Source organism: Asparagus officinalis, chromosome 8, assembly GCF_001876935.1.
Source record: "Asparagus officinalis chromosome 8, Aspof.V1, whole genome shotgun sequence".
Lineage (NCBI taxonomy): Eukaryota > Viridiplantae > Streptophyta > Magnoliopsida > Asparagales > Asparagaceae > Asparagus > Asparagus officinalis.
The window spans coordinates 115,948,816-116,016,635 of NC_033801.1; the positions used below are offsets into that span (position 1 = coordinate 115,948,816).

The 67,820-nt window shown below is 37.7% G+C and overlaps 2 protein-coding genes and 1 long non-coding RNA gene across 4 annotated transcripts; 1 reads left to right on the forward strand and 2 right to left on the reverse strand.

Annotated features, from left to right (window-relative positions):
- LOC109820594 lies at window positions 24,914-27,675 on the reverse strand. The gene is made up of 3 exons (XR_002241903.1): window positions 27,575-27,675; window positions 26,441-26,493; window positions 24,914-25,080 (listed from the first exon to the last, which is right to left on the reverse strand). It is a non-coding gene; the product is annotated as an uncharacterized LOC109820594 (long non-coding RNA).
- Window positions 31,879-39,129, forward strand: LOC109819685 (RNA-binding protein 8A-like). 2 transcript variants are annotated; one of them, XM_020385503.1, is made up of 5 exons: window positions 31,879-32,180; window positions 32,249-32,303; window positions 33,013-33,149; window positions 35,579-35,724; window positions 38,760-39,129. In XM_020385503.1, the coding sequence occupies exons 1-5, from the start codon at window positions 31,962-31,964 to the stop codon at window positions 38,806-38,808; spliced, it is 606 nt and encodes a 201-aa protein (XP_020241092.1). In that variant the 5' UTR covers window positions 31,879-31,961; the 3' UTR covers window positions 38,809-39,129. The 2 variants fall into 2 exon arrangements, with proteins under 2 accessions (XP_020241092.1, XP_020241091.1); XM_020385502.1 differs by having other exon boundaries at window positions 31,879-32,112; window positions 32,181-32,303.
- On the reverse strand, window positions 43,058-46,528 carry LOC109822736 (stem-specific protein TSJT1-like). Its single transcript, XM_020388984.1, has 5 exons — window positions 46,291-46,528; window positions 44,193-44,433; window positions 43,991-44,111; window positions 43,797-43,906; window positions 43,058-43,356 (listed from the first exon to the last, which is right to left on the reverse strand). The coding sequence occupies exons 1-5, from the start codon at window positions 46,491-46,493 to the stop codon at window positions 43,321-43,323; spliced, it is 711 nt and encodes a 236-aa protein (XP_020244573.1). The 5' UTR covers window positions 46,494-46,528; the 3' UTR covers window positions 43,058-43,320.

Sequence of the window (67,820 nt, forward strand, 5' to 3'; positions counted from 1 at the left end):
AATTCTTTCGGCACCAAAAACTCTTGGGTGCCTTTACAAAATTAATTTGAGTTTCTTTTATGATTTTTGTTTTGTTTTGTTTCATAATATGTGTTTCAAACTGTTTTCTTGTGAAAATACTACATACGTAAATATCTTTTAAGAAAACTTTTTAAATGGTTTATGAGATATGGTTGACATGTGGTTTTATAAGCATAATTAAGCATGAACACTTTTTATCTTTAAAAATACTACAAACATATTACAGATTATCTTTGTAAAAACTATTTTTTAGGCTATTAGTCGACTTATTGGTCGACTAATGAGTCAACTTATTGGTCGACTAATGAGTTGACTTATAGGTTGACTTACGGCTACTGCTTTCGGGTCTGGGTTGTTTTCTTATTGGATTCTCTTGGCTTTGGACCCGTTTGACCTAGATACTTTTTGGAGACCTTATCCCAGCCATCCATGTGTCTTTGACCACATCCTCACCTTTAAAAAAATTCCCTTAGAAGAACCGATCCCCTTCTTTCTCTTCATTTCCGTCAGTCGCCTCTTCCATCTGCTCATTCCGTCGATCCTCCATCTCTAGGCTCAGCAGTGACCTTGTCTCCTCTTGGTCCTCCATTGTCAAGGTATACCCCTCTCTATCACTCCTTGTTTTACCCTCTAGAACTTTCATCTAGAGTTCTTTAGAAATTTCTAGGGTTTGTATTTTTCTCTTAAATCTGAGTTCATCTTGTTTGCACTTGCCCTAATCATGTCTGACATTGTGCCTAAACGTCATAGGACTGGTAGGGATCAACCTTCATATTCCAATGCTCCTCCTCCCTCCACCTCTAATCTTGAGTATTATGAAAAATATCTTGAACATGAGGATTTAATCCCTAAATATCGTGAATTGTGTCATCTTAAGCCTTTTCCTGCTAAATATGTTAAATTTGATGACTTTGTTCATTTTGGTCTGGAAACTATTTTTAGAAATGCAAATATGGTTGATTTCCTTAGCACTAAGAATGACTTTCTATTTTATCCTCACTTAGTGCATCTTTTCTATGCAAATCTCCGCCTTGAGTCCCCTCATTCCAGAAATCGTACTATTGTCTCTAAAGTAAAAGATACCCACATCAAATTCTCTGTAGACAAGTTGTCTGATATCCTTGGTTTACCTCGTGGAGACAAATTGTTGATGGATGTCACCAATGATAATCCTGCCGTTGAGGCCCTTTTAGTTCTTCCTAGTGAATGTCTCCCCTTGTCTGGTAAAAATGCCTCCAATCTAACTAAACTTGTTGGTCGGATCGTATGTTACAACATCATTCCTAAGACAGTGGCATACAATCATTATTCTCATGATCTTACTCGTGCCATCTATGCTATTATAGGGAATGTTAATGTTCATTGGGGAAAGTTCTTTTCAATATCCTGGCATCCGATCCCTCTACCTTTATCCCTTTTGGTGCTCTTCTCACCAAAGTATTCCTCCACTTCGGGGTTGATTTGACTGATGAAATCCACCTTCTAGTTCATCCTCTTTTTGATAGATCAGTACTTCGTAGGATGGAGTTACATGTCTCTTTCCATGAGCTTCATAATACTTCAGCTCGTGCTCATTCTCCTGATCCTCTTGATTCTGATAGAGAGTTTCCTCTTCCCAGTCATAGCCCTAGAGCTGAGCATCTCTCATCTCATACCCCTAGTTATATTGAGGATCTCTTTGCTCGGATGGAGTCTTATCATGCTGAGGCTGAGTTTTGGCACCATCAGGATCAAGCGAGATTTGATATGTTAGAAGAGTCTCATAGGGATCTCAAGACTAGACTCGATATGTTAGATGATTCTCATACAGATCTTAGGATGAGATTTGCTGAGATTGAGTCCACTCAGACGGATATTAGGGAGTCTCAGGATGCTATTAGGAGGGAGCTTGGTGGGATTAGGACTCATCAGCATACTGATTTGGAGATCCTTACTGGCAGATTTGACGATCTTTTCAGGGCTGTTCAGCATCCTTATCCTCCATCAGGTCCAGGGCCATCTGCTCCATGAGGACTGTTATCATTTGGCTCGTGATATGTTCTTTTGGTTTATGTTTTTGTTGGACGATGTTTTTATTTTTTATGATGTAGTAAAACTCTATGTTGGGATGTTGTTTTTTTTTTTCTTCAACTATGTGGTTTGACTCTTCTCGCTTGCAAATGTAATGTGTTTCAGTGCTAAATGATGTCTTATGTATATTGCAATGATGTTGTTTGGATGTTTACATTTGCTATCTTATACCTCATGATTTTTTTTCTAGTTGTAGCAAATGCATGCCTATATAGGATGATTATATTACCCTCATAATCTTATCTTTTACTAGTTGTAGCAAATGCATGCCTATATAGGATGATTATATTACCCTCATAATCTTATCTTTTATATATCTTTGTGGCTTTTAAATAGGGGGAACAATCCCTATTTCCTTTTTCTCACTCGTGCTTATAGGTAGGGGGAGTTTTCACTCTCCTTGTTTATCCCCTTTTCGATGGTGACAAAGGGGGGAGAATATATGAGTATTGCTTTGTATCTTCATTGGACTGTATTTATATATCAAATTGGAAAATTGTTTCTCATCATAAAAAAGGGGAGATTGTTAGGACTCATGTATATGAGCCTACTTTTGAATCTTGTTTTGATAATTTTGCAAACAATTTATAATATGTTATTCTGTATTTGTTTTGTTCCAGGTTGAGTAACTCAAGAGCCATATTTATAATGAAGCTTATTCAATTCAAGTTAGATCCAAGATTTAGCTTCTCATGCATATCAACTTGGTACAACTAGAATAGGACTTTATATTGTGTGAATATATCTCAAGCTCAATATCCACATAACACACACTTTTGGTTTTAATGTGACTCTGACAATATAATGAGATATTAGTGTATAGACTTAAAATTTACTTTATACAACTATTGTTTAGTCTATAAATTCATTTGAAAATGTTTCATATCCTTGTTTATCTCATTTGTCCAAAACTAAGTATATTATACACTCGTTTTACATGCTTTTGCAAAACTAAGAGATTTTACAAACGGATAATCACATTTGGAAAATTTCTTTTGAAACATACTCATTTATATGTTTATAAACTATTCTCCAAATTTTACAATTTTTAGAATTTATTTGATATTTTTAAACATGATTTAAAGTTTAGTTTTCCTGTGCAAATCTGGTCTGTGCATGTTTAGTCGACTCATAAGTCGACTCACGAAGTGCAGCGGAGTTGTGATTTTTCGTCTGCTGAGTCGACTCATATAAGCCAACTCATTAGTCGAATCATAAGTTGACTCATGAGTCGACTCAGAAGTCGACTTATCAAAGAGCCGTTGCACAGTAACGGTTAGTTTTCTGTTTTGTGTGTTTATGGCTTTTTGGTCTTTTTCCATGGGTTTTAGCTGATGTATTGAGATGCTATATATACCCATATGCTATGAATTCTTCACTCAACCAAGAAGATTCCTTAATCAAGTTTTAAAAGAGTTTAGTTTGTGTTTAAGAGGTTGAATTCTTCACTCAACCAAGAAGATTCCTTAATCAAGTTTTAAAAGAGTTTAGTTTGTGTTTAAGAGGTGTTTAAGCCTTGTTTCAAGTTTGGTTTGAAAAAGAGTTTGTTTTACAAAGAGAAGCTTGCATCATTTGTTGAGGAGTTCATCCTCAATATCCAAATCATCCTCTCTTTGTAGAGAAGTTTTCCTAACTCAACTTTCTAGCATTTATTTCTTATTTATCTTTTTGTTAGTTCTTATTGAGTTAGAATTTATTTAAACTCATTTATCACGCACCCTTATTGAGCTTGTTATATCTCATATAATATATTGTTGGGTAGTGGTATGTGATTTAGTGAGAGTGAGCTTAATTGAGTTCTCGTCAAGTGTAGAGAACAACCATTATTATATTGTGCTTATAGAGAGATCACTTATAATACACTTGTACACCGAGAGGAGTGTGTGGTGAGGACTAAGTCGATACTGAGAGGAGTGGCGTCGGTGGCCTAGTGAGATGTGATAATTCTGAGCACTTGAGGGAGTCAATACATGAGGACCAACACTTGAGGTTGTAGCTTGTGTATGTACATTGTGAGATTTTGTGAGAGTTGTCGGTTGATTTGATAACCGAGTGTGTAGAGAAGTTCCGGCTTCTAAACCGGGTGTGTCGTGATAGTGAAGATCTCCTCAAGGTGAGGAGCGGAGCCATAGGTCGTGGGGACCGAACTCCGTGATCATATTTTGTGTTTGAGTTTGCCTTGTGTACTTTTATCTTGTGCTTGTATTTTACATTCTGGCTTATATATCTCTTGCAAGATTTAAATAATCAATAAAGTTTTTAATTTGGCATAAAATCGAATTAGATTAGCATAAGACCCTAATCACCCCCCTCTAGGGTCTAACAATTGACAATGTAAGTAGAGCAAACATGATTATTCTTAAATAATGTAAATTTATTTCTAATTTCTTCTACTTCTATCATGGTATTATTCTTTTCATGAGTTAAACTAGCAACTTTAGAGGTTAAGGCAATATGATCCAATTTTAATTTTTCATTGTTTTCTTTAAGGATCATATTTTCTTTAGCAATAGTATCAAATTTAGATGTTAGTGATTCGTGATCAGATTTTAAATTTACATGCTTTCTTTGCAAATTTTTAAAATTAAGATGCAACTTGTTATAGGCATGCATTAAACGTTCATATGCACAAATGAGTTCGTCAATAGTTAAATAACATTCAGAATCGGACTCGCATACCTCACTAGGGCTATCGCTTAGTAGCCGTGTGCATGATGAAGCTCAACGTTTCCTTGAAGCAGAATCCGCCAAAACACGTCGGATCTCCTCCATGTTTCCTTGACGTGCTTCTATAAATATCCACAGTTTATAAGCACTATCAAAATGAGCAAGCTTGTTAGATATAGATGAATCAAAGGTATTTAGCAAAAATTCTAACAATAGCTTGTTCATGGTAAATATCTTTTTATCATTATTACTCCACTTGGATTTCTCCAAGGTGGGTACAATATAAGCATAATCAATTATTTCTCATAAATTAAAATGTTTAGATCTAACAAAAAGTTTAAATCTAACACATCATTGAGCATAAAGGAAATTATCGAGTCTTGTAGTAATATTAATAGCATAACTTAAACTGGATGCACCGTGCATGTCCATAATATAAATGCAAGCAAGATGAATTATCACAAAACTAGATTAGCAATTAATCAAAATGATGATCTTTGACTCTAGGCGATTAAGCCACAATCAAAGAGCATCAAGCTCTGATACCAAATGAAAGTACCCTAGAGAGGGGGTGAATATGGTATTTGCTAATCTAATCTGATATTAATACTAAATAAAAACTTATTAACTAATATATTATAACAATGTGATATACAATGAGATATGCAAGGATATACAATTAAACAATGGGTGAAATAAACATAAACACAAAAACAAGAGAGATAATGCACAAATGAAAAATGCAAACACAAGGCAAATGGTCACGGAGTTCAGCCGACCCACGACCTACGTCTCCGCTCCTCACCCTCAAGGAGAATCTACACTATCTCAAAAATACTACACAATCGGTTTTGAATGCTCGCCGACAAATGTTTACAACTCACACAGTTGTCAATACACTATACACTTCTCTAAGTATTGGCCTAGCCTGTGCTAACTTTCTCAAATGCTCGGAATTAGCTAAGATTTACAACCGACGTCACTCTTCTTGGAATTGACCCCCATCTCTCTCAACCACTTCTCTAAGTGCCCTTGTGTATTACAACGTGTTCTCTCAACAATTAAGTACAAGTAAAGATAATTTGTTCTCTAAACAAGATGAGAACTAAATTAAGCCCACACTCAATTAATCACTCAAAGATAATTTGTTCTCTAAACAAGATGAGAACTAAATTAAGCCCACACTCAATTAATCACTCACCACAACCCAAATTATACTTAATTAAGCCCACACTCAATTAATCACTCACCACAACCCAAATTATACTTAATATGAAATACTAAAAGCTTAATAGGTTGTGTGTGCAATCAATGAGTAAAATAAAATATAAACTCAATTTATAATCTAGCTTAAGAAAATGATAATCAACAATAAACATATAAAGCAAGAGATTGAGTTTAGCAAAAACTTCTTTGCAAACAAGAGTGATGGAGATGTGAGATTGAAGCTCAAAAAGAAATGAAATGATCTCCTCCTCTTGTGAAACTCTCTTCACATATGGAGATGTGAGATTGAAGCTCAAAAAGAAATGAAATGATCTCCTCCTCTTGTGAAACTCTCTTCACATAAACACACTTAAAACACACTTAAAAACTGAAATGAAATGATCTCCTCCTCTTGTGAAACTCTCTTCACATAAACACACTTAAAACACACTTAAAAACTTGCAAACTTGTTTTAAACTTTTCTTAGCCCAAATGTTGAGACTGAAGGGGTATTTATAGGATCACAAAACAAAGCCCAAAAAATCAAGAAAAAAATAAACAAATCCTATAAATAACAAAATCCCTGGAAACTAGCTGTTACAAGCTTTCTGGCTCTCGTCGGTCGACTGATGGGTTCATCGGTCAACTGATGAGCTGATTGTTGGTGGTAGCTCAAATCCCGTCGGTCGATTGATGACCTGCTTCGGTCGACTGATGAGGATCAGTCGACTGAGTAGAGACTTTGAGCTTTTCCAGCACATTTCTTCGGCCGACTGATGATCCTCATCAGTCGACTGATAACGTGCTCGGGGACTTTACTACACAGTAAAATTAAACTTTGAAGTGGGTTTAAAAATAGCAAATAAACTCCAAAATTTAATTTAGGGAAATGTTTATAAACATAAAAATAAACATGTTACAAAAAAAGTTAAATATCATTTTTTGTTTGTGAAAATTCATCATTTTGTAAAATTGGTTAAAATACGAAATCTCAAAACACTTAATTTTGACAAAATAATTCCAAAAAAAATTGAAACTTCTTTTAAATGGATTAATAGACTTTATGAAAGATGTATAATAATTATATTAAGTCATTAATCTATAACACATTATTTTGCAAATCGGTAAAACATACGAACTTATTAAAACTTTATTTTGAGGAATTTCTTTCAAACAAGTTTTGAAACACTTTAAAATAGATATATAGACTTGATGAAAGATATAAAATCGTATCATTAAGTCTATAATCTAAAAACGACGATAAATCAAAAACCAATGTGTGCATGTGTATGATTTTTGAGCTCTAAGTATTAACACACAAAGTATAAACCTAAAGTACTATTACCCAAGGAAAATAATCTTCAATAAGCTCGTCTTGTTTGCGGGTGAAGCGGTATAAATCTTGACTTGAAATGCATGAAAAGCTTCATTCTTATTTTCCTTCCAACCTCCTTTGAATATTATCATGAATGCACAATTCCATCCAACCACCGACGGATGATCTTTGTATAGAATACCTAACAAGCATATATAAACACTCGACAAATATTGTTAGAAATTATTTATCAATCATCAAAACTAGATTAAATAGTAGACTAATAAACATGAGACCTAACATTAATAGTATTTGGTTAGCCCTTTATTAATTATTCAGTTCATATATAGTCGTCCATATTCTAAATATTCACACATCAAATATAATACAACCAACTAATAAATATGCAATATGGCGCCAAGGGATACTCTATATCCTGGATTGCATAGGATGCCTACAATTCACCAACAACATTCTCTCACTTTATGGACCACATATATTGTAAAACCCCGATAATTTGAATATTATGTGATAAATAGTAATAACTATGTAACATCGTGATAAATAATATATTTTGATGTTTGAGTATGCTAGGAATTGATTTGAGATCAATTCAACGTATATGTGTGGATATATGAGTGCAAATGCACAAAACATCCACGAATAAGAAATCTGGAAAATAATGACATGTTATGAGTTTGTATGTTTTTCACACTAATACAGTTAGAATCTGGGAAAACTCAAAAGACAAAAGTTATAGGTCTCTTCATCATATTTCTAAAATTCTTAGATCACCTCATTCCGAGGTCGGATATGAAAGTTACAGCAAAAATACAAAAGACTTTTTTCCAAACAGACTGATTTGAGTCTTAGTAGTCGACTACTAATATAGTAGTCAACTAATCGGGCTGATTTCTAGTTTTCTTATAGGTTTCGGGTCAGTTTTGGTTTATATTCGAACTCAGGTTTAACCCTAAGTATATAAACATGTTTAGACCCTTTTTCCTGAGCTTTTCCATGTGAATTACCAGCCACCACCTCCCCTAAAATCCTAGATCTTGTTCTTGGCGTTCCTCGAGGAGATTCGAGGCAAATCATTGAGCGGAGGGTGAGATCACGTGCTTTTGAGAGAGGAGGGATTTTGCGCACGTGTTCAGAGGCTCGACACGATGTTTCAGGCAAGATCACTTACATCCAAACCTACACCCTTAGTTAATGAATGATCTAAGATGTTTAAATTGATGTTGTACATGTTTAGATCTTAACCTAATGTGAAAAAGTTTAGAATTTTGATATTAATGGTAAACAAATGTAAGATCTACATGATGTTCTTGTTGTTTATGATAGAAACTTGATCATGATCACAAGGGTTGTTTCTAATTTCGTTTTTGACATATAAATCATGCTTAGGACATGTTCAAACCTTAACCTTTATTTGAGGTTTCTTGTTAATTAATCATGTTGAAACCCTAGGTTGGTGATACCTAAATGAGATAAATATGTTTATATAAAATTTAACATCTGTTCAGGAGTAGTTTTTATCATGTGTGGATAAATCATATGGTTTATGTAAGACCCAAATGAGGAAAATGGTTAATTAGATGGTTAAACCCTAACTTGAAGGATTTAAATATTTAGTATCATGTTTCAGATAGCTATGCTGCATAAAACAAGTTTAAGCTTTCGTTTTTATTTTATGGTGTGCGAAATCGATAAATAATTAATGTTTGTGCACGGATGTGTGCATGTTCTTGCTTAGTAGCCAACTACTAAGAGTAGTAGTTGACTACTAACATCCAGTTTGGTTTTTACAAAATCTGTCTGATTACATAGTAGTCGACTAGAGTACAGTGTAGTCGACTACTAATATTGATTCAAGTTTTATAAAGTCTGGAAGGACTCGGTGTAGTCGACTACTAAGGTCAGTAGTCGACTACTAAGACTTTTTCCTGAACTTTGTTGCATTATTTTGAGATGCGGTCGCGGGGTTCGAGTCGCATGATAGTATACGTATAGACATGAATATACACGAATAGTGTCGTGGCACACACATGAGTATCCTAAAGGGATTTGACAAGTGTTGAATGGTTTCACTTGAGTTGGAGTAGTTTAAACATATGTCAGATATCGTTAATGGGCTCAGCTCAGTACAATATGAGATAGTACCTCGATATACTAGATTTATACAGTTTATACATATCTCGGATATCATTAATAGGCTCAGCTCAGTACTATATGAGATAGTGCGTCGATATGCCAGATTTATACCGTTTATACATGTGATGGATATCGTTGATAGGCTCAGCTTAGCACTATGTGGGGTAGTGCATCGATATTTGATTTGTACAGGCTATTGAGTCGGGTTTGGATGCTTTGTCTAGCAGTCCATTCTGCACGAGGGTGCAATGAGGCTTGTGAGCCGTCTTCTAGGATACCTATATGGTAGGTCATCCCGCACTCATGTTATGCACTGAGATCGCGATGAGACTAATGGTCTGTGTACAATGTTTTAGTATTTCTACTGGATAGTCAGTGTTGCATGATAATGCGATGAAATCAAATCTTGTAAAGAGTTGAAATGAAACGATTATTTGATAGTCTGAGTTTTAGTGGATACCAAAAGTGTTTATGTCACTCTGCTGAATATATATATATGACCGAGATATCTTACTCTTGTGAGTACATGAGAATTATATGTTGATGTCTATTATGATACTTTATTTTCTAGTGATATTTCTTTCCATAGTTCGGTATTGATATTTAGGTACTATAGTGAGAGACATATGATATATACATAAGGGTTTCCTTATTTGAATTATTTTGCTCGACGTACTACGTCTCGTGTTATAGATTTCTAAGTATTAATACCATTAGATACGAGGAAAATGATGTAGGTAGACTATGCTTAATAGATAGAGGCTCCACTACATCTAGCAGCCCTTCCCCCGGTGACGGATGGAGGTAATCTTGCTTTAGCGCTCTAACGCTTTTGTTGTTGCTCTTTTTGTTTCAAATTTCTTTTCAGACAGTTCAGAGCTTCGGAGAGTCGCAGGTTGACGGTCTTCCAGTATAGTCAACATCATTCAACTTTAGTAGTGAGACTCTACTTGATTGACTTTCATATTCAGACATTTGAGTTTATTTTCTTATTGTAAAGGCTGTGAGCCTTAGTACGATTCCTATTTAGTTTGTGATAAGACCTTTTTCTTTCAGTCATCAGATGTATTTCAGACTTGCCGGTTGAGACATGAGTTCATTTATAAGATTTATCTTTCTACATCATGTCTACTGTGTTTACTATCTTCTTTTTGCCTGTGTTGTACCTGCACTTTATTGTGATTCTGCTAGAGGATATTACTATGATTGGTGAAACATGTTATTACACGGTGTGGGTGCATGGCAGGTTTGACTTCTCTGGATTCACCTTGGACTGTAGTCATGTGTGAAAACAGGGGTGTCATACTTTGTAACAGAGCTATAGTTCCAATATCCTTAGGATCATCCTATGTTGAGTCGTGGAGCTAGAATAGAGTTTCTTAGGATTCATGTATTAAGTCCGTTAGGAATTTCTAGAATGAGTGAGGACGATATATGCGTATATTTCAATTCGAATTTTTTTCTGACAACTATTTTATGTTGATTTAAAGTATTTGCGTGAATACTATGTGATTGAATACGTATTGTGATACGTTATATATATATGTATATATATTTGTGACTCATTTACTATGACAATTAAGCTCTCCCCTTGATATTATAAATGTTAGGATAAGGATGTGGTCGAGGAACGAATGGCGTATCCGTTTCCACCACCAGTTGTACTAGTCATGCCTATTGAAGAGGCAATACCAATGATTACACTATCAATATAACTAGCTGTGGATAGAGCCATGGAGCAGGATGCTTGGATCTATAAGATAAAAAAGATATCAGACACTGAGAGCATCATAGTTTTAGAGCACACCGAATTCATGTGCAGCCTATAAATAGAAGAAATATGTGAAAATTTATTAACATTGACTCGGTACCAGAGCAAAATTAGATGTATTCATCGTAAAGGATATCACTGGGGGAATATCACTAGAGGATATCAACGACTTCAGAGTTTCGCCAGAGTAGTGAATATCACTTATTTGGAAAAAATTTGTTTACTTCTTCGACAAGCAGTTAGGGCTAGTTCGATTAAAGCAGAGAGATATGCATGTAGTTAATTATGAAACCAATACCAACATGATGACAATGATGAGGCCTATTGCGGGATCTAGAGGACCCAGTAGCGGAGTAAGGATTTTTATCACCAGCAACAAAGATAGTATAAGAAGAGAGCACACATGATTTGAGAGCACCACGACAGCACATGATTTGGGATACATGTTACAATTATAACAAGATCGGACATAGGATGAAGGATTGTCACAATACACTAACAGGAGACCAGCATGGCAGAGGTCAGGTCAGCAGTCTCAGGGTCGCGGTTATAGCCAGGATCGAAGAATAGAGGCACTACCTATTATTCCAAAGATTGAGGGGCTAGTAGGCCAGAATTGTGTTATTCAGAGTATTCCTCAGGGTCAGACTGGCCCATATGTTCCAGCGCCAGCAACACAATAGGCGCTGGCCACTGGCAGAGTTTATGTAGTCGTATCGCGTAATCATAGAGCGAGCAGAGTTTTTGTAGTAAATTCTTTTCTAGCTCGAATCTTGTTTGATTCAGGAGTTTAACATTTTTTTCATGCCTTCATGGATAGGCTTCAGCTTGTAGCATATCCCTTAGATATTCTGTTATCAGTTTTTACTCCTCTAGGTGAGGTGTCACTATTAGAGAGTATATGTAGGAGATGTATCATCAGTCTAGATGAGTCTGAGTTCATCTTTGACCTGATCGTTTTGCGGATGTCGGATTTCGACGTCATTCTTGTTATGGATTGGTTATTATCCTACCATGTATGTATTAACTATTTTGTTAAAACAGTCAGCTTGTGAGCATTCAATGGGTTTGTATAGATAGTAGCAACCTCATAGGGTAATCAGAATGCAGAGTCATTTCTGGCATACATCAAGGTGGTGATGATACAGGATTGGGGTGCAGATTTGAACGAGACCCGCATCTCAGAGTATCAGGATGTTTTTCAGGACATACCAAGATTTCATCCAATAAGAGAGGTTGTTTTCCTGCATCGAGTTGTAGCAGGCACCGTCTCGATATTCTGAGCACCCTATCATATGTCACCTACTGAGATGAGCAAGCTACAGACTCAGCTAGATGAGTTGTTATCTCAGAGTTTCATTTTCCAGAGTCGTTATCATGGGAGCACTGGTCCTCTTCGTAGAGAAGGACGGAAGTATACAATTATGTATAGATTATAGTGAGTTAAACAAGGTCACTTCCCAGATTAGGTATCCACTATCGAGAATTTATGACTTGTTCGACTAACTACGGGGAGCGTAGCATTTTTCGAAGATTGATCTTCGTTTTGATTATTTTTAGTTGAGAGTGCGGGGAATGGATATTCCTAAAACCGTCTGTTTGACTCGATATGGGTCTTTCGAGTTTCTTGTCATGCTATTTGGATTGACCAATGCACCCGTTGGTGAACCGGGTTTTTCGTCCATGTTTGGACCAGTTTATGGTTGTTTTATTGATGATATCCTTATCTGTTCAAGATTAGAGGTAGAGCACGAGCAGCATCTTCGTTTGGCATTACAAACTTTACAGGAGCACCAGTTATTCACCAAGTTCAGTAAGTGCAAATTTTGGGTATCTGAGGTTAGATTTATTGGCCATGTCATTAGCAGAGAGGGCAATGCAGTGGATCCCGCTAAGGTTGCGGTAGTACCTGATTGGGAACCACCGACTACAGTTATAGAGATTCGTAGCTTCTTGGGTTTGGCTGGTTATTACACTAAGTTCATTTAGGACTTATCAAAGATTGAGACACCACTTACACACCTTACGGAGAAGTGTATATAGTTTGTTTGGGGGCACGGAGTGCAAAGAGGCCTTTGAGACATTAAAGGCCAAGTTGCGCCGATGTTAACTATTACGAGCAGAGATAGGACGTTTGTCACAAATGCGTCAATAGATGATCTAGGAGGTGTTTTTATGCAGACCAAGAGAGTAGTGATGCACATTTCTCTTCAGTTAAGGAAGCATGAGCAGAACTACTCCACGCACGACTTGGAATTAACAGTAGTAGTATTTGCACTGAAGACATGGAGACATTATCTGTATGGAGTACAGATCGAGCTGTTCACTGACCAGCAGAATTTGAAGTATCTCTTCTCTTAAAAGAAACTCAACCAGAGACAGTGACAATGAGTCGAGTTCATCTAAGATTGCGAGTTTGTGATTCAGCACCATTCGGGGAAGGCTAATATTGTGGCAGACGCATTGAGCAGGAAGCGTCGGCATCAGGTTGCATCTTTGAGGTGCTCGTTGTATCGAGGTCTTCACACACTTAGCCAATTTAAATTTAGGATAAAGATTGGCGGGAGCAGTGCATATTTGGGAGTTGTGCCAATGCAGCCATCTTGGAGTAATAGAGTAGTTGTAGCATAGCTAGAGGATTCTTGGATTCAAACTCGAAAGGAAGAGATTTCCAAAGAACCCAAGGAGGATTGGTCCGTTGGAGAAAATGAAGACCTTCGGATGAAAGGTCGATTAGTGATACCAGCTAATGCACAACTGAAGAAGGATTTGTTTGATGAGGCACATCGCACTAGATGCACAATGCATCCACGCATAACTAGGAAGAGACACTTTTGGTAGAGCGGTATGCATAGAGAGATTGTAGAATATGTGACTACATGTTTTACTTGCCAGTAGGTGAAGACAAAACACCAGAGACCAGTAGGAACTCTACAGCCTTTACCCATTCCGGAGTGGAAATGGGCGAATACTTCTATGGATTTCATGGTAGAATTGTCGAGATCGAAGAAGGGGAACGATTCAATTTGGGTTAAAGTTGATCAGCTAATGAAGTCAGCACACTTATCACCAGTTAAGACCACCCATAAAGCAGAGACTTATGCGAAAATATTTATCCAAGAGATCATGAGATTGCAGGAAGTCCCAGAGATGATTGTATCAGACCGAGATTTAGTTATTTACTTCATATTTTTGGAGGAGTTTCCAGAATTCGTTTGGCAGTCAACTATCTTATTCTAGTGTTTTCACCTGCATACGGATGGGCAGACGGAGAGAGTTAACCAAGTATTGAAAGACATGTTGTGGGCATGTATTATTGATTTTTAGGGTAATTGGGAGGATAACTTACTACTGGACCGGAGCTTGTCAGGCAGACTACTGAGAAGGTAGCATTGATTGGAGAGTGTATTCTTGCCACTCAGAGTCGGTAAAAGAGCTACGCGAATCAGAGATGACGACTTTTGGGGTTTCAGGTTGGAGACTTTGTCATGTTGAGGGTATCGCTAATGAAGGACGTTCAGCGATTTGGTAGACGGTGAAATCCTACCCCGCGATATATTGGTCCGTTCATGATAGTTGAGCGCATTGGATCCGTTTCGTATCGGCTAGATCTTCCAACATTGATGTCAAGTGTACACGATGTTTTATATATTTTGATGCTTCAGAAGCATTTACACGATGAGGAGTAGCAACGGGTATTAGGTGCCCCAGAGATTAAGCTTAATGATGACTTGTCTATGATAGAGATTCCTGTTTGTATTCTTGCCAATGAGGACAAGAAGCTTAGAAACAAAGTTATACATTTGATTAAGGTTTAGTAGAACCGGAAAGGAGTGTAAGAGGCTTCTTGGGAGCGCGATGAGGATATGCGTCGCGACTACCCGCACCTGTTTGAGCAGGTAGATATGATTTGATTATATTTTTCTTATACATGTGCTTGTCGATGTGGACATATATATATTTAACACTAGAATGGGGGTACTAATACTTATCTCCTAATCACTCGGAACACATGGTATATATATAGGGGTTTCTTGTTTGGATTTTTCACCAGACGTACTAGTTCTGCTTAGTTAGGGGTTAAGTGAGAGCACTCACATTCTAGACTATTAAGTATAGATTTTTTTATTATACGTTTGCGGAATTTTAGGGACAAAATTCTTTTAAGGGGGAAGAATGTAAAACCCCGATAATTTGAATATTATATGATAAGTAATAATAAATATGTTATATGGTGATAAATAACATATTTTGATGTTTGAGAACGCTAGGAATTAAATTGAGATCAATTCAATGTATATGTGTGGATATATAAGTGCAAATGCACAAAATATGCACGAATAAGAAATCTGGAAAATAATGACCAGTTACTAGTTTATATGTTTTCACACTGATATAGTTGGAATCTGGAAAAACTCAAAAGATAAAAGTTATAGGTATCTTCATCAGCTTTCTAACAATCTTAGATCACCTTATTCTGAGGTCAGATATGAAAGTTACAGCTAAAATACAGAAAACTTTTTCCCAAACAGACTGATTTGAGTCTTAGTAGTCGACTACTAATATTAGTAGTCGACTAATCAGGCTGATTTCCAGTTTTCTTATGGGTTTCGGGTCAGTTTTGATTTATATTCGAACCCAGGTTTAACCCTAAGTATATAAACATGTTTAGACCCTTTTTCCTGAGCTTTTCCATGTGAATTACCAGCCACCACCTCCCCTAAAATCCTAGATCTTGTTCTTGGCGTTCCTCGAGGAGATTCGAGGCAAATCATTGAGCGGAGGGTGAGATCACGTGCTTTTGAGAGAGGAGGGATTTTGCGCACGTGTTCAGAGGCTCGACACGATGTTTCAGGCAAGATCACTTACATCCAAACCTACACCCTTAGTTAATGAATGATCTAAGATGTTTAAATTGATGTTGTACATGTTTAGATCTTAACCTAATGTGAAAAAGTTTAGAATTTTGATATTAATGGTAAACAAATGTAAGATCTACATGATGTTCTTGTTGTTTATGATAGAAACTTGATCATGATCACAGGGGTTGTTTCTAATTTCGTTTTTGACATATAAATCATGCTTAGGACATGTTCAAACCCTAGTTCGACCTTTATTTGAGGTTTCTTGTTAATTAATCATGTTGAAACCCTAGGTTGGTGATACCTAAATGAGATAAATATGTTTATATAAAATTTAACATCTGTTCAGGAGTAGTTTTTATCATGTAGGGATAAACCATATGGTTTATATAAGACCTAAATGAGGAAAATGGTTAATTAGATGGTTAAACCCTAATTTGAAGGATTTAAATATTTACTATCATGTTTCAGATAGCTATGTAGCATAAAACAAGTTCAATCTTCGTTTTTATTTTATGGTGTGTGAAATCGACAAATAATTAATGTTTGTGCACGGATGTGTGCATGTTCCTGCTTAGTAGTCGACTACTAAGAGTAGTAGTCGACTACTACATCCAGTTTGGTTTTTACAGAATCTGTCTGATTGCAGAGTAGTCGACTAGTGTACAGTGTAGTCGACTACTAATATTGATTCAAATTTTACAGAGTCTGGATGGACTCAGTGTAGTCGACTACTAAGGTTAGTAGTCGACTACTAAGACTTTTTCCTGAACTTTTTGTTGTATTGTTTTGAGATGCGATCGCGGGGTTCGAGTCGCATGATAGTATACGTATAGACATGAATATACATGAATGTAGACGTCAAAAAATGCTAATAGATATCCAAATACAGCTCAAGAGGAGATCATCAAAAAATCAAAGAAAAAAAGACAGTCTTTACTGTCTCTCCGCGCGAGACAGTCTTTACTGTCTCTCCGTGCGAGACAGTGTTTACTGTCTCTCCGTGCGAGACAGCGTTTACTGTCTCTCCGTGCGAGACAGCGTTTACTGTCTCTCCGTGCGAGACAGCGTTTACTGTCTCTCCGTGCGAGACAGCGTTTACTGTCTCTCCGTGCGAGACAGCGTTTACTGTCTCTCCGTGCGAGACAGCGTTTACTGTCTCTCCGTGCGAGACAGCGTTTACTGTCTCTCCGTGCGAGACAGCGTTTACTGTCTCTCCGTGCGAGACAGCGTTTACTGTCTCTCCGTGCGAGACAGCGTTTACTGTCTCTCCGTGCGAGACAGCGTTTACTGTCTCTCCGTGCGAGACAGCGTTTACTGTCTCTCCGTGCGAGACAGCGTTTACTGTCTCTCCGTGCGAGACAGCGTTTACTGTCTCTCCGTGCGAGACAGCGTTTACTGTCTCTCCGTGCGAGACAGCGTTTACTGTCTCTCCGTGCGAGACAGCGTTTACTGTCTCGCAATTCCTTGAGATTCGAGCTTTGACTTGATTTCAAGAAGAACGACTATCTTACTTTGATAAGATATCGTTTCAAATTCTCACTTCGATAAACGAATGAAGAATCATAAACCCCTCACGATTCAATCAGAATCTGTGATTTGGTGGTCCACGGGCTAAAGCGTTCCCGGCACAGGCAAAGATCCCACGCAAGCAGCGATCCAAACAACGATCCTGCGTTTGTTTCTCAAGAGTTGTAATTTTCCTTTTGTTGTGTAAAAGAAGTCTTATAAAAAGGCTGTCTCTTTTTGAGTTTATTGTAATCGAATGGAGATATAATGAATTCCACGACAAAACCAACTTTTGACGCAAACAAACTGGCGACCACAGTGGGAGCCAACGGTCTCGCTGCCCAGACTGAATCCATGGTCGAATACGAATTCGACCAAACCAAGTTTGAGGAATATCTCTCATCATCCTCTTCAAGATCTTCATTGTCTCGCAAGTACAAGAGGATCTCAACATTGAAGAAGACTTCCATGCCAAAGAAGGCACAGAATGAAGACTCTCGTCTGATTGTTGCTGAGGATTCAACTCACAACCTCTCTGCTCATAATGGCTCTTCGCCAAGTAAAGAGTCATTAAATCAAAGCCCACCGGCATTGACGAAAAGAGCTCGTCAGAGACAACGCCAACGTCGCGCTTGTCAAATAGCTAAGGCCTTGGAACAAACCGACGGAGTTCGTTATCATGTGGACTTAGAGTCGAGGAGGCATCGAGTGGTTCAGTTGTCTCAACAACCAATCATTCATGTCTCTGCTAAACTCACGACGGAGGAATGGACTATTGTCAAAAGGACTCGTTCGACCCTCAAAGAACGTATACAAAAACATCGTGCAAATGCTGCTCATGTCCGAACTCTCCTACAACAAAGACGAGAAAGGAGGAAGGAAACGGTGACCAAAGAACCACCGAAACTCTGCCAAGTTTGGATTCCAAAGTCTGGACTTATGCAAAATCAACATTCAGAGCCCGTTAAGACTCCATACCCGCAAGGGGGTGGTTTTAGACGTGCGACTCCCGACATAACCTTGGATCGCTCAAAGATAAAAATAAATTGTCCTGTGAATGCCAACAAGGTTTTACACCCCCAGAAAAAGACGCATTCACCAAATGATATGGTCATACCTGGGAGGTCATGCCAACAGACGATACGATTTTTTGGCAATCATACCGATGAATCGTATTATCAAGTTGGGGTTGTGAATAATTTTCGAAAGAGAGTTATTCGAGGAATAAACTCTCATTGTTCCTGTGCGCAACTCGTTAAAACAGCATCATCAGAATGTGACGGTTTCAAACGAGAAACCATCCCACGAAGAGTCTCTGTATTGTCGAAGCCTAAGCCGAGACCAAGACATTTCCGCAAAAGAAAATCAGCTACCCAAGATGATGAATTCCCTAAAGTTACCATCAACGTGGCTGATAAAAGAAAGTCTAGGCGGTATTCAAGTGACTCAAATCCCGACTTTTCTCCGAAAGGAAAAGTCAATCCAAGAATTGCTCAAAGGATGTCTCGACTCCAATTAGGAGCTATCAGACGCAGAGACTACAAGAGAATGCAAGAAGGAATGTCCTCGGAGGATGAATTCTCGGACACTTATTCTGCAATCGCTTCTGATGATACAATGTCTAGCACGGGACAAATCAGAGAAGTACTCACGATCACCTCTGATCAATTTGCTCAAATGCTTCAAGAAGCTCTAGCGAAGCAACGTGAAGAAATTAGAGCTGAGATGAAGACAGAGATGGAGTTAGCTATTCAACAAATGAGAGAGTTGCTAACTCAACGGCCTCAACCTCCTGAGTCCAGTCAGCGAGCTGAATCCAGTCGCCATGTGGATGACAGTGATCCAGAAGTGGATGAAGTCATTATAGCTGATACACCTCCCAATAGCAATAACGCTGGGGGTGGTTTAACACATTCTCCCAATAACGATATTGAGAGTGGTTCAATGGCACCTCTTACAGGGGGTGGTCTAACTCATTCTCCTCAACGTCATTCGAATGAAGACATAGACGATGACGGGAAAATGAAAGAGCTTGAAAACAAAGTCAACGCTTTGATGACGGCTCAAGAAGTGAAGAGGACGGGTATTCCATGTCCCTATCCAAGAGAATGGAATTCAATACCGTACCCGGCAAAATTCAACATGATTAACTTCACACCGTTTGACGGGAAGAACTCGCCTATTCAGCACTTGATTTATTTCAAGTCTCATTTGGGCATGATCTCTGGAAACGAGGCTTTAATGGTCCGGTCATTCGTTGGCACCCTTCGTGGGCCCGCCTTCGATTGGTACCGACGGCTCAAGCCAGAGAGCGTCAATTGCTGGGATGACATGGAAAGTTTGTTCCTCAGCAATTTCTTCGATGATGACACCGAAGTGTCAATCGGAACCCTTCTGGATGAAAAACAAAAAGACGAGGAGTTAGTCGACAGTTTTGTCAAACGCTTCCGTAACAAGGCAATGAATTGCAGAGATCCTGTTACAGAGGAGTTCATCCTGCAAACATGCCACAATAACCTCTCCATCGATGTCCTGGAAGCTCTGGGGGTCGTGCCATCCACAACTTGGAAGGAGTTAAAATCTCGGGGTGAACAAGCTGAGCACTTTCTTAAAAGAAAGAAAGCTGAGAGAGGCCAACCAATGACATCTGCAATCGTTGAGAATGCGACTCTCGATCCGAGGTTTCAAAAGGAATATTCTTTCGAAGATGATGAAGCTCCAGCCATCTTGGAATACCTCCTCGCCAATGACAAAATCGAACTACCACCTATTAAAGATCAGGATGGAGCTAAGAGGATTACGGATCCAAACTACTGTGCGTACCACAGAAGGGTTCTTCATCCCACCGAGATTTGCTTCGAACTCAAAAATAAGATCCAAGCATTAATTGACTCCGGCGTCATAATGGCGAAACAAGCCGATTAAAGATGACCTTACTCCATTGGATACACGAGTATAAACTGTTTCCCCAAACTCCATTGGGTACACGAGTATAAACTGTTTTCCCTCACTCCGAAAAGTATACGAGTATAAACTGCTCCTTAATACTCCAACAGGTATATGAGTCTAAACTATTTCCTTTCTTTCACGGGAAATTCCTGGAGAGCGCCATGCATAGTACTCTTAAGGATAACCTGATCATGCAGCTGAATATAATGATAGACCCAGTTTCACAAAGGAAGCTGGGGGTGGATGGTTCATGTAACGGGAAGTTCTCGAAAGAATGCTATATGTAATTTTCTTAGGGATAACCCGATCATTACAAACAAGGTGATAAACACTACATCCCCATGGTGATTTCCGAATACTCTTTTATTGAGATGAGATTTGATCACTCCTTTAGATCAATCTTCCCTCATAAAACTCACATTTGGTCAAACCTTTAAACAGTTAGGACCAAAGCCAAAATCCCCTCTCGATTCGTTCCATGAACGAGAGGTCCACAAATTGAACGATCAAACCTTTAAACAGTTAGGATCGTCTCAAATTCCCATCTTGGTCAAACCTTTAAACAGTTAGGACCAAAGCCAAAATCCCCTCTCGATGTTCTTGTTGTTTATGATAGAAACTTGATCATGATCACAGGGGTTGTTTCTAATTTCGTTTTTGACATATAAATCATGCTTAGGACATGTTCAAACCCTAGTTCGACCTTTATTTGAGGTTTCTTGTTAATTAATCATGTTGAAACCCTAGGTTGGTGATACCTAAATGAGATAAATATGTTTATATAAAATTTAACATCTGTTCAGGAGTAGTTTTTATCATGTGCCCAGCGAGACAGAAAACTCTGTCTCGCCGAGCGAGACAGTAAACTTTTCTGTTTTGCACTATGGAACAGTGGAATACTCCAATGGGTACACGAGTCTAAACTGTATTCCCACCCTCAACAGGAAGTTTCTGGAGAATATTAATCTGAATATTCTTAAGGATAACCTGAGGAATTCTCAATGGATATACCAATTCAATGGTAAACGCTGAATTCACAAGAGCAAGTATCAACTTCAATTCAAGATCTCGACAACGGTCAAGCGATAAACGCGACGCCGGGAGAACGTTAGCTATTCTACGAAGAACTGGATAGACTAACAGCAGAAGAGGTTAAACATTGAAGCCATTTACAAGTCCTTTCATACGATCTATTCAGCCAAGCATTGAAGGGATCGTAAGTAAGATCTATCTTATCCAAAGTATCTCAGACTCCTCTATAAAAGAATGAGTCTGGAATACTTTGGAGGGGGTATCTGTAGACGTCAAAAAATGCTAATAGATATCCAAATACAGCTCAAGAGGAGATCATCGAAAAATCAAAGAAAAAAAGGCAGTCTTTACTGTCTCTCCGCGCGAGACAGTCTTTACTGTCTCTCCGTGCGAGACAGTGTTTACTATCTCTCCACGCGAGACAGTCTTTACTGTCTCTCCGTGCGAGACAGTGTTTACTGTCTCTCCGTGCGAGACAGTGTTTACTGTCTCTCCGTGCGAGACAGTTCTCAAAGGCTCAGAAACTGTTTTATAAACCGCCGACACGTGGCCATTAACTGCCAAAGAACATGGAAAACGTCGTGGGCGAGAATCACGTTGACAACTGCCAAAATAACGGAGTTTGAAAACGTGGGAAGGCAGTTACAACAAAAACTGCCAGACGGTTACTGTTCACGAGACAGTATTTACTGTCTCGCGGGGAGAGACAGTAATTACTGTCTCAGCCACCGAGACAGTAAACACTGTCTCGGAAGTACTGTTCATCCTGGAGGCTATAAATACCCCCTGAGATCGATTTTTTGAGGGGGCGGATAAGAGAGCATCCACAGGCTGATTTCGGAGCAGAGAAAGAGCAGAGTACTCGAGCTTCTGGCAATTCCTTGAGATTCGAGCTTTGACTTGATTTCAAGAAGAACGACTATCTTACTTTGATAAGATATCGTTTCAAATTCTCACTTCGATAAACGAAGGAAGAATCATAAACCCCTCACGATTCAATCAGAATCTGTGATTTGGTGGTCTACGGGCTAACGCACTCCCGGCACAGGCAAAGATCCCACACAAGCAGCGATCCAAACAACGATCCTGCGTTTGTTTCTCAAGAGTTGTAATTTTCCTTTTGTTGTGTAAAAGAAGTCTTATATAAAGGCTGTCTCTTTTTGAGTTTATTGTAATCGAACGGAGATATAATGAATTCCACGACAAAACCAACTTTTGACGCAAACAATGAATAGTACTGTGGCACACACATGAGTATCCCAAAGGGATTTGACAAGTGTTGAATGATTTCACTTGAGTTGGAGTAGTTTAAACATATGTCAGATATCGTTAATGGGCTCAGCTCAGTACTATATGAGATAGTGCCTCGATATACCAGATTTATACAGTTTATACATATCTCAGATATCGTTAATGGGCTCAGCTCAGTACTATATGAGATAGTGCGTTGATATGCCAGATTTATACAGTTTATACATATGTCGGATATCGTTAAATGGGCTCAGGTCAGTACTATATGAGATAGTACATCGATATGCCAGATTTATACAGTTTATACATGTGATGGATATCGTTGATGGGCTCAGCTCAGTACTATATGGGATAGTGCATCGATATTCTATTTATACAGGCCATTGAGTCGGGTTTGGATGTTTTGTCTAGCAGTCTGTTCCGCACAAAGGTGCGATGAGGCTTGAAAGCCGTCTTCTAGGATACATATATGGTAGGCCGTCCCGCACTCATATTATGCATTAAGATCGTGATGAGACTAATGAACAATGTACATTGTTTTAGTATACCTACGGGGTAGTTAGTGTTGCATGATAATGCGATGAAATCAAATCTTGCAAAGAGTTGAAAAGAAACAATTATTTGATAGTCTAAGTTTTAGTGGATACCAAAAGTGTTTATGTCACTCTGCTGAATATATATATATATATATATATATATATAAGAATACCTTACTCTTGTGAGTACATGAGAATTATATGTTGATGTCCATTATGGTGTTTATTTTCTAGTGATGTTTCTTTCCATAGTTCGGTATTGATATTTAGGTGTCTACAATCTGAGACATAGGGTATATATATGAGGGTTTCCTTGTTTGGATTATTTCACTTGACGTACTACGTCTCGTGTTGTAGATTTCTAAATATTGATACGATTAGATATGAGGAAAATGATGTAGGTAGACTATGCTTAATAGATAGAGCCTCCACTACATCTAGCAGCCCTTCCCCTGGGGACGGATGGAGGTGATCTTGCTGTAGCGCTTTGATGCTCTTGTTGTTATTCTTTTTATTTTTATTTTCTTTTCAGGCGGTTCAGAGCATCGGAGAGTCGCATGATGACGAAGTTCTTGCATAGTCGCCGCATATGAGCTAGTAGATGAGACTCCACAGTAGATAGACCTTATATTCAGCTATTAAAGTTTTCTTTATTTTTCTCACTTTGTAAAGGCTGTGAACCTTTGTACATTCTTAGTTGATCCATGTCGTGATACATTCATATATTTCATGATAACAGATGTATTCTAGACTTGTTCATTGAGACGTGATTTATATATATATATATATATGATCGAGATACCTTACTCTTGTGAGTGCATGAGAATTATATGTTGATGTCCATTATGGTATTTTATTTTCTAGTGATGTTTCTTTCCATAGTTCGATATTGATATTTAGGTATCTACAGTCTGAGACATATGGTATATACATGAGGGTTTCCTTATTTGGATTATTTTGCTCGATGTACTACGTCTCGTGTTGTATATTTCTAAGTATTAATACCATTACACTACTAAATAATGAGGCATTCTAGACGGAAAATTCCGTCTAGGATACCTAGAATTCGGTCTAGAATGCGTATCCTAGACGGAATTCCGTCTAGAATACGCGTCTAGTATATTTCCGTCTAGGATGTAGTATTCTAGACGAAAATTCCGTCTAGAATACATTTTAGACGGATTATTCTAGACGGAATTAAAAACCGTCTAGAATACATCCTAGACGGATTATTCTAGATAGAATTTCCGTCTAGAATACTACATCCTAGATGGAAAAAAATTTCGTCTAGAATGAGTATCATAGACGGAAATTTCTGTCTAGGATAGTCATCCTAGACAGAATTTCCGTCTAGGATGTTTTTTAATTTTTTTAAAAAAAATTTTCAGAAAAGCAAGTATCCTAGACAGAATTTGAGCATCCTAGACGGAATTTCCGTCTAGGATGCTATGCTACATTTTTTTTTTGCAGAGTCTACTTTGAGTACATGTACACAATATTGAACAATAAAAAATTATATTCATATCCAACACAATCTAATTATATTCCAATATCAAATCCCATTATATTCAAATAATACATTCACCAAAATAGTAGAGAGATACATAAATTGTTTGCAAACTTTTACATAAATTATTTACAATGGCTATGACACTGCAGAAGCTTCTTCAACTCCTTCCCTATACATTTACTCAAGCCCTCTTCTTCTCCTTCTTCACCTTCTTCCTCATCATCCTGAGTGTAACATAAGGACACAATCAATGCATCAATATATATACAAACTAATCAATATATGTACAAACTGATCCATATTGCCATGTTACATGTTCAGTCAAAGAAAACAAATTTAAACATAAACATAGCAGATCAACAACAAAGCACTGGAAATGAACCAACAATTATGTCTACTCCATTAAATGCATTTCAAGTGAACGGTTGTTAGATTATAATCTACTGCATTTTCTTTCTTTCTTATGTGTATGAGTATGTTAGGGGGGATTAAGCAAAGGAGTGACTTCTAGGTTCTGGGTTTTTATACCTCCAACCAGTTCTACACTGGACTGTGGGATTTTATCTATATTTTCTTTGACATGCAGCAGATAGCTTTCAACTTTACTAAAGTGTATTCTAATCCATCATTCATATGTATGTTAGCATTCAACTATATGCTTATCCAATCAATTACAGACTCACTTCCATAATTGTGATCTATAGTGCTACTTTCACTGAGCAAAAAAAAAAAGAGGGTTATATCTGGGCAACCAGCCTAGTTTTATAATGATAGCCTCACTTCAATTCCCATCAAAATTGTGTTTCATAACTTCACCATATTACACTATCTTCATGTATGTAAATCTTGCATGTGTTTGTCCTTGTCTTTGCATGTGTTTGTGCACGCATACTGTGGATGTGTTTGTGAGATAGATGGTACAATCATCCTGATTGAATAGCAGGTCACAGTTATTATGATTCTGAAATAAATAAAAAACATGCTGTAATACTGAAACTCAACTAGCATTAGTAAATTATGAGGTATGCCAGGATCATTAAGAGGAAGGATGTTTGTTGACTCAATTTTGTGAGTCTTGACACTTTAAGATACAAATCATGTATAAATACTCGTAGACGTGAAGTGCCTTTCTTGCTTCAGGAGAAATACGATCCATGATTGAAGAATTAAAAGGAACCCATCCACTAAAAACTGCACTACCCCCCAATGTTTTAGGATAGAGCAATACACTTTCTAAGGTCAAGGCACCTGCCAAAACCATCATCAGCTCAGACTTATGCCAGCAGCTACCTCCTTGTCAATCAAACCATGCACATTTTGAACAGCTTCAAGAACTCCCTTTTCATCTTTTGGTGATTCCTAAAGTACACAAATCCTATGAGTAGAAAGTTTGTGTGTTGCTTGAAACAAGCACATATTACTAAAGCATAAGTGAGGTACTATTGTCTACTCATTTGAATCATATATTGCGTGATCCTCCAAAGAGAAGTAGGCATAGTTTATATGTAAGGAGATGTTTACTTCTGATTAGTAATTGGATGACATTCCAAAAAATGAAGATGCAATTGTGGGAGTGTTACTTACAACGGTTATAGGAATATCATGAATGTCAAACCATGACGGCATCAGAATATCATCTGCAAGAAAGAAAGAAATATATCAGAGGTAGCATCTAAATTTTTTTTTAAAAGCTGTCAGAACACTTGGTGTGTCAGAAAATTATGGTAACTATAATGTGCCACTACAATATGTTTACTGATTTTACATATCTAATGAAATGATAAAACTTTAAATTGGAATGGAACTACTAACACCAGTTTGTAAAAAAGAAATATTATAATAACAGACTATTTTCTTAGCGATCAAACTCTAGTTTCTAGGTAAACTAATACGAAGATAAATTACTGGACCAAACATTTTTCTCTTTCCCAAACAAATGAAAAGTTTAGTTGCGAAGTTCATAAATCTATTGGTACTCACTGAAACTTGTGTGCAGAAAGAGGATGAGCTACATTACTACATGCCTGTAGTTTTACAATGCTGCTTAGAGCAGTAGGAGGACCAATTAAGGTTAAAAAAAGAAAACTCTTTTCTTTCAGGAAGACATTCTTCTTTTGTAAGAGCTTCTTTTTCCTTTTAATGCAGAAGTTTCTATTTCTAGTCAAAGTTTTTTAGGTGTCTCGCTATCTTCTTTTGTAGTGCTTTTCCACTCTAGTGACTTAAACAGATAGATCTTTCTACAGGAAGATACAAATATTAGCTCTCATTTTCATTTATCCAACAAATATTTTTATTTCTAAACCTAGGTTAAAGAAAACAGCAAATGATAAAGTAGTTTTGCCATTATTACAAGATTAAAGATCATGGAAAACCAAATTGATGATATAAATTCCATATGCACTCCAACAATTCGCTTGGTTTCAGCATGGGCGGGTCAATAAGCAGCACAAATGAATTTCAAACTCTATATGAGCTTCCTAAGGCTACAAGTGAAATTCCACAGCTGCATTCATCTTCACATTAGAAGTAAACTAAGCTACAAATTGAAAGCTTTTACTTTTCCCCCACACCTTTTATTCAACCAGGATCCAAATTATTGTTCTTTTAGGTTTGTAATTCTACTCCTGCTTCCCAATTTCTTCGTCATTACCCCCCAAAATAATCCCTAACTCCTATTTTACTCAAAATCAGAGGAAAATTTGAGTAACCCTGGCTCACCTCCACAATAAACACAAGCACGGCGAACCCATCACCATGGTCACCGCCTACGACTACCCCGCCGCCGTCCACCTCGACGCCGCCGGCATCGACATCTGCCTCGTTGGGCTAGACTCCTCCGGCCGCCATGGTCGTCCAGGCCTACACGACACGCCTCGCCCAATCTCCCTCGACAAGATGCTCGTTCACTGCCGTGCCGTTGCTCGCGGCGCTACCCGCCCCCTCTGCTCGTTGGGATCTCTCGGCGCTCGGACTAGGTGGCGGCGATGGAGGAGGGCGAGCGCGCTAGGAGAGGGTGGGCTCCAGGGAGAAGGTGGAAGAAGGCAATGACGATTTGGTGGGGTTGTAGCCTAGTAGGGGTCCTCGTCTCCGGTCGCCGGAGCGTTGTTGCTCGACGAAGAAGTGGCTGTACCAGGCGAGGCCATAGCCCTGGAAGGGGACGAGAGGGAGAGCCAGAGTTGAAGAAGAGGGAGAGGATTTCGATTTGGTTGGGGGTGGGTGGGGGTGGGGGGGGGGATTTCGATTTGGGAGGGTTTCTTAATGTTATTTTGGGCGGAGCTTTTGGGTTGGGAGGGGGAATTTCAATTTTGGAGGGAGGGATTTGGTGTTTATTTTTTTAATACGAGTCAAAACATTCTAGACGGAAATTTCCGTCTAGAATTTATTTGTAGGCGTCAAAAAATACTCATAGATATCCAAACACAACTCAAGGCTGAGAAGAAAACAATGTACATGCAACGACAAAATACGCCGATAAGCAACCCATGGTGACGCGCCTTAAGCGCGGCAGCCTATGGTGACGCGCCTATGGCGCGCCAGTCCATAGTGACGCGCCTATGGCGCGCTAGTTCATGGTGACGCGCAAACTATAGGGGGGGTGCCGTGGCGGTTACAAAGCAGTTATATAATGATTCTCTAAAGTCCACGTGGTGCCATGATAAAAAGAAATGTGTGCTTATGTGGACAGGCGGTTAAATCACGAAAAAAGTGGTTAAAAGACATGGAAGGGCGGTTTTTAGCACGATGGGAACATAGCTGTAACGGTTTCTTTGGCCGCGCCAGTCTACACTGGCGCGCCCATAGCCGTGGCAGTTTGGACTGACGCGCCCAAAGAGCCTATACTCGATCAGTTATTTCGTTTCCATTTCCACTGTTGTGCACTCCTATCCCTATAAATACCTCCCTAGACACGAAACAAAGGACAGAGAGCAGATTGGGGTATGGAGACTTGCGCTTTTGATAATTTTGAGGAAGAGAGAGAGAATTTTCACCTTTCATAAACAACGTTTGGTGATTCCTAGAGATCTAAGCTCAGACTTGATCTTTGGAAGAGTGAACATCTTACATTGATAAGATATTCGCTTCAAATTCCTACTTCGATAAACTAAGGAAGAATATCTAAACCCCCTCACAATCTGTGAATCGGTGGTCCACGAGCCAACGCACTCCCGGCATAGGCAAAGTCCCACAAAACAGGAGTCGATAAACGATTTCTGTGTTATTTTCTCGAGAATTGTAATTTTCATAAACGATTTCTGTGTTATTTTCTCGAGAATTGTAATTTTCTTATTTTTCATTGTAATTCTCTGTAAACAATCGAAGTTTATTTTTCATTGTAATTCTCTGTAAACAATCGAAGTTTAATGGAATCATCAATGAAACCAATTTTCGATGAAAACGGTATCCTAGACGGAAATTTCCGTCTAGAATGCCTAGTTATATTTAAAAAAATTAAAAATATAAAAACCGTCTAGAATACTATTCTAGACGGAAATTTTCGTCTAGAATATTTTATTCTAGACGGAATATTCTAGACGAAAATTTTCCGTCTAATTTAATACAAACTAGACGAAAAATTTTCCGTCTAGAATATTCCGTCTAGAATAAACGATTTTCTACTAGTGTTAGATACAGAAAAAATAATGTCGGTAGACTATGCTTAATAGATAGAACCTCCACTACATCTAGCAGCCCTTTCATGGGGGACGGATGGTGGTGATCTTGCTTTAGCGCTCTGACGCTTTTGTTGTTGCTCTTTTTATTTTAAATTTCTTTTCAGACAGTTCAGAGCTTCGGAGAGCCGCAGATTGACGGTCTTCCAGCATAGTCATCGTCGTTTAGTTTTAGTAGTAAGACTCCGCTATGGTTAGCTTTCATATTCAGACATTAGAGTTTATTTTCTTATTGTAAAGGCTATGAGCCTTAGTACGATTCCTATTTAGTTTGTGATGAGACCTTTTTCTTTCAGTCATCTGATGTATTTCAGACTTACTAGTTGAGACATGAGTTCATTTATAAGATTTATCTTTCTACATCATGTCTACTGTGTTTATTATCTTCTTTTTGCATGTGTTGTACTTGCACTTTATTGTGATTCCACTAGAGGATATTACTGTGATTGGTGAAACATGTTATTGCATGGTGTGGGTGCATGGTAAGTTTTACTTCTCTGGGTTCACCTTAGACTGCAGCCATGTGTGAAAAAATGGGCGTCACAGTTATGTTAACTAATAAATTATATAAAACTCTTTTTTAATTGAGTGGCCCATTGTATTAACCAATCTTATTTATCTGCCTATACATTGTAGGCACTCTACAATTTATTCTCCAATGTGGCGAAATATAAGACAACCAATAAATATACACCCTAGTGATAAATACAATATCTACAAATCAAATATTATCTATCCACATTTACAAGTGGCAACTTAAATTTTGAGGATACATAGGAAGTTTAATAAAAAAAATCTACAACACTAAATGCAAAATATAAACTAATAATTTATTAGGGGGTTAGTCACCTAGAACTTAAAATTAGAACTGGGATAATCCGTGGGATAAATTTTTAAGGTGTTAGTCACATAGAACTAAAACAAAAACAAATTTTTATAGTGTTAGTCAAGTAAAACTCTAACAAAACTAGAATTGAGATAATGGTATAAAATTATCCCACATTTTTTATTTTTCTATACAAAAATGAGAGTTCTAGTCTCTCAAATTATTCCAAGTTTTAGCTTGGAACTAAGTGGTAAAAAACTAGAACTCATATTTATTTTATTATTTTGTATTTTTTATATTTCATTTTTTCTTTACTTCTTTTCTATTATGGTTATCACCATCATTATAATAATAATTGTCAATATCTTATAGTCTAACCAAAAGTTATTTAATAGTAAAAAACATTCTTGTAAGTAATTATCAATTAATAATAGTAAGTTTAAAATACATAAATAGTATTTATATCTTCAAAATTCATAAATATATATTTCATGATTATAGAAATTTGTCCCACGTTATTTTATCAAAATATCCCGCTTCACAAAATTGTTCTTATTTATCCCACTAAAATATCCTACTGGGGGGTTAGTCACCTAGAACTTAAAATTGGAATTGAGATAATCTGTAGGATAAATTTTTAAGGTATTAGTCACATAGAACTAAAACTAGAACAAAATTTTACAGTGTTAGTCAAGTAGAACTCTAACAAAACTAGAATTGGGATAATGGTACAAAATTATCCCGCTTTTTTATTTTTCTATACAAAAATGAGAGTTCTAGCCTCTCAAACTATTCCAAGTTTTAGCTTGGAATTAGGTGGTAAAAAACTAGAACTCATATTTATTTTGTTATTTTTTATATTTCTTTTTTTCTTTACTTCTTTCCTATTATGGTTATCACCATTATTAGACCATCATTATAATAATAATTGTTAATATCTTATAATCTAATTAAAATTTATTTAATAGTAAAGAATATTATTGTAAGCAATTATCAATCAATAATAATAAGTTTAAAATACATAAATAGTATTTATATCTTTAAAATGCATAAATATATATTTCATGATTATAAAAATTTATCCTATGTTATTTCATCAAAATATCCTGCTTCACAAAATTGTTCCTATTTATCCAACTAAAATATCCCACTAGCGAAAATATATTCCACTTTAACAATTATTCTATTTTGCATGAAAATATCCTAATTGACTAACAACTAGAGAAAAATTATTCCACTTTAACAATTATCCCATTTTGCATGAAAATGTCTCAATTGACTAACACTCCCTAAAACTGATGGAATATATTTTTGATTAAATTCTTCATGCATGAACTGAATACTAAACACTGTTCATTTATTTATCAAATTGAATATAACCGATAATAATTATCGAAATATTTGTTAAATATTTATCAAATATTATCTGTCCACATTTCCAATTGGGAAATAAATTTTTGGTGAGGGGCCCAATAGCCAGAGGAAACAATCACGCCACCCTATACAACTCCTCTCATAATCGTGAACACTCGCTTTTTTCACCCTCACGAGCTTGGTGCTCTTCCTGAAGTCCACAGAGAAACGAAAAAGAGGAGAAAAGAGGGGCGAAATGGCGGTGAATGGGGCTGACGTGGAGGTGGTCGATTTCGAGCCCGACGAGGACGATCTAATGGACGAGGACGCCGGCGCTGACGTGGACGCCGGCTCAACCGTCCCCAGGCTGAGATCCGCCATCGCTCCCGCCGCCGGCGATCTCTCCGGTGGGCCCAAGAAGACGAAAGGGAGGGGTTTTAGAGACGAAGCCACCGCCGATCGAAGCAGTCGCTTGGTGGGCCCAAGAAGACGAAAGGGAGGGGTTTTAGAGACGAAGCCACCGCCGATCGAAGCAGTCGCTTGGCGGGAAAAGACTTCGATTCCCTCGATTCCGATGGAGGCCCCGGCCCCCTTCGATGTATGTTTTAATTTCCTCTTTTAGGGTTTCAGTTGAACACAAGTTTAGGGTTTTTAATCATAGGTTGATTTTATTATAAATCTTCTCGAAAATGAAAAAAAACCCATAATTAGGGTTTACAAGAATAGCTGCATAGTTGTATTGAGATGGGATTTGATTGTTTTTGGTCTATTTTCATGCTGTTGACGCAAGGGTGCATATCCTTAAAGTTTAGGTCTTTTTTACTTGTATGTGGAATGCGACAGAAATTTGGTTGATTGTTTGACAATGACTGCTTAATTGCAGTGAGATGGAGCGCCCACACTTTGATTTTTATTTAGTAATATATTTGCATTGAGATGGATTCTTGATCTTGTTAGACTTTTCGGCATTTTAGTTCATAAGAAAAGTGGATGGGGAATTCCAAGCGGAGTTGACGATGAACTCAAACAGTTCTGGTAGTCATTGGTTAAACGGAGATGAAATAGGGGAGAGCTCATGACTCATTTAAGATTTTGTTTAAAATGCTGTATCTGATTCTCTTCTTTCAACCATAATATTACATCTTTCAATGATTCCGACCAACGAATCTGTTTGAATTTTCATCGTAATGAATATATGAAATACAGGTTATCTGGCCTCAGTTCCATCGTTTTTGCATTTTATTTTAGGCTTTGCTGCTGCAGTTTCTTTTCTTTTCCGGTATCTTATATCTTCTTCATGTGGACAGCCATAGAAGGATGGATTGTTCTAGTCACTGGAGTTCATGAAGAGGCACAAGAAGATGATCTCCACAACGCCTTCCGTGAATTTGGGCAGATAAAAAATCTGCACTTAAATCTGGACCGTCGCACTGGATTTGTTAAGGTGAGTGAGCTACTTCTCTTCTGATTATTTGTGAGAGATGATTAACTATTATGCAGAAGCATTATATAGCACGAGATATCTATTTTTCCCTGTCTTACAATTACTCGCAAGCCTCCTGTTCGTTGAAGTCCTTGGTGGAAAGCCAAGTAACGAACACTTTGATGCTTCATGCTGTTCCTTTGGCTAGAGCCTAGAAGTTATCTCAATCTATTTCATTATTTCATCTCCTAGTTTCATTTGGACGTTTGAAACCTGAGGAAGGTCACTATGACCTAGAGATTGTTGAATAGAAACATGTATTGTTAAAAATATAAAATATGGGACTGACAATGTAGAAGGTTTTTAGTGACCTCTTTGCATGCATATGACTATAGCGGTATCTTGCTTGCTAATAAAATGCGAACTCCAATATTTTATACATCTCTTTATTGACTATTTAGCATGTGCGAGATTAATAAATAAATATACGAGATGTTGCTTCCCTGCACTCTATTTTTTTATGACCTTACTATATAAATGTGCCAAACTTTTGGAAAGCTCTGGCTGATCTAGGCGCCAGACCTAGTGCCTAGGCGGGCACTTTTTGTGGCATATAGGCGTTTTTAAGACTTTATTCTTTTTAAGATGGTTGTTTCTACCATATTCAGAGGTGCGAGAAATACATCTCCGGTAGTAGAGTGAAAGATTGAGGGGATACATTGATAGAGGAAGGGTTTTTATCTGAGATGGACTTGAATATCATGGTCTGATCTGATTCATTTTGATCCTTGCATGCCATATGGTACCTACCTGAGCAACTGCTTTGCAGGTTGCTTGTTGCCTGTTGCCATGGATACATATTCATGGAGATTGCCGTGCCAATAAGCATTTGAATTGTGGAAGAGATTGAAGTGATTTAGGATGTCGGTTGGGGTCATATGTGAACAAACTTTAGGTGCTGAATCTGCTGATGAAGATGAAATCTCGGAGTGATAATGAGAAGGAAATGTTGGGAAAAGGATATATTCATCTGGTAGAATCATCTAGATCTAGTCTGGGTCAAATTAAACCTTTATGGAGCTGTCGATAACGTCAGCAATAAAGAGTGTAGTTTATTCGTGATGCTTCATGGAAGATGTTGCTGTCGGAAGGTCAACCTATGTACTTTACTGTTCCTACTGCGGAGTGCAGATTGTACAGGGTTGCCTGAGTGCCCGTTTTTACTGAGTCTGGTTTCAATGGCACTGGTTACGTTTTTTTGGTGCCAGACAATTTGGTTAAAATTTCTTGCATGACATTACTTGGCAGGAACCTCGTTCTTCTATATTATCCCATCTTTTCTGAGATGTATTTTCAGGTTGTTTTTTGTATGAAATAAGCATCATCTTTGCTTGAAAACTTGTAGCTTCTGTTAATGAAACTGCGGACAACGAAGCTTCCTCCATGTATATTTACATCATGCTTGAAACTGTATCATAGAAAAAGCTAGCTAAAATTAATAGCTATTCACATTTTCTTTGTGAGAAAATAAAGTAATCGAATTTTGCAACAAACATAAAAAAGAAGGAGCCTAGTTATTTGATTAGCTATTATTGATTATGGTTCAAAATAAATCCACTTTATCAATTACATGTTTGTATCATACCTTGGATGTACAGAAGTAAACGCATAAACTGCAAGTGTAATTGGGGTTATCTTGTGGTTGCAACAGTAATGAACCTTGAATTTACTTACATGTGTGCATCATTGAATGCATCTACTTTTTAATCTTATACATTTCTCATAAAGTTGAATATCATAAATGTGTAACTATTAGTCACTTCAATTCATCTATATGTCCTGATGGTTTAACTGTCAACAATATCTATCATGGAGCGTGCTCTGGCCATTGTATTAGTGTTCTTTCTCTTTTTTCCTGATCTGTGGTGCAAGGCTGTGAAGCCACAATGTATGTTCTGTAGAGCATGGTGATGACTGGTGGATCATATAAATGTAAGAGATTCTTGGGCAGTTTGTATGGAAAAGCTAACATCCAATGGCACACTTATATAGGAATCTAGTTGAAGCTCTTTTTTCTTCTTCAATTTTATCTGTTAGATATAGTGTTTAATAGAACTGTTTTTTCTGAAGGATTTTCTTTTTCTTTTATTTTTCGTAAGTGTGTCAGAAAACTTGTGATATGGAAACCGTGGACTGAAGCGTATAGTAACCATCTGTATTTCTATGATCTCCTGTGTTATCAAGTAGTCCTTTATCATATTATAATACTGCATAATCCATAAAATGTTTGGCTCTATCCACAGTTTATTTTCTTACATACTTTGTGCTTTGGATTGGGTATTGTGTTTCTTTTTACCAACTTTTTCATATGGTTTTAGATTCAACTTTCCCTTTCCTTTTTTTTTTCCTTTTTTTTTGGTGCTAATGAGATTTACCGTTCTTCGGTAAAGGGATATGCACTGATTGAATATGAGAGCTACAATGAAGCACATGATGCAATTCAAGCACTTAATGGGTCTGAGCTTCTTACTCAAACCATTTATGTTGACTGGGCATTCAGCAATGGGCCTTTCAAGCGTAGAAACATGCGAAGGAGGTATTCTTCTCTTACCTCTGGTTTTCTTCAGTTTTTCTGGAAGAAAATTTGTAGTTTTATGGAAATGCTCTCTCTTTGCACACAGTCACCTGTTGTTAAGGTGCCGAAGGTAACATACCCCAAAAAATGTGGGGTCTGTTGCAAAAACTTGTCCTCTCAAAAGCTTTATTTTTGTGGAAATGTTTTCTTCTTATTTATGTTTCACTGTTTTGTCGATCCCGTATGGTAAGGAATCAGAGCTAGTGGATTGTGCTTTGTGTTAAAGCAGATAAGTGCAACTCTGTGAATGTAGTTGATGCACATACCCGAAAACGTGTTCTTTGCACTTGGAGAAGTTAGAAAAATTTAGTAAGGAACAGAATATACAGATGTCCACTTTATAATGCAAATATTTTCAGTCCATATACAGTGTCTAACTGTAAAAAAAGATTTTATCTGCATTTAACTTAAAAGCACTAGCAGTTTGTTTCTTATTTAATAAGCTAAAAGTTTGCAGTAGAATGGGTACATATGAGTTTCACTAATACGGCTTCTCCCAAATTGGTTCTGCTATTGAACACAATTTTGGTTGAGAAAGACCGAAAAGGAATTTGACCAATGTTTTGTTACTGACTGACAAAATGGTGTAACCATTTATGGATTGGTGCTGCATTCCTGACCATGTTCACTACAAGAATAGAATGCCATGTCATGGAAGCATTACTGCTTGTTGGCAAGTAGTTAAAATTAGTTCACAGTAGGCTGGTGCAGCAAAGGAGCAAGCATCCAAGTATATCCTAAACCATGCAAGAGTCTGTAAAGCTGGTTGACATGATACATGCTATGAGATTTTGTATTAAAATTTGGGGACAAAGAAACTGAATGCCAAATGGAACTAGATCTCCAAATCAATTGTGAATTCGTTACCGAATTGATGTTACAAGAATCAGTAAAAAAATAATGCCTGTTGCTACTTCTACTAATTATTGGTAGAATACTTTCTTCCTATTCAAGCAACAAATTTTCATTACGTTTCTGAACATATGCTTTGGTAGATTAGCTCTATTTTCCTTTCTTTAGGAAGCATTTATTGTACATTTGGTGTGGCAATGTCATGCTTCTGTTGCGCACATCTAAATGATTTCTGTATCAATTATGTTCAGTTTAGATCATATAAAACACCTCTTAACAATAATGAAACAATAGTCAAGCATGCACAGTAAATTAGTTGGGAATGTAATAATTTGAGTATAATGATATGAAAAGGGGGTTGCGTCCAGCTTTCCCTTCTAATGCTGGGCAACCTCACAAACTCCTTTGTAACGTTTGCGCTCTTTTTGGAATATGTATGCCTTGCATTTTTTTATTGTAAATTGCTTTGGCCTAAAAATTACTGGTAGCCACCTATTAACTATAACAAATACATAATCAAGTGTGATCAATATGATTAATTTGCGAAACTTCACAAGTGAACTAAATGACATAGAAAAATCTTTTCTGGTTACTTTTTGATTCTAGAGTACATCCATTGTATAGAAAAATATTTTCTGGTTACTTCTTGATTCTAGAGTACCTTCCCCATTGTAGTGTTAGAGCTCCACTTAGAACAGTCTTGGAATGACATAGCTTGGCATTCTGTGGCAATCAGCAACATTTTTTCTACAGTAGGAATTCAGGCATTAATGGACTTTGAATTTTGGTAAAGTGAATGTGCTATTGCTGCCGTCTGTTGGTATCTGATGGCTCACTATTTGAGTCTCTGACCACCGCCTTATGATATCAACTCCCTACTCATGTACCCCACTCATTTCCTTTCTAGTACTATTTTCTTATATCTGTGTCTATCTATGAAGCACGGACACGCATAACATGAAGCCGTGTCGTGTTGTGTCCGTGTCGGACACACGTGTCGAACACACGTATCCTATGTATTTTTTAGGATTTGCCTCGTGTCGGCGTGTCGGATGGCCGTGTCGGATCCGTGTCCGTGCTACATAGGTGTCTATTATACCTAACCTGAAACTCTGTTGCGCCAAGGTTTGAACTCCTTTGTTACCTTTTTCTCATGGGCAAAAAGAAAGCCTTCTCCCTAATACACCGTTCACCACCTAGTATACCCTCTATAGTATCAGTAAAGGTTTGTAGATGGTGGACATCGTGTCCACAGTGGATTTGGGAAGTCTATATGTCAGGTAGTGTATCAGGCAATGCTGTTAGAGACGGAAGTTGAATAATTGATATAGGCAAATAGGAGACGAGATATGCATATCTTATGTAGATAATCACTAATAAAGCAACTAAAATGTTATGTATCCATTAAAAATATTACGACCTAAGTGTTGAGCTGTTCAAGCAATATACGCTCATGGCATGCAAGATGCATAATGCAAAAGTGACTGGAAACTGAATGTAGAGGATATGCACCAACTACGTAGAGATTAGCATATTTTGAGGAAATAACTCGAGTATTAAGATTTAAAGACCTTGAACAAAGGGGGGAAAATTATATCATGTGAAAATTGCCACCTTGTCAAATGCGGGATGTTGAAGACATTATTAAAAAAAACTTTAAACAATATTTCCCTTCATTTCTTAGTATTAAGTGCTCAAAATCAATAGGTTGAATATGTGGGCCAACGCATCCTGCACTGCTCCAGCACCACCACCCTTATTCTCGCAGTTTTTGTTTTTCGGCGGGGTGTCTTTTGTGAAAGACCCAACTGTTATTCTTCAAATAAATGAAAGGATCTCCAAAGGGAATTTTCAACCTAGGTTAAAAGAATACATATATCATCACTATGTTAATGAAATAGGATCTCTTGGAATTTTTCAGGTCCATTTGTGGACAAACTTAAGTGTTACTCAAATAAATGAAAGGATTTCCAAAGGGAATTTTTCAACCTGGGTTAAAATAATACATACAATATGAGACATTTTGACATTTACTTTATCTGTCCAATGTGTATTATATTTTAATTTCATGATGATTTTAGTTAAAATAGCCTTTTTCCAGTCGTCCTAATGTTGTGGTATTTCTGTCTTCTTTCTTCAAATAGATCCCCACGTGCACACCGTTCAAGGAGTCCACCAAGGAGGAGATACTGAGAATTCTTGATACATTTTGTCAGAGGTGGTGATCAGTGTGTTTACATGATTTGCTCGACTCCTCGCAATGCCTTTGAGATGAATGGTTTCATATGAGTATATATTTGGTTACCTCAGTTATTGTCTGCTGATGTATCTTTCAACTCATGGTGTTTATTATCCAGACTTGTTTATCTATCAGATGATTTTGCACTTTGCGACCGCTGTATGGTTTGAGGAGTTGTACTAATGACATGCTTTTCGAGAAGAATGCTAGTTTTTTTTACCGTTAACATTGTGTGTCAACAACATTACCTGTTAACTACTTTTCTATGCTGTGTTTATCTGGTGACGAATCTGAGTAGTTTCACGGGCATTCAAGCTTGAAATTATTCATCTGTGGCGCATGGATGTTTGATCGGTGCAATATCAAAATTTCGGTACCTGCCTACTTTTGTATTATGCCTAAGGGCAGAAGAGACGCGTGCGTCAACAGCAATTAAGCCTGTCGCTGTATTATATTTTCGAGATCATCTGTGATTGACAGGGTATTCACATATTTATGCTGTGTAAAGTCATTCCATAATCATATATTAATGAGAATGAAAAAAGAGTCTTTTACATTTCAAATTAAAGTACACTGATGTCAAAGAGTGTAGGAATCTGAAACCGGGACACTCTCTATTAATCCGATAGCTTAGGCAGGGTTTAACCCTTCACCGAGCCGCCAAACGCTAAATATGCGGTTAAAGGGTTTAAAATTGACCCTTGATAAGCGGTTAACATCACTTATAACCCATTTGAGGCGGCTTAAGATCAACCCGCGTCAGTAACTTAACCGCGACCGAGGAGCCGGCGATGGGGGAACAAGCAGCATCGGGATAACAGCTCCTCTCTGAACTCCCCTTCTCTCCCTCTCCGGCGAAGAAGATCAAGACCAAGTCCCGACGGCGACGGCAGCCACAGCGACGAGAAGAAGCATCTGCAGCGACGGCGGCTGGCCCCCCTCGCAGGTATGCCTCTGCCCCTACCGTCCCTCGCGAGCCCATCCCCACCTCCACTCGCTCCTCCTCCTCCACCACCTTCCCACTCCCTCGCGCGATAAGAGCCCTCTCCACCCTCCCCCTCTCCTCTCCTCCCTTCCGCGACCTCCACCCCGTCCCCCGCAAGCTCCGCCCACCACATCCCACCCCTCCTCCAGAACCAAAGAGCAGCGTCCCTCTTCCTTTTCCCTCCCCTCCCCTCCTCCCTCTGCCCCCTCCCCCTCTCCTGCTGTGCCCACACAGGCCCCACTTTAATCGCCTTCGACGGCACGTGGAGGCAGGCGAGGGAGATGGTGACCGCCAGCATGCCCTTCTTGAGGTCCATATCTGCGACCCACGTGGTTCTGGAGTGTGAGGAGGGGGTGGAGGGCCCGATCAGCTACGAGAGAGAGCTCGTGGTGAGGAAGGAGCCGTTTGAAGGGTGCGTCAGCATGATGGAGGTGGTGGCAAGGGCGCTGAGGGTCCTGGAGAGGGACGAGAGGGTCGGGGCCGAGGTTGAGGAGGCGCTGCTCCGGGTTCTGAGGGCCATGGTTGGGTTCCAGAGGGAGCACTTGAAGCCGGGGATGAAGGCGAGGGTCAAGATGAAGAAGAAGAAGAAGGAGAGGAGGAGGATCGAGGAAGGGGACGATTAGGACGCCTGCATTCTGTTCGACGAAATGACTGACAGAGCGGCCGCGATAGATGGTGAGCCCGATTTTTTTCTAGCTAGTCCGTTTGTTGGAAACTATATTGACTGAGGCTCTAGTTTGCCTACCCAAAAACTTAAATCTAATGAAATAATCGCGAAAGCATCTCACGAGTCACGAGTGTTTCGATGTTCAACCTGATTGTAGCAATTTGTCACGTGAGCAGTTGTTCAATATCGCGGTTGAAGGATTCCATTGAGCTCAGTTATGTTCGATAAGGATTCTAGAATAATTCCTAAAAACTACGCAACCGTGATCAATGACTCATAACGATATAGAATTTATTGGCAACAAAATGACATACTTGAACCAACGCCGTTACATCTAGCATTAATTGTACTGGAAGTACACCCCGAGAACAAAAGAACATTTGAAACTGATCATTGATAATGGAAATTGCTGATATCCCACAAATTCTACGGTCTGTATATATCTTAAAATGTTAATATTAGTGACAATCGGCTTACTATTTCAACGTTGGTGGCTGCATCTCATGGTCCCATCTTTACAGATTACAGTGGACCATACATCAGATTGTGCAGCTCCTTGTACTCTTGAATCGTCTTATTTAAGAGTAGACCGACGATCATTGACTCCTCTGTGAAGGTTCGGTTGTCTCCGAGAAGTAATGATGACTTTTTAGTGTCTCATACTTATTATTATTATTATTATTTGTAAAAGTAGGGATAATTTTCATTATTATCACTAGCAGGTTTGCACATGCAATTTATTTTTATCTTGTATTTCTCTTCAATTTTCGATGTTGTGACTTTATCAATTGAAATACAAATCCATTATGTTTTCTATTATCTTCGTCATACCAAGCTTATCATTTAGCTAGAAATTTTAAATATAATAACTTTGAAAATGTGCATATGCTTATTAAAGAGAGAAAAGAATAACTTTGAAAATGTACATTAGCAAAACGTGCATGTGTGCAATTAACTTCTGTAAAGAGAGAAAAGAATAACACTCCTTTTATTTTAAATAAAAAAATTAGCAAATTTCTCTTGTAGTTGTGATTTTATAGTTTTTGACTTGGATACTTAAAAGAGTAGAAGTTATTCAATTGCTTAAATAAAATTTGGTGTTGTAATATTTATCCGCATGAAAACTGTCTATTTATACTATATAGAAGGAAGAAGATTGATGAAGGAGAATTATTTACAAGAACTATGATATTAGCAGGAAAATCTAATATTAGATTTGTATCCTTAAAAAAGTAGAAGTTATTCAATTGCTTAAATAAATTTGGTGTTGGAAATTTTATCCACATGAAAATTGTCTATTTATACTATATAGAAGGAAGAAGATTGATGAAGGAGAATAATTTACAAGAACTATGATATTAGAAGGAAAATGTCATATTAGAAGTTAATTTTTAAATATTTTTCAATAGAACACATTTTTATATGTTTTATATTACACTTTTAATTTGTAGGTCTAATTAATTAATAAATATTTATTAATTTTATATTTTTAATTTTATTTTCATAAAGGATATGTGTAAAATGATTTTTTGAGAGAGGAGGAAGACTGAGAGGTAGTGGGAGGAAGGACAAATCTGTTGAGAAAGAGTTACAGGGAAAATGGAAGAATAACGATAAAAAAGATTTGAATGTTGGCTTCTAATATAATTGTATAGATATTTTATATTTACAACTTCTAGTTTTGTATGTTTAATAAATTAAATAATATTTTATTAAATTTTATTTTTCTATAAAGGATATGTGTAAATGATTTTAGACAGAGGAGAGAGTGAGAGGGAGAGTAGGAGGATAAGGACAAAATGATGAGGGAGTGTTATAGGGAAAGTGGGAGAATAAGGACCAAAAAGATCTAAAGAAAATTTCCACTGTAACAACTTATGTTGATTTTTAATATAGCAGTATAGATTCCTCAGAAAGCTTAATTTTGAATAATAAGAATCATTTGTTTGTTTGTGGTCTGCTTGTGAACCAAGAGAGTTTCTACTTGAGGCCAAGACAAACTCCATTACTAGATAAGCCATGAAGGGCTTATCTATTGAAAATGATGTTTGACGCTGAGATTTATTAGTTCTAGAGGGGATGTTCAGATTGAACGAGAGTATCCGGGAGAGAAATCATTTCTTATTTTCACATTACACTTCGTAAGGATAAAATTAGAGTTCTGGACCAAGCACTGCAAATGCTAATCTTCATCCGTAGTCAATTTGTAGATGAGCGTTATATATTTTTGTGCCAGTACATGATACTTCAAATTCTTTCTAAATTCTTCCCAAAGAAGCTTTATTTAAATAAAAAAAAAAAGGAGAAAAGGGAGCCAGAACTCTAATATATTGATGGCCTGATTTGACTTGTTTATCCTCATCACAAGGAAGAAGACACTCGACCAATTCTTTCAAGGTTCTCAATAGTTAAATTCTATGGTCATTTGAAGTTTTCTCCTATTTCTTTATTTCTTTTCTCCTTTTTCATTCTGCCCTTAAATATGATATAATAGAATCAGAGATTATGCTCATCAAATAGTCTAATAGGTATGCTAGGAAGCGCTCGCACACACGCGTACACACACACAACTTTATTTGTTTGACTAGAAGCTACATCGTTCTGCTTTATGCATTGATTGCTGTTAGACAAACTTTACATTACATAAAACAATAAATCAAGAAAGCCTACATATCTATACTTATTTGATTATACATTTATGCTCCAACCTATTTTCATAGATGCATCAAGCTCAGCCAGCACCCTGTGTATCCCTATAATTTACATAATGACTCTGGAGTAGTGTGTCTGGACATTAAAGATACAATTAAGCTTTTAATATGTATCCATAGCAACTGCATTTTCTTCCACCTGAACATACCGACGTAAATTTAGTACACTTCAAGAAAGATTAAAAATAAAGCAAATACATAGCTGTATCCAAACTTAATACTGTATATTAATTTCGCACACAATTTAAAACTTCCCACAAAGGCAGATAATTTATCTGATATCAGAGTAGAAGTAAATGATCAGATGACGGGTTTGGGTTTCCTGCTTTACAGGAATTTTGTCATTCTCTCAGTTTTCTACTTAGACTAGTTAGCATACTTGATACTTTCAATATGAAATTTAATCCAACATTTCAGCATTTTTCATGTACTAATGCTTGATAGGCTATGGCATGATCACATGAACTTGTATACCCACAAATTTTCATTAATTTTTCAAGGCGATTGAGAATTGATAGCTTTTGCTAGATTCCTAGAACTTGTGATAGAAATTTGAAGTGTCTAAAGATATAGTATTACCTGGAAAGTGGCACCACACAGCTCTTCATCAGATGCTAAGACCGCCGTCACTTTATTCTTTGGCTTCTCATAACTTTTCAACCCTCCAAGATTATTTGAATAAAAACACCCTACAATGTAGAAATGTGGCCATTATGATGAGAGAAAAACCTTACATAAATACTTAAAGAGTCCAAATTGCAAGTTTCAGTTACCTTGAGGAAATGGTGCGAGTGATTTGCCACATGAGCCTTTAAGCAGATCAACATCATTGCAGAAGGCTATGCATCCATCTGCAGTTATTCCCCAATACAAAGGAACCTTGCCATTTTGATCCTGTTACAGTACGATAATTAATCGTGTTATGTATATAATATTGAAAATACGTCCCAAACACTATATATAGGCAATACTCACAGAAGATACGAATAAAGTTGAAGTGGCTTTGTCGAAGATCACAAAAGAGAAATTGCCATCAAGTTGGCCAAGCATGAAGTTGGCCGGATGTGGAGCTCTATCTCGTAGTGTCTTATAAGCCTCTATTATCAGCATTACCTCATTTGCTCCCTTGGATAAGCCATAGTGTTGCCTAAGATGGCCAAGGTTATCGAGCACCCCTTCGAATATGCAGAATATGTCATCCTTGGTTGCAAACGATCTGCAGAAATGTTAACCATGTGACCGATGGAGTTGAGCTATTGAAAAGAAACTCACGAATAATTGCATAACTGAAGCATTAAAACACTAATATGTAGGGGTGTTAACGGAGCGGATACGGCTCGGATATGGCACTTACCATATCCATATCCGCTTACCCAGGGGTGTTAACGGAGCGGATACGGCTCGGATATGGCACTTACCATATCCATATCCGCTTACCCATCTCAGATACGGATACGGATATACGTTGGTAAGAAAAATTCATATCCATATCCGTCAAAATCGGATACGGTTACAGATATAGATGCGGATATATAAATGTATATGCATGCGGATACATAAAGGATATGAGAAAACTAGATAGTATTCAGAAAAATATAGTCATGTGATACAAAAAGAGTTCGTTAATATGTTCATTATGATTGAAAAGCTAAGATTAGACATCTTGATCATCAAAATTAACCACAAATCCATAATCTAAGAATCAAAACTATCGTAAGAGTATTACCAATATGTATTCGGATTTTTTCGGATACGGATACGGATATTTCACTACAAAACCATATCCGCAACCATATCCTATCGGTAATAGATTTGAGTAACCATATTCGTATCCTAACGGATACGGTTACGGATATTTCCTCGGATACGGATACAGTTTGGCACCCCTACTAATATGTGTCATGTTTATGTGGCTTGATGTCTGAAACACAAGAAATGATGGAGCTTTTGATAAAAGTGTGGATGAGAGAAAATATGTGTAATTATCAGGAAGACCAATTGATGAAACAACCGAGAGAGATTGATGGTGATTGTCGACAAAAATTAAGGAAGTAAATGAGATACCAATGGTTTGTGATGCATGAGCAACAATTATGTACGTGAACTTCACTGGCTAAAAGCTACGAAACACGAATAATTTCATAAGGCTGAATCTCTAACAGAGCGGATTCAAGTAGATAAAACAAGAAACAGAAATGAGTGCCTCTGTCCAATGAGAAGGGCAACATACTCTCTCAGCTTATTTACATCCCAAATTAGCTAGTTTTTAATTCAAACTTAAAACATTAGGATTTCCCAACTTACGAAAAACTAGCTTATAACATCACCTAAATAAGCTAGGTTTGACCAAGCAAATTGACTTTTCTTATTATATAATTTTTATAAAAAAGTTATCATACAAATCAAAAGCCATAAAAACCTAATAGCCTAATATAACTTCAAAACTTCTAAAAATAAGCTCCCCCAAGCGCCCTCTATATATGTTTTGTTTCCTCCTGAAAGCTGCTACCTTAGATTTCCAAAGAAAAAAAAAGGTTTGCTTTTCTATTTTTCATTTATCATCATTAGTTAGTATTGAAATATTAGTTGAGTTTATTAACTATTTTCATTCTATTTTTGCGGAGTTAGCCTTTCCAAAAACGTAAAAGCTTATAAAGATCATATGGTATTTTTCTTTCTGTTTCTTTGTTTTTCCTTGAATAATTAGTGAAAGGACTTCCCAAGAACAGAAACTTCTAGCTAGGTGAATTTTGAAAATGAGTTTGTAAAAGAAACAATCGGTAAGTAGTTTTTGCCTACGGCATGGAAAAATAAAGAGGAATTTTTTTCTTCTAAGGGCCAGAGTTGTCTTCATTAAAAACAAAATTAAAGAAATCTTACATAAATTTTATGGCAAAACTTTGTAACAAAAGTTTTATTTTTCTTACGCCAAGAGCATAAAAAGACTTTAATGAAGTAATGAAGTCGTACATAAGGATAACATAATATCCTTATTATAGTAAGATTCATGTCCTTATAGTAAACTGAAGGAAAAAATAAATAAATAATATTTTTTTTAACTTGCAAACTAAACCTGGGACAAAAGGGGGACTGATTGGCATGAGAGTAGGCAAGGTGAGCAAAGGAGCCGATCTGCAGGCACACTGCAGGCTCATAGTTACGCTGGAACCGGTTAACGAGCTCTGACGCCCTTGTTTTAGGCGACGGAGTTCTGCTCCCTGCAGCCACCAACTCCGGCGGTGCCTCCACCATCTCTCCACTGAACACACCCAACATCTTCACCTCGCTTTCTCTGTAAATGAAAATAACAAGCAGAGGATATGATAGAAGAACTAATGGAGGAGGGGTTGTTTTCTTATATAGACTCTGAGTCATGGGTATTGTTGTCCTTTACGAACCCGTCTTTCATTTTATTTTATTTTTACCTTTTTTTTTTGAAAAAAAGTTATGGTACATTTTTTCTATTTTTAAGGTTAATTGCTCGTAGCATTGATGCACTGTTGTGTTGTGTCACTTAAAATCCTTTAAGTTGTTGAAAATAAACTTGATTAAATTACCAATTGATGAAAATATAAAAATTTAGAATATGTAGATCAAGTTCAACGGAGCGGATTATCTACGATGTATCTTAATCAAGTGATCATCAATGACTAAGAAACTTAGTGGACGTCCACTTAAGTTGACATAAGTTTTTCTATATATTATTATATATATATATTATATATATATATTTATATATAATATATATTATTATATATATATATAGTTTGTAAGTTGAAAATGATCAAGAAAAGAAGAAAGAAAAAAATTAATAGAATAATTTTATCTTCTGAAAATAGTAATAGATTAATTTTATCCTCCTCTAAATTGTTTATCCTGGGCAAAATACTATTATCAAATTGGTACCAGAGCTGAGATGAGTTCCAATGGAATGATCCCGTTTGTTGCTCCTAAACTCACCAAGAAAAATTATGAAAACCGGTGCATTCAAATGAAGGCTCTATTAGGATCAATAGACTGTTAGGATGTTGTAGTGAAAGTTTTTGAAAAGCCTGAAGATGAACATGCGCTATCAGCAGCACAAAGAGACTTGTTTAGAGAGCCCGGTAAGAAAGATAGTAGAGCCCTCTACTTTATTTACCAAGGAATTGATGAATCGACATTTGAGAAGATCTCTGATGCGGCGATATCAAAAGAGGCTTGAGAGATACTTCAAAACTCCTATAAGGGAGTAGAGAAGGTGAAGAAGGTGTGAATCTAAATACTTCGAAAGGAGTTCGAAGATTTAGAGATGGAGGAAAGTGAACTAGTTTCTAACTATTTTACTAGAGTCTTGGCCGTAGTGAATCAACTTCAGAGAAATGGTGAGAAGATCAAAGATGTTCATGTGGTGGAGAAAATTCTCCGATCACTTCCTCAGAAATTTGACAATATTGGTTGTGCCATCGAAGAGTCAAAAGACTTGGAGAAGATGACGATTGATGAACTCTTGGGTTCCTTAAATACCCACGAGAAAAGATGTAGCAAGAAAAATGAGCCAGTGGAGAAGGCTCTTCAAACTAAGCTTTCTTTGAAGGATGGCCAAGAAGATTCAAAGTAACGACGATCGTGGTCGTCAAAGATTTTGAGGCCGAGGACGCAGTTTCTATGGCAGATGAACTCACAACAACTTTGAAGAAAGAGATCAAAATTAAAGATCTTTTAGAAGCCATGGACATGGTAGATCTAATGGAGACCGATGGAAGCCACAAGTTCAATATTTTAAATGCAAGAAGTATGATCAATATTCTTCTGATTGTTATTACAATCAAGTTGAAGAGAAGGTGAATTATGTTAAAAAATGAGATGATGATAATATTCTTCTATTAGCATTCGGAGGAGATGGTGATAAGGAGGATGTTTGGTATCTTGATATTGGTGCCAGCAACTATATGTGTGGCAAGAGAAGTATGTTCGTCAATATGGATGAATCTGTGAATGACAATGTCACTTTTGGAGATTTCTCAAAGATTTCAGTAAAAGGCCGAGGTAAAATTCTTATTCACCTCAAAAATGGAGAAGAAAAATTTATCACTGATGTTTATTATGTGCATAATATGAAAAACAATATATTGAGTTTGGGACAGCTCTTAGAAAAGGGCTATGATTTTCATACAAAAGATCGTATTTTTTTTCTTCGTGATCAAAAAAGGTAGATTGATTGCAAAAGTACAAATGTCGAAGAATCGAATGTTTATGCTAAACCTTCAAGGTGGATATGTGAAATGTTTGAAGGCTTGTACCAACGATCTTGCTTGGCTATGGCACTTGAGATTTGGGCATCTCAATTTTGGTAGTCTAAAGACATTGGCAGATAGAAGCATGGTGAAAGGGTTGCCGATAATTGATCATCTCGAGCAACTCTGTGAAGGATGGTTAGCATCATCGAGCTACTTTTCCATCGAGCTACTTTTCCAAAGGAGGTTTCATTTCATGCGTCGAAGCCATTACAACTTGTACATACTGATGTGTGTAGGCCAATCACTCCGACCTCAATCGGTGAGAATAGGTATTTTCTTACCTTCACCGATGATTTTTCTCGAAAGACTTGGGTTTACTTCTTGAAGAACAAATCTGAAGTGTTTTCTATGTTTAAGAAGTTCAAAGCTAATGTGAAAAAAGTGACTTTTATCTTAAAGCTATTAGATTTGATCAAGGTGGAGAATTCACTTCAAATGAGTTTGAAGCATATTGTGAAGAACATTGAGTTCGACATTTTCTGACTACTCCTTACACTCCACAACAAAACGGCATTGTTGAGAGGAAGAATCGCACTATTTTGAATATGGTAAGAAGCATGTTGAGTAGTAAGAAAGGTCCTAAAACCTTTTGGACTGAAGCTGTTTCTTACGCTGTGTATATCATCAACCAGTGTCCAACTCAAATTCTCAAAAATATTACTCCACAAGAAACCTGGACCGGTTACAAACGAAATGTGAGCCACTTCAAGGTGTTCGGCAGTATTGGCTATCCTCATATTCCAGAGCAGAAGAGGAATAAGCTCAATGAGAGGAGTATTCCATATGTATTCATCAACTATGATTCAAGAACCAAGGGTTACAAGATGTATGACCCATGCAGTAAGAAGTTCATTACTAGCTGAGATGTTCAATTCGATGAAGAGAAATCATGAGACTAGAGCAAGGGAGAAATTTGTAGTAGCCCGATTACTTTCATTAATGAAGAAACTGAGATCGGAAAGGGAAAATTTGCAAAATAGACCGTTTTTATAAAGTAATTAGCGAAATAGACCGTTTTTTAAAGTAATTAGCAAAATAGACCGTTTTTTGGCAAAAGAGGTCGATTTTGAAAAAGAGTTCAGAAAACATACGGGACTACTAGTCCCGTATGTTTAAAGTTAACTAATCTCATGATTAGTCTACTCAGAAAATATACGGGACTACTAGTCCCGTATATTTTCTGTTTAGTTAACAAAACGTACGGGGCAAGCCAAATCCACTACTAGTTTGATGTAAGATTCTGAAGCTGTTTAAATTAGGTTTAGACTTAATAGATAAGTTAGAAGTTGAATCGTCTGCTTCATAGATGGTCACAAGCTTTGGCTTGCCCCGTCAATGTCGCGTTAAAGATCAAACCTCAGTTGACATGCTCATAAGAAAAATTTCCAATATTACGTCAAAGATAACCTCCAACTTAAAATATTTGCTAAAAATTTACAATCAGAGACAGAATGCCTGTTTGACAACTAGAATTCAGCTTCTTCTGGACCTAATTCAGGCAAATGACAATAACAGAGTAGTCTTTGGCATATGCAATTGTCAGCGCCTGCTAGCATACACGAGAAGTATTTCATCCTGTATCAGCACTATTTAACTCATAAATGAGAAGGAAGAGTATAGGTACTGATGTTAGTTTGTTCCCAATTAAAACTGAAGCCCTTGTCTAGCCTAGCAGTGGATTTGGCTACTCTGCAAAACGTACGGGACTACTAGTCTCGTTCGTTTTGTTAAGTAAACAGAAAATATACGGGACTAGTAGTCATGTATATTTTCTGAGTGGACTAATCATGAGATTAGTTAACTTTAAACATACGGGACTAGTAGTCCCGTATTTTTTCTGAACCCTTTTTCAAAATCAACCTCTTTTGCCAAAAAACGGTCTATTTTGCTAATTACTTTAAAAAACGGTCTATTTCGCTAATTACTTTATAAAAACGGTCTATTTTGCAAATTTTCCCGATCGGAAAAGATGCTCCAACACATACTCCATCGACACCCACTCTATCACCACCGACAACATCATCACCAACCACACCTCAATCACCCCAGTCAATGACTTCTTCAGCATCATTCTCATCATCATCGAGCCTACAACCTTAAAATTTTAGGAGTTTGAGGGAGGTGTATGAGGTAACTAAAAATCAAGATGATTTAATATTATTTTACTTATTTGTTGGTTGTGAGCCTTTAGACTTTGAAGAGGTGGTTCAAGATCCAAAGTGGAGTTCATCCATGGATGAAGAGATCAAGGCTATTGAGAAGAATGATACCTGAGAGCTTGCAACACTTTTAGAAGGCAAGAAAGCAATTAAAGTCAAATGGGTGTTCAAAGAGAAGAAGAATACAAAAGGAGAAATTAAGAGGCAGAAGGCGAGGTTAGTTGCTAAAGGCTACAAGCAGAAAACTGGAATTGACTGTGACGAGGTATTCTCTCCAGTAGCTCGTCTTGAAACTATAAGGCTGATTATTGCCTTACCAGCTTAGAAAAAATAGTCAATCTATCAACTTGATGTGAAGTCAACATTTTTTAATAGCGTTCTTGAAGAGGAGGTCTATGTAGAACAATCTCTTGGTTATTTCAAGAAAGGAGAAGAATTAAAGGTGTTGAAGTTGAATAAAACTCTTTATGGCTTGAAACAAGCACCAAGAGGTTGGAAGAGCAGAATTGATGAATACTTTCAAGGTGTTGAAGTTGAATAAAGCTCTTTATGGCTTGAAACAAGCACCAAGAGGTTGGAAGAGCAGAATTGATGAATACTTTCACGCTCATAATTTTTCTAAATGTCCTTATGAGCATGCCTTATATACTAAGGTAAATAAAGCTGGAGATATTCTTATTCTATGCTTGTATGTGGATGGTTTAATATTACAGGAAATAATCCACACATGTTCGAGGAGTTCAAAAGCTCCATGGTTCGTGAGTTCGAGATGACAGGCGTCAGACTCATGTCTTATTATCTTGGCATCGAGGTGAAGCAAAGCTAGGATGAAAATTTTATCTCTCGGGAGGGATATGCAAAGACAAATCTTGATAAGCTTGATATGAAGGAAAATAATCATGCGAGTGCTCCTGTTGAATGTGGAGTCAAGTTGTTCAAGAAAGATAGTGGAAGCAAAGTTGATGCAACTTATTTTAAAAGTTTGGTTGGTAGTCTTCACTACCTAACTTGCACAAGGCCCGATATTCTCTATGGTGTTGGGCTCGTGAGCAGATACATGGAAGATCTGAAATCTTCACCTTGTTGGCAGTAAAGGGGATTCTCCGGTACATCAAAGGTACAATAGATCTCGGCTTGTTTTATTCAATTTCTAACAACTTTGAACTTGTTGCGTACACGGATAGCGATTGGGTTGGAGATGTTGATGATCGAAAGAGTACAACTGGTTACACTTTCTTTATCGGCGATACTGCCTTTACTTGGTCTTCAAAGAAGCAACCGATAGTCACTCTTTCAACTTGTGAAGCTGAATATGTTGTTGCATCATCGGGTGTCACTCATGCACTTTGGTTGAGAAACTTGCTCAAAGATCTTCAGTTCGGACAAGGAGAACCGACCAAATTTTGTGTTGACGACAAGTTGTCTATTGCACTTTCAAAAAATCCAGTGTTTCATGAAAGGAGCAAACACATTGATACTCGATATCATTTTATCCACGATCTAGTAAAGAACAAGGAAGTTGAGCTTGAGTTCGTGAAATCGCAAGATCAGGTGGCTGACATATTTACTAAGTCATTGAAGCATGATGTGTTTACTTTATTGCGAGATAAGCTTGACATGATTGAAGGATCAAGTTTAAGGGAGAATGTTAAAAATAAACTTGATTGAATTACCTTGGGAATTGAGAAGATCATTTAGTTGTTTGAGAAGTCAAATACATGAATATGTAGATGCATGAATGTTGTTGGGAAATTTAAGTCTTTGTTAGGAAATCTATGAGTCATTGTAGTAGTATATATATGTGTGGTTTGTAAGTTGAAAGTGGTCAAGTAAAGAAGAAAGAAAAAAATTAATAGAATAATTTTATTCTCCTCCAAATTGTTTATCCTGGGTAAAATACTGTTGTCATAAGTTTGATATTGACAGATAGACCCCTAGAATTGAACTAAACGATATTGTTCTATTTAACGGTGTTTTTGTTTCTGGTGAGTTTTGCGGCGGCAACAAAGCAAATGATGAAGAACTGAGGAAGTGAGGGGCAGAGTGCAATCGTACATGGTGTCCATGTCTCCTCCTTGTTGGATGGTGTTTTCTTTCTGGCGAAGTTTGTGGTGGTGATGAAGCAGATGATGAGGAAGCGAGGGACGGAGTGCTATCGTACAGGGTCTATGTGTCACATAGCTCTAGTGATGTTCAGTTTTAAGGGTTTTATCTGTCAATATCAAACTTAAAGGATAATTAATGACACAACATTATAATACATATGTTCTATCTGTAATTAACTATTTTCTTTATTTATTTTTACTAATGTAGTATATAAACAGTGCCTAGCTATATTCAATTATTAGAGATGGAAAGTAGGGGGGAATGCACATGTTAATATGTTATCTATTCCTTTATACAAATGAGAGAACCCAAGATTCACTATTTATGCTACAGTAAATGCTACAATATTATTCACTGTAGCAGTATTACTGTAGCATTCAAGAAACGAGATATTGTAGCATTTTTTTGAAAAATTACTGTGGCGTATGGGAGCAAGGTGTTTTTAAAGAACACTATAGTAGAGCGGGATACTGTAGCAATTCAAAAAACGCTACAGCAGAGCGAATATTGTAGCAATTCAAAAAAATTAAAAAAAAATTATAGTATTTAAAACCGGGATTACTGTAGCGGGGAAAAAGATATGTCGTGCTTTGCACGGTGTTCACACTAGTGTTATGAATGACAGGATTAAAGTCCCTCTAGAATTTTTATAAAGATAAAATAAGAAAATCTACCAAGAGGTAAGTTTGAAGATTCTACGGGAACTCGAAGTTGTACCTGGCACAACTGAGGGTTGCCTATGAGTTTAGGCGCACATAAAGTAAGATTAATAAATAATTAGATGAGTTTGGATCAAAAGTTAAATTTGGATCAAAAGTTAAAGGATACGTGTTCTATTTTTTAACATTTTTTTTTCTTTAATTTGAATGAAAATTCCAAAGTTGAAAACAAAACGTGAGTTTGGTTGCATATCAACAACTGACAAGGAGACTAATGAGGTTAAGACTTTTTGGATAAGCATTCAAGTTAGTGCACTACATCAATGGAGACGTCATTGTCCAAAGGTATCTTTAAGCAGCACTCAACCACAAAACTTCATCTTAAAGCACTGAGTCTATTAGTACTATATCTCTTTAATTATTAATTTAATATATCATTAGCACCATGTCTCTTTAATTAGTAATCTTAAATTATTAAGCCAAATTGAACGATTCTAAAGACTAAAGCTCCCAACTTTCACATTAAGGGACCAGCCACCAAATCATAAAATTCTGAAGTTGGTGGAGAATCTTGCATTATTGTACAACACTATATAACAAAGATGCAAGTGAATCAAAGGAATCTAGAGCAAGTGATGATCTCCCACTACTTTTTAATAAGTTAAATGCTAATTATTTCTTTATTAATTTGTTTTTCATATGACTCCAAATTTTGCATAGTTACAAGTTTTACCACCCGAAATCTTTTTAAAATTTTAAATCAACATGTATTACCTTGTTTAGGACTCACGAACAAGGATGGACATGAACTTAGATATTAACAAACAATTTATTAATTATTCATTTAATTATTCAGTTATATTCGATTCAATGGTTTATTTTAGCTAGACAAATATTTTGTAGTATTTGGCTTTTCGGTATCGGGTGGGAGAATGTTTCACAGCAAAAAGTTGAGAACTCAAACACGCCAGCTCCAGCTGGCTTTCACCTATGAATTTGGAATGGAACAATTTTTCAAAACGGACTGATTTTTTTTTTTTTTTTCAAAACCGACTGTTTTTTTTTTATTTATCAAAATCGACCCGGTTTTGTGATTAGGCTGCTAATCACTATCCTAAATAGTCGGGGTTGGCAACCCCGACTATTTAGGAGGGTGTTAAACCCTAATTAAAGGGTGATTAGCAGGTTAATCACTATCCTAAATAGTCGGGGTTGCCAACCCCGACTATTTAGGATAGTGATTAGCCTGCTAATCACAAAACCGGGTCGATTTTGATAAATAAAAAAAAAACAGTCGGTTTTGAAAAAAAAAAAAAAATTTCAGTCGGTTTTGAAAAATTGTTCTTTGGAATGCAATGGAATCGAATCTTGGTTATATAATGTTATTTAGATAGGTTAAGTACCACATTTTTTTTTTCATTTTAATTTATTTACGTAGAGTATCATTGTCACAAACACTACACAATGACACCTTTATATTCCAATGCTTATGTTAGGATGTTGTGTTGGCCCGTTGTTTTGATGCTGAAAAGTTTTTGGGCTTAATTTCAGAAAACCCCCCCAAATTTCGCACATGACCTCCTTGTAACTTATTTTACCCAACAAAACACTCCGGAATTTGAAGCGTCTCACAAAAATACTCCTAAATTTAAACTCTTACAAATGAATTGTTAGGGATTTAAAACAATCAAATCGAACACTTGTCCTTCCAGATCTTGTGTTTGAGAATAGGAAAGTAGAAAAATCACAGCAAATAAAAAATAAAAACTTGCAGAAAAGTAAACAAGAAAGAACACAACAGATTTAACGAGGTTCAGCAATCGTGCCTGCCTTCTCGGGAGCCACACCACACAATTCTTTGATTAATATTGAAGAAGATTACAATGTCTACAAATAGGATCTAATCTCTCTGAGATCTCTGAAGAATTCTCTCAAAACTCTCTTTTTCTGATGTCTAATCTCTTTTAAGGCGTTCCATATATATAGAAAACCTAAAATCAAAACAGATTAGGAATTCTAAAATCAAAAAATAAAACAAATTAGGAATCCTAATAACATGTTACCAAAACAGATTAAGAATCCTGTTACCAAAACAAATTAAGAATCATGTGATACGTGTGTATCTTCTCTTCGGAACGCGATCCTCATGGGAGCTTGAGGATAGATGATTCTCATGATAGCTTGAGAATAGAAGTGTAAAACAGCACAGTGGAACGCAGGTTGAAGCGTGGACTGAGACGGCGAATCAGAGAATCGAAGCATTCAGTTTTCAGCCCGTGAGTCGACTCATACCAGTCATGAGTCGACTCATCAGGTTCAATCGACTTATGTCTGTCATAAGTCGACTCATAAAACTCAGCCGTTTTAGTAAAGGTCTCTGACCAGTCGACTCATCACTGTATGAGTCGACCCATGTGTCATGAGTCGACTCATGACTGTCATGAGTCGACTCACGAAGCCCAGCAGGTATTGACATAGTTTCTGACCAGTCGACTCATGACTGTCATGAGTCGACCCATATGACATGGGTCGACTCATACAAACACGTGAGTCGACTCATCGATGGTTTCCTGGTTCGTTTGGGTTTCTGTCTGCACGAATTTCTTTGGGAATTGGGCTTGATTATTTACGACTTTGTCATCCATGTTGTTCCACATATAAAAGGGATTGTTTTAGGGTTTTAAAACAATCGATAGAGTTTAGATTGTATGTGGAGAATTGAGAGAGATTGTTCTTCAATTCTAGTGAGATTGTGAGAGATTGTAAGTTATTTTATTCTCATAATCTAGAGAATGTGTTTTCCTTCACCACCACTGAATTGTTCTTGTGTTCTTGTTATTTTCTTCTCAACCCACCTTTGATAATTCCGCGATCAAAGGTGCTCGCACGGTAACTTGTATCAAGTTGGTATCAGAGCAATCAAATCTTGTGAAGGGGGAATTTGTGTATGATCCTTACTCGATCGCAATACAAAAAGCTTGGTGAGATCCTTATTTTATTGGAAGGAGTCAAGGAATTAAGGAAGGAGAGGATGACTGAAGGGGATAATTCATCAATGCTTGATGCAATGGAGAAACAGATCGAGACGATCGGTGCTACACTCAGTCAGCTCGTAGGTCTCATCAATGAAAAGGACAAAAAGGGAGAATCTTCGTCAAAGGGTAAGAAAAAACTCAAAGAGTCCGATGGAGAGGGCGAGAAAACTAATTCTGAGGAGGAAGCCGATTTTGTTAAGACTGCTCCACATCAAGGGGGTAAAAACTACTACCAAAACTTTAAAATTAATTTCAAGGTGGAGATTCCTATTTATGATGGGAGTATCAATGTGGAGAAGCTCGATAATTAGATTGAGCGTATGGAGATGTATTTCACTCTCTATGGGTATTCATCCAAGGAGAAGATTGTGTTCGCGACTTTGAAGCTTTTGGGACATGCGTTGACATGGTGGAAATCCTACTGTAAGCAGGAAAAGAAGGCGGTGTTGTGGAACAAGTTTAAGGAGCTACTGAGAAAACAATTCTATCCAGTGAGGTTCCTTGAAGAGCGTTGGTACAAGTGGTATGGCTTACGCTAAAGATTCAATCAGACCGTTTAATAGTATACAACGGAGTTCCAGCAGCAGGTAATGGTTCTAAACGTCGCGACGGACGAATACTCCGTCTTCATGAAGTACATGGTAGGCCTGAACGATTACATCCGGAAGGAGATAAAGTTATTCACAATTGAGTCCATTGCTGAAGCAAGTGTGAAGGCCATTGCCATTGAGGGAAAGCAAAAGAAGGGCAACGAGACGAAGGGAGATTCTAAATAGACGGGTAGCAAGTCAAGTGGCTCTCAGTCTAGAGAAGAGAAGAAGAAGGGTGATTCGGGGAAGGCAGTGTTGACATGCAATCACTGCAAACAGACAGGACACATAGCTGATCGTTGCTGGGAGAAGTATCCTCATCTGAAGCCAAAAGGATTGAAGAAGAAGGAGGAGAAGAAGGCATACGTGGTAGCACAGGGTCCGAAGGAAGTCCCCAGGATGACAGAACCCAACAACAGCCTCAACCTTATGGCGGGGAAGCATGTCACAACAGGGGACGAAGACCCGAGGGAGCAGCTCTTTGTTTTGAAGTTGCAGGTCAAAACCAACTTGGTTGATGCTATAGTGGATCCAGGGAGCCAGAAGAATTTGATATCCGATGCCTTGGTTTAAAAGCTGGGATTGAAGACGATCAAACATCCGAAACCCTATCCTTTAGGGTGGATTCAGAAGGAGGCGGGATTGAGTGTGATCAACCAATATACTTTCAGATTTGCACTCCACGAGTCGTATATCGATGAGGTCACATGCGATGTCGTTCCGTTGGATGTTTTCCAAGTGATACTGGGCAATCCTTATTTGTGGGATAGATTTACGATCTATGATAGGCGGGCTCAGAAGTATACGTTCACCAAGGAAGACGGACAGTTCATTTTTCGTTCGGCGTCTCTTCCACAGGAGACCAGCTTGGTGACGGTGAATCAGGCGAAGAGGCTGGTGAACACTAGGAAGAATTTCATACTCTTATTCATTAGGCCTTATGAGGAGAAGCTGAGTAAGGTGTGCTTGACCACTTTGAGCAAGCTTCAGGAGGAAGATCTTGACAGGTTAAAGGCCAAGTACGTGGACTTATTTTCAGAGATCACGGGATTGCCACCACGGTGGGGTGTGGAGCATGAGATTATGTTGACTAGCGAGAGTTCTTTGGCGAATATAGGTATATACCGCACATCGATAGAGGAGTCCGAGGAGATCAAGAGGCATGTTCAAGAGCTTTTGGAGACAGGAGTGATTGTGCCGAGTTGTTCGCCTTACGGGTCGCCATTTTTGTTGGTACCCAAAAAGGAAGGAGGCCGGCGCATGTGTGTGGATTACCGGGCGCTCAACAAGATAACCATCAAGAATCGCTACCCATTACCTCGGATTGACGATCTGATGGACTAGTTGGAGGGAGCAAGGTTTTTCACGAAGCTGGATTTGAAGTCTGGTTACCATTAGATGAGGATTCAGGAGGATGACACTTGGAAGACTGCGTTCAAAACCAAGCAGGGCCTGTTCGAGTGGTTGGTGATGCCGTTTGGATTGTGCAACGCTCCGGCTACCTTTATGAGACTTATGAATGATTTGTTGCGACCTTTTATAAAGGATTTTGTGATAGTTTACCTTGATGATATCTTGGTGTACAGCAAGACCTGGGAGGATCATCTCGTTCATGTTGAGAAGGTGTTTGAAGTATTGCAGAACGGACAGCTGAAGCTCAATGGGAAGAAGTACGAATTTGGGAAGGACGAGTTGGTGTATCTCGGGTTCATTGTGGGGAAAGGCCAGCAGAAGATAGATCCAGGCAAGGTGGCGGTGATCACGAAGTGGCCGACACCTAGGACAGTGACTGAGGTGAGGAGCTTCATGGGAGCTTGCCAGTATTTGCGCAAGTTCATTTAGCATTTTTCAACGTATACGACACCATTGCATGGCCTTACGAAGGCCAAGGTTCAATTCGAGTGGGGAAAGACGCATGAGGAGGCTTTTTAGTTACTAAAGAGGAAGATTTCGGAGGCACCAGTGTTGGCGTTGCCGAATCTATAACGGACCTTTAAGATAGAGACCGACGCTTCTAGTTATGCTATAAGCACTGTGTTGATTCAGGATGGGAAGCCGGTGGAGTACCATTCAAAGATGTTTACGGGTGCTATTCAGAACTACCCAACCTATGACAAGGAGTTCTATGCACTTTATCAGGCGATTAAGCATTGGAGAGTGTACTTGTTGGGTAAGGAGGTAGTTGTACACTCAGACCACAAACCATTGGAGTTCTTACATGCCCAGACGAAGCTGCAGCAGGCATGGCACATGAAGTGGATGTCCTATTTGATGGCGTTCAATATCATCATTAGGTACAAGAAGGGGATGACGAACAAGTTAGCTGATATGTTATCTCACCCACCCGTGAGAGCTCTCTTGGTGGCGACGCGCATTTAGCACTTGGTTCCTTTAGAGTATGTGTAGATGTACACATCCAGCAGAGACTTCAGCAGTGTGTTCGAACAAGCAAAAGCGGGTCGAAAGGGGGAGTATGCGATTGGTGAGGATGGTTTGTTGTATCGTGGGACATCGCTTTGCATTTCGGAGGATGGCGACCGATTGCAGTGGATTAGATAAGCACATACATCACGTGTGCAAGGTCATTTTGGCATTCAGAAGACGCTTCTCAATATACGACGCCATGTCTTTTGGCCGAAGATGTTGGAGGATGTCACTAAGTATGTTGGGGGATATAAGCTATGTTGCATATCGAAGCCTTCCAACAGGAAACGGGGATTGTATTTACCATTATCGGTACCTTCGAGACTGTGGGAGAGTATTTCTATGGATTTCTTAGGAGGATTGCCAACGACCAAGCGTGGGAATGATTACTTGTTCGTTGTGGTGGACTGATTCAGTAAGATGGTGTTTTTGTTTCCATGCAAGAAGACTATGACGGGAGCGGGTGCAGCGCAATTGTTCTTTGAGCATGTGTGGAAGCACTTTGGGTTACCGAGTTTGATTATTTCGGATCGAGATAGCCGGTTTCTCGGGTATTTTTGGGATTCTTTGTGGAACTTGATGGATACTAGGTTGAAGAAGAGTACGGCATTCCATCCACAAACTGACGGACAAACGGAGGTAGTCAATCGGACTATGGTGCACATGTTGAGAGGACACAATTCCAGGCATCCCAAGACTTGGGATGAGAGTTTACCATATCTACAGTTTGCTTTTAATCGGGCTATTCATGGATATTCGGGAAAGTCACCGTTTGAGACGTGTTATGGATTCTTACCGCTAAGTCCGTTCGATCTTGTATTTTCGTGTGAAGCCATAGTTGATGGCAAGGAGGGGAGTGAGAGGCAACGTGCTCGGTGATTTCTGGAGAAGATTGCACACATTCATGCCACGGTTGAAGCTCAATTGAAGAAATCACAAGCCAAGTACAAGGCGAAGCATGATCAACATCGGATTCCTTGTAATTTTGGCATAGGCGACATGGTATGGCTAAAATTGAGTAAGGAGAGGCTAAAGGGAGAAGGGAAGAAGTTAAAACGCATAGGCGACATGGTATGGCTAAAATTGAGTAAGGAGAGGCTAAAGGGAGAAGGGAAGAAGTTAAAACCTATACGATATGGTCCATTTCGGATTCTCGATCAGATTTGTGACAACGCTTTCAGACTGGATTTGCCACCTTACCTAGGCATATATTTGGTGATTAATGCCGAGTATTTAAAGTTGTTCGAGCCTCCATTGCTAGATGATGAAGGTGACGACAATATGATCTTACCGCATGTTGAAGACTTGTGGTTTGATAGAGAAGAGCCGCTGAAAGAAGATTGCATTCTGGAGCGGAAGACGACCACGATGACCACGAGCAAGGCTAAGTGGTTCAACAGGGAAGGAGGAGCTCGCGAGTTTCCTCAGCTGAATTTCTAACTTGAACGAGACTTCAAGTTCCTAAAGGAGGGACCCATGATATAGGTGTATCTTTTCTTTGGAACTTGATCCTCATGGGAGTTTGAGGATAGATGATTCTCATGATAGCTTGAGAATAGAGGTATAAAACAGCATAGTGGAACACAGGTTGAAGCGTGAACCGAGACGACGAATCAGAGAATCGAAGCATTCAGTTTTCAGCCTGTGAGTCGACTCATAACAGTCATGAGTCGACTCATCAGGTTCAGTCGACTTATGCCTGTCATAAATCGACTCATGAAACTCAGCCGTTTTAGCAAAAGTCTCTGACCAGTCGACTCATCACTGTATGAGTCAACCCATGTGTCATGAGTCGACTCATGACTGTCATGAGTCGACTCACGAAGCCCAGCAGGTGTTGACATATCATGAGTCGACTCACGAAGCCCAGCAGGTGTTGACATAGTTTCTGACCAGTCGACTCATGACTGTCATAAGTCGACCCATATGACATGAGTCGACTCATACAAACACGTGAGTCGACTCATCGATGATTTCCTGGTTCGTTTGGGTTTTTGTCTGCACGAAATTCTTTGGGAATTGAGCTTGGGTATTTATGACTTTTCCATCCACGTTGTTCCACATATAAAAGGGATTGTTTTAGGGTTTTAAAACAATCAATAGAGTTTAGATTGCCATCCACGTTGTTCCACATATAAAAGGGATTGTTTTAGGGTTTTAAAACAATCAATAGAGTTTAGATTGTATGGGGAGAATTGAGAGAGATTGTTCTTCAATTCTAAGGGTTTTAAAACAATCAATAGAGTTTAGATTGTATGGGGAGAATTGAGAGAGATTGTTCTTCAATTCTAATAAGATTGTGAGAGATTGTAAGTTACTTTATTCTTATAATCTAGAGAAGATATTTTTCTTCGCCACCACTGAATTGTTCTTGTATTCTTATTATTTTCTTCTTAACCCACTTTTGATAATTCCGCGATCAAAGGTGCTCGCACGGCAACTTGTATCATCATGTTACCAAAACAGATTAAGAATCATGTTACCAAAATAGATTAGGAAACCTGCTATCCAATAATTTATTTGATTCCAGCTTTGATCCTACATCCCTTAGACTAATAATCTCCCACTTGGAGACCAAAGCACAATCAACGAGCTCGCCCGAACTCTCTCTTCTTCGCAAGAATCCTCCTACACAGAAAAAATTCATTCTTCAATCATCATTAACCCGACGATCCTGACGATCCTCCTAGTGTGGTTTCGCCTTCGTCACCTATACGTGAAGGCCTGAAGTTACGCACAACTCCAGTTTGTTAATAGTCACGGGGAAAAATATCTCAGTATAGTCTACTCCTTCCCGCTGTTGGAACTTCTTCACGACTAATCTAGCTTTGTATCTCTTGCTTCCATTACTTTCCTGCTTGACCCGATAGACCATTTGTTATGTAAGACTTTCTTCTGTATAGGTAGCTGGACTAACTCTGATGTCTCATTAGTGTGTAGAAAATCCATCTCCTCTTGCATCGCATGCTCCCACTGCTGAGATTCACTTACTTGCATAGCCTCCTCCTAGCACTCTAGTTCTCCATTATCTGTCAAAAGTAAATAATCAAGTAATGATAGATATCTGAGATTCGGTTTGGGTACCTTGGATGACCTCCTAAGCTCCACGCCTTGGTTAGTCGTCTCTGCACCTGGAGCCTCCTCTGTTTTTTGGTCAGAATTGACTTTGTCACCCCCATTTAGAAGTTCCTCCAAATCCATGTACTCGGATCCACCTGTATCCGTAGTGCTGCTCCCACTGTTTTGGATATCATTGGCACTATCCCTGTTCTTGTACATCACCTCCTCATTGAATATCACATCCCTGCTTCTGATGATCTTCTTGTTCTTCTCATCCTAAAGACGATATCTGAAGTCATCAATGTCGTATCTAATGAATGTGCACTTCTGTGACTTAGCCTCTAGCTTGTCCCTGGTATGGTCACTGATATGAACATATTCCACACAATCGAATACTCGTAAATGTGAGAGATTGATCTTCTTGTCACTCCAAACCTCCTCTGGAATCTTATAATCTAATGGAACTGATGGCCCATGATTAATTAAGTAAGCTACCATATGTACCGCATCCGTCCAAAATATCTTAGACGGACCTGCATGTAATCGCATGCTCCTGGCACGCTCCGTCAATGTCTTGTTCATTACGTGACAACTCCAAGTGGGTAGAAGCGATAACATCCCCGGCAATGGCGCCAAAAACTTGATAGGAAAAATCTGCAATTGCACAGACTCGTTGTAGCTATCAAGATCGATCCCATAGGGACTAGGGGTTAATTATCAAATTTCACGTTATTCGACTAGCTAAACTAATAAGTAAATTAGAAGAGATTAAAATTAAAAGAAATAAAATAAATAGCTAATCAGGTAGAATTCAATATAATGAAGGGCTAGGATTGGGCTTTCACCACAACTTCGATACTCAATGATGAATTATTTCAGCTCTTGGTGTTAGTTTATAAACTAGAAAGGGTAAATTAGCCTAAATTAATTTAAAGCTTCTTTTAAGGTCTAAAGATCGTGCCTAATTAATCCCAATTAACCTACTTTCATGGAATCAAGATTAAATTAAACCCATTAAGTTTTATGCTAATCCTAATCAAATTCCCAAGGAATCTAGCCTACTTTCATGGTTCGAGTTCCCTGCTTAATTTCTAGAGGTTCGGTATTAATCTTCATCTTTCAGTCCTTCAATTAATTACCTATGATTGCTAATACAGTGATCAAGTGAATCAACAAAATTAAAACACAAGAAATTAAGTTTAAAGATTTAAACTTTTACCAAGAATCTATATTAATTCATCATCAATCACCAAAAAGTTGGGTTCTTTCCTAATCCTAGACAAAGAATCTACTCACACATGATTGGGATAAGAGAATACATCAAATAAATATGTAAATCAATCATAAGAAGAAATTAATAAAAGAGAGGAAAGAATTAACCCGTCTTTTAATTAAAATCTTTAAAATATAGACTTGCAATCCATTCTTTTACAAGAAATTTGTGTCTTCCTTTAATACTTGAACTCTAAAATAGATGCTAATTGACGACTAAGAGAATAAGAACAAAAGATATCTAAACCCTGAGCCAAAATATCTATTTGTATGTCCCCAAAAAATCTAGAAAAAGATAAGGCTCGTGCCACGGGTGTGGTGGAATCTGTCTTGCTCATTTTGTGCTTGTTTGTATAGTTTTTGGTATTTTGGCTATAACTTTTTCGTCTGACCTCGGAATGAAGTGATTCAAGTTGCATTGGAAAGCTATTGAAGAGATGTACAACTTTGTTGTAGCTTTTCTAGATTCAAATTGCATCATGATAGAAATTCCAGTTCTTCATGCTCGTGCATCCATTTTCTTCTCGAACCATGCATCCTAAGTCTGGTTGTTGCTTCAAACTCTTGTTTAACTTCTAACGATCATCGAATCTTTTAATCTTGAGCAAATACCTACATATAAGAATATAAACCACAATAGTATCCTTGATCTAAACATAAAATATGCATCAAACATCTATAAATCATGCTTAAAATACACTAAGATAATGCATATTTTACGTGTTTATCAAACGCCGTTTTGCTGCAGCGTCCCTGGAGTAGTCCTCTCCAAACGAATCCCACTTAGAGCACAGAACCTCTTGAATTCCTCCAGCTCGTATTCTCCACCGTTTTTTGATCTCAAACATTTCACCTTCAGATCTATCTCGTTCTCCACCATGGTTTTCCACTTCTTGAAGATCCCGAACACCTCTGACTTGTGCTTCGTGAAGTATACCAACACCTTCCTCAGGTGATCGTCGATGAAGGTGACATAGTACGTCGAACCGTCAAGAGAAGACACACTAGCTGGACCCCATACATCAGTATGAACTTGTGAGAAGATAGCGTGTGGGAGCCACAAGTGTGAGCGTGTGGGAGCCACAAGTGTGAACGTGGTTTTTCTTTCCGCGTGGGAGGCTAAATGTGGGGGCCACCATGTTTCTCGCTGTGTTTTTTGAAAGCCCACCCGATTGATTTGCAGCCAATATATATAGCTGCAAATCATTTTCGGTTTCTAGGTTTTAGGAGGGCAAGGCAAAAAGTTTTTTTTTTGGAGTAGCGGCTTCGTGCACAAAAAGGAAGGGAAACGCAGAGGCTTGGGCGGCGTGCAAGTATAGGGAAAAATTGCAGAGCTTCGTGCAGAGGAGAAAAACCCTATTTGGCGGCTGTCCTTTTGAAAGAGAGATTGTGAGGAATTTGAGAGATTGTTTCAGGGTTTAATTTTGTATGATTATAAACCCTATTTGTATTCTCTATCACCCCCCCCCCCCCCCCTCCTTACCCCATGGACATAGGCAATTTGCCGAACCACGTTAAAATTAATTGTTCATGCTGTGATTTGTAATAGAGAGTTTAGGTTCCCTCGACAAGTTAGTCCTAGAACTGATGAGAGAAAGAGCTGATATCCCACTTTATTGAGATATTTTACTTTTGGTTCTTGTTTTCTTTATGAAACAGGAATTTAGTTGAGATCTACTCTCTTGTTGAGCACCAGAGGTGCTGCCGAAATTTTCGTTATGCACAATAAGTGGTACCAGAGCTCGGGCTACGCATGGGCAATTTGGAGGAGTAGATCATATTGGAAGTTTGTCTAGGGTTTCAATTGGAGTTAAAGGTGGGATCTTTTTGGTAAAGGCTCTATTTTTCTTAAGTTTGGATCTATTCTCCAGTTTGTTCCGCATTGGTTGTTGGTGTGTTGAGGAATATGGCCAGGAAAGAAGGTGTTGAGGGTGGTGTTTCTGGTGTGAAGACCATTCAAAGTTTGAATATCCACTCTACAAAAATAGATGTAGAGAAATTTAATGGTACGAACAACTTTGGACTTTGGCGATGCGAAGTTTTGGATGCGCTGAACGTGTAAAATTTGGAAGATACTTTGGAGTTGGATAGAAAGCTAGATGATATTGAAGAGAAAGTTTGGAAGAATATGAATCGGACAGCGTGTGGTGTTATTAGGTCCTTTTTAACACAAGATTGGAAGTATAATGTGATGAATAAAACTTCTGCTAAGAAGATTTTGAAGACTCTTGATAGCAAGTATTTGACCAAGAGTGTGGAAAATCGTTTGCATTTGAAGAGGATGCTTTATCGCTTCCAATTGAAGAAGGAAACCTCAATTAGTGATCACATGAACCACTATATGAAGCTTCTTATGGATTTGATGAATGTGGATGTTATGATTAAAGATGAGGACAAGGCGTTGTTGTTATTGAGTTCCTTACCTGATGAGGAATACGAAACCTTTGTTCTTACCCTAATTAATGGGAAGACGTCACTTTTGTATAGTGAGGTCACCGCTATACTTGTGAATTATCAGCTTTGAAAGAAGGATATGGAGGCTTCAGTTGAGCCGGTAACGGAGGCATTGGTCGCAAGAGGGAAGAATCTAAACCGAAAGAATTGGAAGTCACAGTCTAGAGTATGGCATCCTACAGTTGGAAAACATCAGTGTGCTTGGTGCTAGGAGACTGGTCATTAGAAGAAAGATTGTCCAAAGCTCAACGAATGGATGAAAAATAAACAGAAGGGAAAAGGGAAGCAACCATCATCAGAAGCAAACATCGTTATGTGGTATGGTAATATTTCTGATACTTCTATTTATTCGCTTTCTATCAGTCTACATGTAGCTATTCAGAGGAATCCGAGTGGATGTTAGATAGTGGTGTGACCTATCATGTGTGCCCTAGAAGGGAATGGTTCTCTAGTTTTGAGAAACTGGATAGTGGTGTGGTATACATGGGAGATAACCATGCATGTCAGATCCTTGGGATAGGAAGAATTCATATCAAGATGTTTGACGGGACTGTTAGAGAGTTATATGATGTGAGATATATCCCTTCCTTAAGGAAGAACTTAATCTCAATTGGAGTTTTGGTTGAGAACATGGTTCTCGAGATCATGGAAGACTCTTTGATTGTGATAAAGGGCGTCAGGAGGAATAACATGTACTATTTGATTGGAGATACATTAACAGGTAGAGAGCTGGTGACTTCTGTTAATTCGACTAGACTGTGGCATTTGGGTGTAATGGCCATGAATTTTGATACTAATTACAATAATTTTTTAGTATTTTAAAATATTTAATTATGATTTTTAAAAGAGTATTTATATTTTTCTCAAATTTCTATAATTTTCAATGATTTAAAGTTTAAGTTTTATATTTATTTAAATGATTTAAATATTTATAAATTTATTTAGTGCAGTAAAAATTTTTAGAATTTATCCGTTGAGTTATCGATACTATTACGTATCATTTTGGATAATACGTGGTATTATTATTTTTATGTATAATTTGTATAATTTGTTGTATTATTTCTACTGTTGCGTATTACCTGTCGTATTAGCACAACTGGTATATTTTTCTATGTGGATAATTATCCTATAATTATTTGATTTTAAATATAAGTAAATATATTTTTAATATTAATTATTCTGGTTTAATTGTACAAAATGTGTATATTTTGACTATTTCGTATCAACTATTGTATTAGTACAACATGTACGTTTTTATTTATAAATAATTATTCTGTAATTAGTTTAATTTTTAAGTACTGTAATTATTTTATTTTAATTTATTTTTGCTTTAAACCGTAACCTTACACCTTTGATTTTAAATATAAGTAAATATATTTTTAATATTAATTATTCTGGTTTAATTGTACAAAATGTGTATATTTTGACTATTTCGTATCAACTATTGTATTAGTACAACATGTACGTTTTTATTTATAAATAATTATTCTGTAATTAGTTTAATTTTTAAGTACTGTAATTATTTTATTTTAATTTATTTTTGCTTTAAACCGTAACCTTACACC

Coding starts and splice junctions, on each gene's coding strand:
- LOC109819685 (XM_020385503.1), top strand. CDS start 31,962: ATGGCGGTGAATGGGGCTGACGTGGAGGTGGTCGATTTCGAGCCCGAC. Junction 32,181..32,248: donor CCGATCGAAGCAGTCGCTTG/GTGGGCCCAAGA, acceptor AGCAGTCGCTTG/GCGGGAAAAGACTTCGATTC. Junction 35,725..38,759: donor CGTAGAAACATGCGAAGGAG/GTATTCTTCTCT, acceptor TTCTTCAAATAG/ATCCCCACGTGCACACCGTT.
- LOC109822736 (XM_020388984.1), bottom strand. CDS start 46,493: ATGTTGGGTGTGTTCAGTGGAGAGATGGTGGAGGCACCGCCGGAGTTG. Junction 44,112..44,192: donor CAACTTTATTCGTATCTTCT/GTGAGTATTGCC, acceptor GTACTGTAACAG/GATCAAAATGGCAAGGTTCC. Junction 43,357..43,796: donor TGTGTGGTGCCACTTTCCAG/GTAATACTATAT, acceptor CGGTATGTTCAG/GTGGAAGAAAATGCAGTTGC.